We start from the raw sequence: 72,089 nt of genomic DNA, 5'->3' as shown, positions 1-72,089 counted from the left end.
CTTTCTTATTAAGTGGACTTTATTCACCATCTTCAGAGAGAAAATTGGAGATTTAATTTGTATCTCTTGCTTAGAGGTGGATGTATGAATCTTCGGAAGCTTTTCCTATCTTTAAAAAGCATGGCTTTAGAGGGCTTGTCTGTGACAGGCCATGATTCTGATGGCTCGCAGAAGACTAGCTGAGAGTGTAAATTGATGAGTGCAATGGTTTCTCTGACACCAGCAGGGGTATGGAAATACCAGCAACAGCCTCACCAAGGGAACAGATAAGATTTTAAACTGGACTCTTTTTTCTTCTTAAGGATAGAGGGAAAATGTGAAAATATGGCTTCTGGGTTTCAGAGATTTTACACTTCATCACAGAGAGAGGAGCGTGCCGATCCCCACTTAATAGAAAGGTCACTGTTTGGATGGGCGAAGGGAAAGAACACCAGCACTCACCTGAGAGATGACCACATGGCCCTTCTCCCTGCAGGCGGGGGCAGCTATCCCCCCCAAGCCAGACCCGTCAGCATTTGAGAAGTGGCCACGTGCAGGCACAGGGTGCACTGCCACTTGGCTCTGCTCTGAGAGAGGAGTGGCTTCCTTCCTTCTCTCAGATTGTCCTCAGCCCCACTGTCCTCAGCAGGGACCTGGATCCACGCCTGGCAGTTGGGGGCCTCTTGCCATTCCCCCAACTCTCTGTTTTCAACAGGGGACTAGAGACTGAGGTTGTCTTTGGTGTAAAACCTCTTGGGAGAAACCAGGAAGTCTATTCCAGTGGGAAATTAGTCCACAGTCTAATTCCACAGGCCAGTGAGGTGGAGACCTGTGGGCAGAAACCCCCAGGGCTGTGGAATTCAAGCCACGCATCTGGACCTCAAATGGGCACAATGCAAGATGTAGCTTCAACATCCAACTTTTCTTGCCCATAAGTAGTGTTATTTCTAAATGTGTGTGTGTTGTTATGCTTAATAAAGTCAACATTTTAAAAACAATTACTGAGGACATCCCATAATTTTTGTTATTGTGTTTTTTCCTCTGTCAACAGGTAATTAAGGTACCATGGCTGCTGTTAGGTGTGGATCTGTGAAAATCACTGAGATTAAGAGGGGCTCCTGAGTCTCTGTGGGAGTGGAAACTGAGATGGGCACAGCCCTGGCCCTCCGCATCTGCACAGGTGTGTGCAGGGCAGGGAACTTCTGGAGGCTCCAAGGAGGATCTGGCTGCCTCTGCACAACAGAGAAGGCAGGTTGGGGACAGAAAGCTGGCAGGAGTCTTCAGGCAAAGAGATCTCAGCATATAGTCACTGTAGTGCTGCTTCTGTATCGCTGGATGTGAGTTAAGAGTTATGTGAAGGTCCTTATGTCCTCAAGCATCCCCCACAGCCGATCTTCAATATTCCACATTCCTCTAATATGAAAAGCTTGCTCTTTGCTCTAAAGAATTCTGTTTAAAATAAAATCAGATTAACTTAATGAATGCCATTTTAAAGTAACACACCTCCTGTTTTATCTTCTTGAAGAAACATCTTGGTTAAGAGAGAAGTTGACATGGCACGAGGGGCAGGGACTCTGGAGAGTGAGGGAGTACCAGGGAGGGGAGGTTTTCAGTGTCCCCTGGCTGCTCTGTGTCAACATGGAGTAGAGGTGGCGAGGCAGGAGCTTGTCTGTAGGATGACACCGCCCAGCAGAACAGAACAGCGATGGATGGTGGACTGAGATAAAGGTAGATATTCAACCACGCAGGAGAGGCCTATATGTCAAAATAGTCATGCTTGAGGCAATGATTGGCCCTCAAACTCGAAGGCAGCCCTCACAGTTAACACAAAAGTAGAGACATGAAGATACGTAGAACTAGGGAGTCCTGTGGGCTTCATCTCATTATCCAAGAAGTCTGTCTTTGGAGATCAAAGGCTCTTATCACCAAACAGCCTTTTAAGGACTGGTGTCTAAACACCAGGAGTGGGATAGACACAAGACTTCAAAATCACAGAAATGAGAGCCAAGGGATGTCATGGATCCAAATGGTTGCAGGTGGGACACGCAGAAAGGACCCCTCAAGGAATGATTTGGGAACCCAGTGGTCAGTGTTAAGGTATAAGAGGAAGGTCAGAACTAAGCTTTGGAGGCTGCCGATGGAAATGGCCATGTCAGTACAGCTAAGTGCGGCTCAGCCTGCCTCCCAGTATGGTCACAATGCCAGCAGTGCCACTCCACCTTAGGAGAATTAACTAAGAAGGGTTTGGGGCAGGGACGTGGTAGTGATGCCTTCAAGGGAAGGAAGTCCTCTGGTTTCCACCCAACCCTGGGGAAATGGTCATGTAGGTCTATGTACTTTTTGTCTCCTTAGCTTAGAAAAATGGAACCATCCTCATGTCCCATTATAAGTTACAAGAGTTGTGAAATGAATTTGGGGGCCAAAATCAAAACTGCACATAAAATTTTTCTTTGCTATGGTTGTTTCCTTGGTGCATAAAGGCTCTCAGAGACCTCATGGGAAAGAAGGAGCAGTTAGATCACAGTGCACTCAGGAATCCCTGGGACTTCTCATCTAAATTTCATCAGCAGATTTCTCCTGATTACAATCTCAAGTTTAAAACTTATGACGGATGAGGGGGCAGGATAGTCCGCAGCACTCCCTGGCACTGGAGAGAAAGAGCTGAGAGGGACCGACTGCAGGATAGACCCAATTCCCACCAGTGCTGGGAATGGCCCCAAGGGAAGATCTTCAGCCTCCTACCCATCCTGATGGAATAAAATGTCTAAGAAGGAGCAAGGTAAGTAGAAGAGGCCTCACAATTGCGTGTTTTCAGGTTTAGACCCCAGAATCCTGGGACTGAAAAAAGGCCCTCACAGGTCACCTTTCTTCCTCCCTGTGGGTAGATCCCTGATAAAAGGTGACACATAGGCAAGGTTGGAGCTACACAGGAGCAGAAAACTTGCCAATCCTGTCCAGCTGTTCTATCCCAATAACTAAACTCAGATTCTGACATATGGGAGGCCCCTAAGGAATATTTGCCGCATTTTTGAGTGAATGGCCTGTTTCTCCTGAAGACCGATGGGAACCTGTGAAGACAGACTTACTTGGGTTTTGCCTAAAGGTTTTCATTCACCCTCACTTGACTCCTTCCTTTACCAGCACAGGTCAGATTGCTCATTTGTATTAGACACAATAAAACAACATAGCCAAAGTTCCTTATCTCTGAAGAGACTCTAAAAGAGGTCAATGGGAAACACTCTCCTTTGTATATAAACATACCTGTTGCCACCCTTCCTCGGGCGTCAAAACCCATGTCACACTTACACTTTACATACAAGGTGTGCTACTACAATAATCCTCGAAGGCACACATAGAAAGAATTTTCATTGTATAATATAAAATATACATTTTCTATTTATTGTTTTTGAGGAATAAGTGAGATCCAAGTCATCTATGGTGAATGGAGCAATTGCTGGTACCGGTCACAAGTACTCTGTGACTGTTTGATTCACTGGAGATTGCTTCCTCTCTTCTTTCTTTTCACTTCTTTTTCTGTCTTTCCTACTCATTTCCATGCTCTCCCTCTTCTTTTTATTTTAATTTTTCTTTCTTTTTTTTCTACTCCAGTTTCCTTTCCTTTTACGTTTGAGTATGTTCTAGAATTCTCCAACTTTGGCTCCCCACTTCCACAAACACCCCTGCAGAACTCAGCCATACAAAGCGGTGATCAGCTTTGAGAGTCTGTTTCAGACGCTGTTCCCAGGAAGGGACCGGAATTTCCTCCCTGAGGTCATGCCTGTGTAGAGTTACTTGCTCACCATGTGATTCTCCCCACTAGAATGAGAAGCTACAGGAGAGACGTTTCTTGACTATGTATGGTCTCTGAAAGAACATTTGTCAAAGAAATGACTAGATACTGAATGTCGATGTAGGTGGACATGTAAATTTACAACTTGATATAAACAGATGTGGCCCTCCTGCATTGGAGCCCTCTGAGAGTGGTGATCCCCCGCAACTTTACAAAGACTCCACTGAATCTCCCAAGAGCAGGCCTCATATTACTTTCCTCTCCATCCCCAGGGCCTTGCTCAGATTACTCCAAATCCACTTTGTGTTGTGCCAGGCCAGGGTTATTTATCTCTGTGATGAATACTTAATGCAAATGGCAAGCCATCCTGAGGGAGGCTGGCATCCGTACCCACTGAGAAGGCCAACAAGCAGTGTGTGAAGAGCTGATGTCATTAACACAAATGAAAATTAACATTTTTCATCAAGGTCTAATAGTATCTCACCAGGTAGGCCAACTGCTGTGCCACCTGTTTATAGAAACATATTGCTAATCAGTCATAAGTTCTTGTAAATATCTGTTTCTCCATATTTGCTTTTAAGCTTTCTGAGAACATTAGATTAGACATAATTAGTAAATCTAATGGGTGCAAAAATACTGAATGTTTTAATGAAATGGAAAACACCCTGCTGGGTGAGAAACAGCATGTCTTTGTGGAGCCCATTTCTTTAGCACTAACTGTTGGCTCCATGGCTTGAAAGGTTAATCACAACTTCATTGTAGTCCAAAACACTGAGGTTGACTTTTCTTGCATTTTAAAAATCGTTAAAATTCTTGACACTCATTTTTTCAGTGATAAAGCTCCATCAGGATGGTAATGATCTAATTTGTGAATTTGAATTTTATATTTTCTCCTATTGGAGCAACAAAAGGTAAGTTGCTACATCAGAATTGTCTTCTATCATGTGAGTAGTTTCCATACAAACAAACAGTAAAATATACCTGCGCAGCAATAATGAAAGAGTCGTCCTTTCCTGGTGATACCTTATACATTCTCGCCTCTCTGATCATTGCTGCAGTTAGCTCTCTGTTAGTGTTATGCCTGCAGCCTGATTTCCAACAGGAGGCCTCGTATGATGCAATGCCAGTAAAATTCTAACTTCTGTGATTTAGATGCCAGCTTTATTCTTGACAATAAAGCAAGAGAACCTGACACAGGTGATGAGAAATATGTATTATTTACTGGCCGATGTTTATATGTTGAGCGTTAGAGGGGTTTCGGTTTTCAGCCATAACTAACTTTCACAGGGTTGGTAACTGATCATTTCAAACCTTCCTATGGGTCATTACATGAAACATATAACCATGAAAAGATAATGTCTCAGTAATCAAATATGAGACAAAATTAAATATCATAAAATGGAAGTAATGATTTACTCTCATCCGTCACAGTATGAGCGTTATAATGACTCATGATGTTTATCAAGAGAAGACATAAAAACTTAAAAACAATGCTAGGGCTCGAAGGGGCGTGAAAGAAGAGGAAGGAACTGAGTGTGCCCCACTGGCTTTCAGAGTTCCTCCTTTGGACAAAAGGAGGTCTGAAAGCCTTGACACTCATTCCTGGTTGGGTTTGGACAGTGGGGACCAGCAGCAGGAGATTAGGAGGGAGGAAGATGCGTGACCAACAAGCCAACACCAGAAACAACACTGAAACCCCCTCTGACGCCTTCCTCAGAGGAACCAGCCAGACACGTGGGGGCTGCTGGACAGAGTGGACTCCAAGCCGCTGCCCTTGATGGATGGACACACATTTCAGTTATGGATTTGACTTTTCTTTCCTGTAGCTTTTCTGTTAGAACCACTATTCCTGGACTTAAAGAAATCTGGATTCAGTGACTTACCAGTCTCTGCCCAGGGGGTGCATTTACAGCAAAGGAAATACAACAATGGTTCACAACCCTGGGATTCACAGATTCTAACCAAGACCCCTGCCACGGTCTGAATTCATCCCCTCTTCTCAGCTATTCATATGTTAAAACTTTAATCTCCAATGTGACAGTATTGGCAGATGGGCCTTTGGGAGGTAATTGGGTCGTGAAGGTGGAGCCCTAATGATGGGAATAGTGTCCTTATAAAAAGAGACAGGAGAGACCATATTTTCTGTCTCTCTGGTCTCTGCCATGTGAGGATACAGCGAGAAGAGGGTCATGTGCAAGCCAGGAAGAGGGCTCTCCCCAAGAACTGACTTGGCCAGCACCTTGTTCTTAGACTTCTAGCCTGCAGATTTGTGCAAAATTAGTTTCTGTTGTTTAAGCCACTGAGTCCATGGTATTTGTTATAGTAGCTCTAACTGGCTATCAGGTCCTATGTCCCAGAAGCATCTGTCCTGATAGGATACTGACTGAATCGATTATGGCACTAGCTGGAACACAGCTTAAAAAGTGAGTTTACACTCTTACATGTGTGGCAAATACTTTATACTAGAGGGAAATACATGGTGTGATTTTCACCATCACCAAAATGCTCAGACCTGGGAGCCAACAAGAAGAGGTGGGGATTGCCTCCCTCACCATTCTACCCATTAACCTGTGTAGTATTTTTTATTCCCATCCCTACCACCTTGGGCTTACATATGTAGAGGATCTAACACCTAAAGAGAAAATGCTTCTACCCAAGAAAATTATCACCCTTCCGTTGAGCTGGAAGCTGAGACTTTCACCTGGTCATTTTGGCTTCCTCAAGCTTTTGAACCAAATTAAGGTGTCGCTATGGTGGTTACAGGGGTTGATCACAGTTACCAATGGAAATTTAGGTAACTACTATATATAAGGAGTGAAAAAGCTATGCCTGGGTCAGAGATTTCTTGGGGAACCTCTTATTACTCTCTTGTCTAAGACTGTTGGTCTCTAAAAACCTGCAGCAATTGAAAAATCAGATCCACAAGGATTCAAATCTTGAAGGAATAAAGGTTTGATTCATCCCACTGAGTGATCCCATATGGCTGCAATGGATAAAAGGGTAGGGAGGCAAAAGTTAGGTGTGGGGTATGGAGCTATAATGACCAATTTACTCTTCATAAACAGCACAGATCTGGGATCTATGAGCTATGTTTCCTGTTAATTAACTATTTAATTTTTCCCCTCTGGCCCCCTGCTGTTAGAGGTGACCTTTAGATTTCAATTCCAAGTATGAAAGAATTGACTTTACCTTGCAACACCACTTCAGTTGTTTGCTATCGCCAGGTTGTTTTCGTTTTTCGTGGCTTTCCTACATTTTTGTACATACTGTGTATGTTCTCCTAAAATTTCCCAGTTTGAGTATGCAGTATCTTTCCTGCTTGGACTTTAATATACCCCTTAAATAAGTATTTCAAGATTATGTTAAAACTTTTATTTTCTCATACTTACATTCAATATTTGTAGTATAATGCATTTTACTCTACCCATTATTTCATGCACATTATTTCATATATAACACTCACACGAAGATTTGGAGAGAGGTATTCGTGCCACAACTTCACACATGAACCAGGTGAAGGTAGGACTCCCAGGATGCCCAGGCTCTCAAACTTGAAAAGGCAGAGCTGCAACCAAAGGGTTTTTCTTGCACCCTTTCTGTTGTGCAATGACTGTTCAACAGAAAATAAAGTAAATGCTTTTTAAAAAAATTACATACAATAAAATTCACTTCCTTTTGTAGTATAGTTATGAGTTTTAACACTTAAATAAAACCATGTAATTTCCACCACAATGAGAATAAAGAAAATTTCTGCTATCTCCCCAGTTTTCCTCATGCTCCTTCGTAGTCCATCTGTCCACATTGTTCCATCATCGCTTCTTGAAAAGATTATCTTTCTCCCTTGAATTACCTTTACAGATTTGTCAGAAAACAGTCGATCATATTATTATGGATCTATTTCTGGACTTTATTCTGTGTCTACACTTTCTCTGGAGCTATGTATCTGATGATGTGAGTCCTCCAACTTTATTCTTTAAAATTCATTTTGACTATTCTATGTACTTTGCTTTTCCATATCATTTCAGAATCATCTTATCTATATCTAAAAAATGGACTCAGATTTTGATTGCAATTGAGATAACCTCTCTATATATTTTGGGAGAGCTGGTATATAACCTATATTAATTTTTCTAAACCATAAACACAGCATGTTTCTCTATTTAGGTCTTGTTTTATTTCTTTGATCTGTATTTGATAGTTTTCAGCATATAGATTTTGTATATATGTTGTTCTATCTATTTACACATAAGTATCTTTTGAGGGAGCTATTATAAATGGTACTGTTTTATTAATTTTAGTTTACAACTGATCAATTTATAATTGTTCAATTACAAATATGATTAAGTATTGTGCTGACTCCTGTAGCCATGCTAAATTCACCTATTAGTTGTAGGAGATTTTTTGTAGATTCCTTGAAAATTTCTACATAAACAATTATGTTATCTGTTGTATTTCTTCTTTTCCATTCTGTATACCTTTTATTTTTTTCTTACCTTATTACATTGGCCAGAAATGATGCTGCTGAATAAAAGCGGCAAAAGTAGACAGCCTTACCTCACTATCTCTGAACCTAGGAGGAAAGTGTTAAGTATCTTGCAAACTGCATGATTTTTGTACATTCTCTTTGTCAGGTTAAAGCAGTTTCTTTTTATTAGTCTGCTGAGGAGGTTTTATTATAAAAGAATATTGAATGTTTTTAAATGTGTTTTTTTCTGCATCTATTGCGATGATAATGTTCTTTTTTTCTTTTCAATCTGTTAATGTGGTGGTTATGATACCATTGTGATAATCTGGTTATTATTTAACAGGAAAGGAGTAAAGGGAAAACTAGATGATATAGGCATGCCATTTATACCACTTCGTTAATTTAACACTCTCCAAGTCTGTTCCCTGCTGATCGATGGGAGAAGGGACTGGACAAAGCAGTTTGGACACATGCCCAGTAAGGTCTAAGTGATGTGGGAAGATTCTTGCCTGTCATTGACACCTGGAAGGAGTCAGTGGCTAGAGTAGGCGTGGTCACTGCAAGGGCAGGGAACCTGACTATTTTAACTCTCTTGGCTCTTGGCCTTCTAGCTCTCTTGGGACTCCTTTTGCAGGGTGCGCTTTCCCTTGCATTTGTGCGTGGGCCTCATGGCCATGTGGGCTCCACACAGTGGACTAATGGACTTTAATAAACAGATGCTGAACTGGACCCAGCTACTACATGGAATGGAAGCTCTAAACACTGGACTTGCTTTTGGCTCTGCTGGAACCCCAATTGCACCTTTTTCAGGACTGGATAAAGGGACATAGGACGTTACAACCCAAGCAATGTAACTCCGCACATATAAAGTCTTTCACCACATCTCATTCTCCAGGTGCAAATCCTAGAAAATTTATTTTATAAAGATATTCTAAGAACCCCATTCCCACGAGCAAGGGAGGAATTTGATTCTCCAGTAACAGTTATGTTAATTTATTTTCTTAATGATTTGGCCCTTTTATCATTATGGAATGTCTCTTGCTTTGGCTAGCAATTTTTCTTGTTCTGAAGCTTACTTTTTCTGATATTAACATTCCAGCTTTTTATTTTAAATTAGTGTTTTTATTGCATTTTTTTTCTTCTTTTATTTTCAACATATTTATATCATAACATTTAAAGTGGGTTTCTGATAGGGTTTGTAGCGTATGATTGGATGATTTTTTGTTGTTTAAATTCAATCTGAGTGCTATGCTTAGAGCATTTGCCTTTAGTGTAATTATTAGTACAGGAAGATTTTGTTCTACAATTTTATTATGTTGCTTGATCCCTTTGTTTTTCTTTACTGTATTTTCCCTTTCACAAAGTCTTTTATATTATTTGAATATTATTTAGTATTCTATTTGCATTTACTTATTGGCTTTTTGTAGAATATTTTTAGTGGTTGATCTAGGGATTATAACATGCAACTTAACTGTTCACAATCTACTTAGAATTAGTATTTATTGCTCTGAATGCAATGCAGAGAACTTGCAACCATATGACCATATGGATCTCTTTATACTCTCCCTTCATGTTGTAATTACTACATAAATTGCATCCATAATCACTGAAAATTCTATCAGACAAGGGTATAATTTTTGCTTTTAAAGGTCAAACTTAGGAGAAAAATTATCTTTTATTATATTTACTCATATATTTGCCATTTCTTTTGGTCTTTCTTTATTCCTAAAGTATTAGGTTCCTCTGATATCTTTTGCCTAAAGATCTTCCTTTACCATCTCCTTCAGCCCATGTGACTGGTAACATTTTCTCTTCATTTTATTTAAGAATATCTTTATTTTGCATACATTCTTGAAGAATATTTTCACAGGATATAAAATTCCTGGTTGACAATTTGTTGTGTTTGTCCCAGCCTTTTGATAATGATACTATTAGCTAGGAGTGCCTGAAAGACTCACCTGGGCCCATATTACTCATAGGGAGCCCTTTCAGACATTTTTCCTATCGGGGCCAATGTTGTGGCTGGACCAGCCATGTTCTTATCATGAGTGCAGAATGCAACTTATCAAAAAACTTTGAGGAACAAGACTTATTACTTACCGGTCCTAGAGGTTATGGAGCATCCTCAAGAGCCCCACAGTGAGGATGGGTGTGGGGAGAGAGGGACATAGAGACCTTATTCTGTCTTATTAAGGTCTGCAGGTGGGATGGTTTCTTCAGTTCACTTTTTATTGGCTAATTTAAAGCAACAGTGTGGGAACTAGGGTGTGGGAATGGAGTGGTGGGACCAATCAATGGTCGGTTATCTAGGTTATCTTGGGCTTTCTTAAGAGGGAACTTCATGGGTAGGAGTGGTCTAATTCCCATTCTGGTTGTTTTGCTAGTAGTTGTGACATATAGCTGGCAATGTGTTTTTCAAGATGAATGTCTTTTGAAATTGATGTCACAGCAATCAAAAGCTTAATGTCAGCCCTGCCAGCTTGGCTCAGTGGTTGAGCATCAATCTAGGAACCAGGAGATAGCGGTTTGATTCCGAGTCAGGGCACATGCCCGAGATTTGGGCTCAATACCCAGCAGGGGGCGTGCAGGAGGCAGCCGATCAATGACTCTCTCTCATCATTGATGTTTTTATCTCTCTCTCCCTCTCCCTTCCTCTGAAATCAATAAAGATATATTTTTAAAAAAACAAAAACAATGTTAGGCACTCTACACAGTTCTTTTTTTTTTTTTTTTTTTTCAATGCACTAAAACTTTTGTTTCACTGTTTTCTGGTATCCATGTTTTTTTGTGAAAAATCTATGTTCCTCTGGGGCAACCCCAACAAGTGCTCTGATCAGATATAGAGTTTCTCCTGGTCACACCTGCTGGGAAGTTCTGGAATTCAGACTAACCTGAATCTAAGACTGGAGACATGGGAAAAAACCAAACCAAACAATGGTGATTTTTGTCTTACTTTGTGTTTTTATTTCTTTTTGCTTTTTCAGAATTCTTAAATAGTTACACAGATAAGATGCTGTGTCCTTCTTAACTGGACCCAGAGACTACTCAGATGGTTGAGTTTTATTTCCTCACAGTAGCATTTTGTATTCTCTGAGTGTAGCCATATGATCTAATTCAACTTAATGCCCCCGAAAACCTAGCACTCTGCTTGGCACGTGGTAGCTGTGTGATCAGTATCTGGTAGCTTGAGTAACTCCAATCCTTGACAAACAGCTCTTCCCAAACACTGTCATATAGACTGTAAACTCTGTCTGTAAGCACTTTCATGGATGCATATTTTCATATTTCATGATTTTTTGTAGTGTGTGTCTTCTTGGATTTTAGGGAAATAGATTCTTGGGATTACAGAAGAATGAAGCAGTGTCTCTGTGGTTGGGCCTGGGCTATGGGCTGTGGAGAGTTTTCAGACTTTTTACATTTATAACATGATTTCTTTTGCAAATATATTTAGGGTTCCTAACACTTATTTGAAGAGAAAGGTGAAAAAAATGAGAAAATTCTACTTTTCCCCATTCCCATGGTCATGGTCTTGCGCTGCTACAAACACATATGGGGTCGGTCTCTGTGCAGCTTAAAGATAACAAAGGATAAGCACTGGGTATTATTCCTTTTAAAAAGGTATCTTAAGATTTGGGGAAAAGAGAAAACCATGAAAGTTTAATAAGGGATTTGCATACTTATAAACACACTCACTGCAATGGTTTAAAATTCCCCCAAATATATTCTCCTGAGCAGAGAGAAAAGTTATAAAGACAATCACTTTAATTAACCAACTGAAGGAAAAGTTATCAGTAATAGACATCATGGACAACTTTCAGTTACTCAGCATCTGATTTTTCCGTAGGCATAACTGCATGAGAAACTTACAGACCAGCATAGGATATAAGCAGGTAAACACAAATAAAAAAAATCACACACAAAGTTGCATTGAAAATAAATCATACATATGATGAGAAATGAATTATGTCTGGGATAGTCAGGGAATGGCTTAGCACAGCTGAAGGTGTGAATAAGTGTGCTGGCGGGAGGAAAAAGCGCTGGAGAACACGGCACACGGAAGGCCCGGAGCCCTGGCAGCAGGCCCTTCGGGAACCACCAACCCACGCAGGTCCCGGCCTGCTGAAGTTTGAGGAAGGAAATGATGAGGAGGGGTATTGCCTGGTGGTAGAAAATTGTGGAGTTTCTGAAATACGTAAAAGATGTGGGTGTTTATTCTCCAGACTTGGAGCTTTGGGACAGTTTAATCGGATGAGTGCCATACTCAGATCTGCATTTTGAAAGCTGTTTCTGCTCAGAGCCTAGTCTACAGATTTGAGAACCTTGAGACTTGGGACAATGGTCCAGGTGTGGGATGATTAGTGGAGTCAGGACAGTGACAGGGGGATGGAGAAGGAAGGACCAGTGAGAAAGTGTGGACAGAAACCCTGGAAGGGCGTGGGGACTGCATGTGTGAGGTGATGACCCAAGGCTCTGACTTGGGTGCGTGGTGGATGTGGGTCCCACCAAGTGGGAAGGGATATCCAGGAGGAAGAGCTCGTTTGAGGACAAGTAACACAGTGGATTCTACTTTGAACAGGAGGTATTTGGGATGTCTGTAGATGTTCACAGTGGAAATGGAACCGCCAATGAAAAATCAGGCTTTAAAATGAGAATTTGAGGAATATTGTAATGTAGGCAGTTGTTAAAACCAAAAAGATGAAGCAATGTCCTTGTGAGGGAGGCTATTTATAAGAAAAAAGCCAGTGACAGAGTCCTGCCTGAGGCTGAGGAGAAGGGACTGTAGCAAAAGAGGCCCCGCAGTGTGGAATGGAGGGGACACAAGACCAGGGAGAGAGCCCAGAAACTGTGACGGGGTGCGAGGAGGGGGGCTGTGAGCACTGGGGTGCGGGAGGAAGGGCCACAAGACAAGATCCCTGTCAAAGGTCGGGGCTGAGGAAGGCGGACACTGAGGGGCATGGGCAGGTGGGTTGAGAGGAGGCTGCAGACCTTCCTGGGGCGTTTGCATCGCACGGCGGAGCGAAAATGAGATTTTATAGATTCAGGCAGGAGAGTTAAAGCAGCAGGGACAGGGCTACGCTATCCTTTGGAAGCATAAGGGGCGGCAAGGAGAGAGCAGGGCTCCCACCGACACCCCCTTCCGCTCTCCCAGCTCTAACCCTCAGGCAGCTGTCCTGAGCGTGCCCCCCACTGCCTTAGGCTTCTCCTTAGGCTTCGCAGAGGCCATCCAAGAGGCCCTCCCATTCTCCGACCAGCGGCCACCCTCCTCCTTGGCACAGCATGGTGCCCTTCCCCCCACCGGCCTTTGGAAGAGCTGCGGACCCCTGTCCCATCCACTTTCCCTTGCCTTGCTCCGGAGCTGAGCGACTCGATCCACAGCCTACAATACTGCCCTCGCCAGGGACGCCCAGAGCCCGATGTAGGTCAAATGGGTCTCCATCAAACCCGCTTCATTTACAGCCAGCTCTGCCCAATGAGACACGCAAGTCAGAGAATAACTGTGCCCACGACCAATACCACAGGCCTATGAGGAATGCGAGACTAGGGACTCGGCACGCAAAGCCTTTGTCTATGACGCACAAAGCAGCAAAGACCGAAAATAACGGGAGCACCATTCTGTTTGTCCAATGGTGACGACCTACAGAAATGCCACGGACAGTAAGGCCGGTCGGGCTGGAGGGACGCCTGAGGGTCAGCCTGTGAGCCCCTGAGGCAGAGCTGAGGGTGGGGGGAGTGACTGAAAATCAGCTGCACCCAGGAAGGGGTGAGTGGAGGGCGCCGGTGGCCTCTGAGGCCTGTGCGTGCGCTGGGTGCTCAGATGTGGCTCCTTCCAGCCGGAGCAGTTTCCTGCGTTCACCACAGTTTCTAGAGAACAAAACAGAGTGTAAGTGAAGGTGAAATTTGCTTTATACCCAGTTCCCTAAATAGCAATCACATTGAAGCCAATTAATGTTTTCAAAGCTTAAGTTATAGCAGAACTGACTAATTTTCTTCTTTTTTTGCTTGTTTCCACAGGTAAGTAATACAATAAATGTATGTTCACTCACTTTGTGTTTTCACAAATAATGAAGTGTCCACAGAAAGTAAGGGAGAGACTATTTTTATTGATTACCTGTGTACTAGTTGAGATAGGTTTTAGCCACGCTGAAATTCATTAAGGCAGTGAGGTTTCAATGTACACAGGGATTCCTGTGGGCAGTGTCTGTCTGTGCTAATAAGGAATTGAGTAGGCACCTAAAATTTTGGAGAGAACTCTAAGTAATGCCTCCAGGGACTCAGCAGCCCTCCTGTCAATGTCAGACTCAGGGACAGAGACATGAGCAGAAGCAGTTACAGTCTTAGTTTGTGTGCCAGAGAGAAAGAGAGACCAGAAGCCTGAGACGTGGTCAAGTGCAGTTGGGAACATTAGCTGTTAGATGTCAAGTATGACAAAGGGTGCTTATCCAGGTGCCAGGACAGCCAAGGCCGTGCGAAGCATGACCTCACACTGGCAGATCCTTGGGGTCCGGGGAAGGGCTAGGGATGCTCCTGCTGTACAGTGGGGAGCCCAGGAGGATCACAGGTTTGGAACCTGCCCGGAACTGTCAGTTGATCAGTTGAGGAGCTGACAACCCTCTTCGTAGCAAACAGTGTGGTGCGTTCAGTGACTATTCCTGCGGCTCAGTTCTGGTTTCTTCATCTCCTAGCTGTGTTGTCCTGGGTGCTGCTTTAGTCTTTGATCTTCAGATACTCATCTGTAACTGGGGATTATTAAGGGAGTATTTAATAAGTTAAAAATGTGTGATGGGTGTAACAGGTCTGGCATAGGGCAGCTGCTTAATAAATACTAGTGGTTGTTTTTTTTAGTATTTATAATGGATAAATACTACCTACTATTGGCTGTTATGGTCAATGAATTATTGTCTTGCTTCATAAAATAAAACCCTAAGCCTCCAACCTTACCAGTGGAAGAGACTCCCTCATCAGGAAGGGACACTGAATGATAGGTGTGGCTCTGGCCCGACATTTCTGCCCCTGAGCTCACCTCTTCCATCACTTTTGCCCCTGGCAGGAGGGATATTACTTACACCTTCAATACCTGAGCCAAGAGTAAATACAAATGTTTTCTGATTCCTCTTAGCAGAGACAGTATAACCTGTGAAAATGTCACCAAAGGAATGACAAAGGGGAAATTAAGAGAAAAATCAAGAAATAAAAAAATTATCTTAACAGTATAACATTCTCTCTCGAGCTCCTAAGTCCCACCATAAATAAAGAGAGGTCTTCCTGCCAAGGTTCCTTATTGCTGGCCTGTCTCAACCCAAAGTTTCCTCCTACACGTCTAGACCAGTCTCTCCCACCCACCGAGGGCGTTCTCTCCAATTCCCTCTTTCTATTCTGAGTAGTTTCTCTCTGGCAGTGAGCTCTGCTGCAATGATGTGATGCAATTCCTCTGAGCACCACAAACAACTGTGTCATATCACAGCGCCACACCAGCGCCATGGCGTTATAACATCAGGATTAGACAGACACCATAGCCTAGAGTTCCCTCAAAGAAGCCCACAGGCTGGCTTTAGATAATTTCCAAAATTGTTTGCTAAGCAAATAGTGGTTATAACGTATATATTTTTTGACAGTTACAGGTTTAGACTCCAGTGGTGAGAGGTAAAGTTATTTTCACAGAAGCATGTACCATGTCATGGGCCTTTGCAGATGGTCCATGTCCACTTTGGCCCACCCGCCCGCTGGGGTGCACCGCCTGCGTGTGGCCTCAGGCCCTCTGACTGGCCCATCTGTCACCAGGTGAGCTTCTGTTGAAATGGGCCAGAATTTATTTACGCTTCTGTTATGCTGATGAACGGCCGGGGCAGTGGCCAGGGGACGTCTACTGGGTGAGCACCGTGGGAGGGAGCAGGAGGGGGCGTTGGGCGGGCACGGGCCTCTGAGGCTGCCCGGCTTCTGCGCACTGCCTGTGCCTGGGACGCTGCCCCTCACCCTGTGGGCGCTCCTGCTACCCGCGGCATCTCAGGTAGCTTCCCAGCCTTCCTGTGGGCGCGCGCCTCCTTCCCTGGAAACACGGCGTCTCCCAAGTCTCTGCTCCAGGGGCACTGCAGCGGAGCCCCGAGACCCTTCCCCTGGGGACTCGGTGGGTGGCGGTGCCCCAGGCTCCCGAGGCCCAGTGTCCCGCTGCGCTGGTGCTTTGCGCCTGCCCCGGAGCCTCACCGTTTCCCCCTGTGGCGCAGCCAGTCCTCCTGGGCAGAGAGTGCGCCTCTCCCCACCCTCGAGGCCTGGCTCTCTTTAAGGACCCTCCGCTCTTTCTGGTTTTCCAGATTGGACCTTCCTGTTTGCCCACACGCCTCGGGGCAGAGCCCACGGCCCATCAGCACCGTGCCGTGCCCCGCTCCTGTGAGACATTGTGCTTCCTCATGGAAACCTCCTCTTTGACCGTCCAAGCCTCAGTCTTGTCATCCCTTCTGGTTCCTCTGATTGGCACAGCTTTCTGCTGTTCTCATTCATGGAGCACTTTGCATGGGACTGCCAACCTCTCTCCAGCTCTCCAATTTTGCCTTCATCTTAACTCTCACGTTACTGAATTTTTGCCTCGCACTCCCAAACCCACATTCTGGATCTGTAAAGGCCCAGGACTTGGGCACAGCTTTTCAGCCGTGGCTTTACACGGGAACGGTGCCTGGGCAAGTCGCTTGTCCAGATGCCAACCTTTCCTGCCATCTGTCTGGGGACTGGTATTCTACTCGGAGGCTGCAAACACTGTGCAGGCTTAAATAAACTAAAGAAACATCTCCAAAATAATTAGCTTCCTTCCATGGTATATTGAAGATGTAAGTAATATTTTTTATAAACAAGACAGTCTTATTTTTACAAGCAGTTCTCAGAAAAAACATTCCTTAAGGCCTGCCAAAATTTATGTATCATAATTTTGCTTCCTATTTTATGTACTAGTTTTATAGCCTGTAGAGAACAAAAAACAACAACAAAACCAAAGACGTATTTTCTCACGGTGCCTATCACATCTGGGGGAGCACGTATCACAGTCAACTACGACGTGCTGGGAGGTGGCGCTCGGCCCTGCACGCTTTGAAAGCAAAGTAAAGGATGTTTCCGTAGGGTGAATGTTTACGTATGCTGAAGAGCTCCTCTGGAGTGTGTGCGTGTGTGTGCGTGTGCGTGCGTGTGCATCCATGCATGCACGTGTGTAGACTGTCCTGTAAAAAATACACCCTGCAGGACAAACCCACACTTTGGAGAGAGTCTCTTCTGCATGCCTCGGAAGAGCGGCAGAGAAGGCCGGCCTCTCCCTCAGCCGCTTCCGTCCCATTCCAGGCTCCCTTCACGCCAGACGCGGCTCCAAGCTGATGCGGCTTAGTGTCGCCCCGTCCTGCCCTGCTGCCACCCTCTCGTGGGCAGCGCCCTCGGGTGTGGGCTTCAGCCTCGGGAAGTTACCCATGAAGAGGGTGGGTTTGTTGGCTGGCTCTGCCGTTTGTCTGTCTGTCCCCAGGCGGGGGTTCAGCCTCGGTCAATGGTGAGCTTGGGAGGGCCTGCTCTTTCAGAGGCCCGGGAATGTCCTGTCCCTTCGCCGCTGCTCAGCCAGGGGCCCGTGTGTTCGGCTGCTTCCTTCCCTTCAGCCGACACGCCAGGCGGGCTGGCGAAGGTGCCCTTCGGGAAATGGAGCCTGAGAGGCGGAGGCCGCGGTGCCGAGCAGCCCGCACACCCTCCTCGCGGCCGGCCCCGGGGGGCACGGGCCACACTGAGACACTGCAACGCGTGCGCTCGGCGGGGACTTGGAAGCCTAAGGCTCTGCCCGGCGACTCAGGTGTAGAGTCTGGGCTCTTCGTGGATTTTAATTCCATGTCAAGTGTCCCTGCTTAGTACTGTGGTAGATTTCCAGGAGCTATATACAGCACTTATGTTGTTATTAGAACCTCAAAAAGCCATAAGATATGTTTCGGCAGAAGTATCATTTCAAATTTTTCCAAAGTTTGTGTCAAAAGATCCATCCAGGATTAACGGAACGGCAAGATCAGCCTGCGCAGGAAGCTGCCCGAGCCTCCAGACCAACGCTTTCCAACCGCTTTCATCTCATGGCACAGAAACTAGTTACTAAAATTCTGCAGTACACTAAAAAATATATTTTTTGCCAATCTGACAAAAAGTAGGTATAATTTTGATTCATTCTCACTGAGTGGCGGCTGTTGTGTTGGCTGTCGTCATTTTTTATTTGACCGTCTAGGGAAAGAGGCCCGTGGGCCTGACTAAACAGTCAGGTACCACGTTTTAAAACTCTCGTGGCACATGGTTGAAAATCGCTGATCTATGCGTCTGCTTTTAGGCCGCCACTGTACTGTTTTGATTATGATAGCTTTGTATAAATATTGAAATCAGAAATGTGAACAAACTTTGTTCTTTCTTAAGGTTGCTTTGCTGTTTGGGGACTTTTGTGGTTTTGTACAAATATTAGGAGAGTTTTTTTCTATTTCAGTGAACAATGCCACTGCTTAGGATCATATGAATATTTAATAATATTAATTTTTATAATCTAGGAATACAGAATATCTTTCCATTTATTTGTGTCTTCATTAATTTCTTTCATCGGTATCTTACAGTTTTTAGTGTACAGGTATTTCACCTTTTTTAGTTGAATTTATTTCTGGGTATTTCATTCTTTTTTTTCTTTTTTCTTTTTATTGTTGAAAGTATTACAGATGTCTCCTTTTTCCCCCATTAACCCCTCCCACCCCTCACCCACACACACACATGCGCACACATGCACACACCCCCTGGCTTCCCCACACTGTTTTCTGTGTCCCTGGGTTACGCGTATAAGCATATAAATTCTTAGGTTAATCTCTCCCCACTCACTCTCGCCTTCCCCCTGAGATCCCTCAGTCTGTTCCATGCTTCTGTGTCACCGCATCTGTTTTGTTCATCAGTTTATTATGTTCTTTAGATTCCACATACGTAATTGCTTTATTAATTTCTCTTTCTGATAGCTTGTTATTGGTGTGTAGAAATCTACCAGATCTTCTGGGTTGATTTTGTATCCTACAACTTTGCTGAATTTGTTCATTCTTTTAGTGGAGTTCTTTGTGATGTGCTTAGGTTTTGTGCATATAATATGTCATTTGAAAATAGTGACGCTTTTTATACCTCCTTTCTGATTTGATGCCTTATACGCATTGTTTTCTTGACTAACTGTTCGGGCTGGAACTTCCAATACTCTGTTGAATGAAAGTGTTAGGATTGGGCAGCCTTGTGTTTTTCCTGATCTTAGAGGACAAGCTTTCAGCTTTTCGCCGTTGAGTACGATGTTACTTGTGGGCTTGTCATTTATGTCTAATTATGCTGAGGTACATTCCCTTTATACCCAATTTGCTGAGAGTTTCTATCATAACAAAATATTGAATTCTGTCAAATGCCTTTTCTACATCAATTAGGTGATCCTATGGCCTTTACCCTTCGTTTTGTTAATGTGTATTATTATTTGTTTAGTGGAAGTTAAGCCATCCTTGCATCCATGGAGTAAATCCCACTTACTCATGGTAAATTACCCTTTCGCTGTATTGTCAAATTCGGTTTGCTGTTTTGCTCAGGACTTTTCACCTGTGCTCATCAGAGAGACAGCCGCACATTTTTTCCCTCCTTGCGGCATCCTTGCCTGCTTTTGGAAGTGAGGTAATTCTGGCCTTGCAAACTGAGTTTGTTTCTTCCTTTTATATTTTTTGGAACAGTTTGAGAAGGACTGTTATTAGTTCTTCTTTAAAATGTTTGGTGGAATTCACCACACGGGTCCTGAGCTTTCTGTTGGGTGATTTTTGATTACTGATTCAACTTCATTACTAGTAAGCAGTCGGTTCAGATTTTCTAGTTTTCATGATTCAGGCTTGGTAGGTTGTATGTTTTTAGGATTTTACCCATTTATCCTAGGTTATCCAATTTGTTGGCATGCAATTGGTCACATTAGCTTCTTACAATCTTTTGTATTTCTCCGTATGAGTTGTAACATCTTTTCTTTCATTTCTGATTCTGAGTGCTCTTTATTGCTTTCTTGTGGATCTCATAAAGGCTTGCCATGTTTGTTGTTCTTTACAAAAGATAAGTTCTTAGTGTCATTGGTCTTTTTTTCTCTTTTACTCTCTGTTTCATTTACTTATATCTTGATATTTGTTATTTCCTTTCTTCTACTTATCTTTACAGTTTTTTCATTCTTTTTTTCTAGTTCCTGGAGGCATAAAGTTAGGTTGTTTATTTGGGATTTTTTTATTGTTTCTTGAGGTAGGTATTTATCTCTATGCTCTTCCCTCTTAAAACTCCTTTTGCTGCATCTCATAAGTGTTGGTATGTTGTACTTGCATTTTCATTTGTCTCAGGGTATTTTTTTATTTCTCTTTTGATTTTTTTCCTTTGATTTACTGGTTGGTTAATAACATGTTGTTAAATCTCCACATATTTGTGAATTGATTTGCAGTTTCATATAGTTGTCGTTAATAAAGATGCTTGGTATAATTTTAATCTTCTTAAACTTATTAAGATGATTTATGGCCTAACATATGATCTATCCTGGAGAATACTCCATGTGTGCTTGAGAAGAATGTGTCTTCTGCTGCTATTGGCCAGAATGTTCTGTATGTCTGTTAATTCCATCTGGTCTGATGTGTCATTTAAGGCCACCCTTCCAGATGATCTGTCTGAAGATCCATTCATTTGTGAAAGTGGGGTATTAAAGTCCCCCGCTATTATTGAATTGTTGTTTATTTCTCCTATTAGGTCTATGAATATTTGCTTTATGTATTTAGGTGCTCTTATGTGTGGCAGTAGCTGCAAAACTGGGGCACTAAACAATGGCACAAGCTCCTTTCAAGGAGATGCTTATGACCTGGAGCACAGCAGGAAAAAGTGCAAAAATGATATCCGCCATTGTTATTCCCGGAGAGCATTTCAGTGGGCTCCTTGATGTGTGGAAATCGAGGCCTTTCCCTCAGGTCAAAGCTCCAGGACAAACAGACAGGCCTCATTCACAGAATAACTGAGGGTGTGTAGGTCACCCCTTTTCTTTTTATTCCCTCCCTCCCTCCCTCCCTCCCTCCCTCCCTCCCTCCCTCCCTCCCTCCCTCCCTCCCTTCTATTTTTTCTAATACAAGTACCTGACAAGCTTTACTTCCAAGAGCTTCCACTTCAAAGATGGCTCTCAAGTAAACACATCTCCAGCTTCATGATTAAATAACAAGCCAGGCCCAGCCCACTTCATCCCCTCAGCTAATTTTTTTTAGAGTTCTTGGTTGTTTTGGAGAACAGACCATTTGGACATCTTGTTCTTTTTCTTTCCTATGCTTTAACTTCCTGCTCCTATGTTTTAAATTCACCGATAAAGAGAATACCCATGAAAGCCTAGGCCCCCAATCATAACCCCAATAAAAGCAGAATCTTAGGCCCGTGTTCACTCTCTCTCACTCTCTACCTCTGACCTCATGGTGTGGCCCCAGGAGTGCTGCAATTTCCAAAACTTATAAATAATAGACCTCCTTTCCTTCAAAGTTTCCTGATGGTAGATGCTGAGGGTGTCTGGCAACCATGATAAGAGCCACAGGCACCAGTCACAACACTGGCCATCCTTGGCCTGAGGTCAGCATAAATCAGGCTGTGTTTCAGATGGCTGGCGGAGCTGTGCCCTGGGGTAGTAGCTGGCCAAGAACTGTCTCTAATTGTTATAGTCCCATGGGACCCAGGAAACACCCACTGGCCACCAGAGTCACGCAATCAAGGCACATTCCCTGGGCTGTAGCCACCAAAGCTAAGACAAGACGTAAAAACCAGGGCACCAGACACAAGTACAAGTTCCCCTTGGGCTGTACTGGCACTCTGGAGCCTGGCAGGAGGAGAGCACAGCAACAGCAGCCACCTCCCAAGATCTCTGGAGTAGATCACGGTCAGCCCTTAGCTGTGTGTTCAGACAGGAACCTGCCTCTCAGGCTGCAGCCAGGATTATTGGCTAATAGGCTCTTTCGCAGAAACACCAGACACCTCAGTCTGTGCCTCTTGCTATGCACTGAGGATGGAGGCTGATTAAAAACCCACTCTCCGCTGGCCTCAGTCCTGTGGGACTCGCGAGTGCAAGCCCGACTGGATACCAGGCAGCCTGGAGGGGTTCCCTGGGTGCAGCCCAAAAGTCAAGGTGCTAGGTGAGGGTACAGGGTTCTTTCTGGGAGATACTGGCAGGGTGGGCAAGGCAGAGGGGGAGGGAGGTGAGAGTGCCACCAGCCCCTGCCCCAGAGCGCACAAGGATTATTTCTTCTATTTCCCTGAAAAATGCCATTAGAATTTTAATTTGTAGATGACTTTCAGTAGTATATACATTTAACAATACTAATTCTTCTGATCCATGGACATGAGATATCTTTTATTTATTTGTGTATTTTTCTACTTCTTACATTTTCAGCGTTCTGATCTTTCACTTCTTTGGTTAAATTTATTAAAAATTTGATTTTCATTAATACTTTTGTAAATAGAATTGTTTTCCTTTTTTTCAGATACCTCATTGTTAGTGTAGAAAAATGCGAGGAAGTTTTGAATTTTGACTATGTATCCTGCAAGTTTACTGACTGCTGATCAGTTCTAACACTTTTTTGGTGTGGTCTTTAGAATTTTCCATATAAAAGATTATATCATCAGCAGAGACAATTTTACTTCTTTCCAGTTTTAATTCCTTTTTCTTTTTTCTTTTTATTTCTGTTTAATTTCTCTAGCTGGGACTTCTAGTATAATGTTCAATAGGAGTGGTGAGGGGGGCACACTTTTTCTTCTGATCTTGGAGAGCTTCCAACCTTTCACAGCTGAGTATAGCCTTAGCTGTCTGTCTCATATGGACTTTATTTTGTTGAGGTATATTTCTTCTCTTTCATATTTGTTGAAATCTTTCCTCATAAGAGATGTTGAATTTTGTAAACTGCTTTTTCTGCACATATTGGGATGATCATGGGATTACTGTCTGTCAGTCTGATAATGTGGAGTTTGATGTTTTTTATTTGGCTTATGTTGAGCCACACTAGCATCTCAGGGATAAATTCCACTTATCATGGTGTATGAATTCAGTTTGCTAGTATTTTGTTGAGAATTTTTCATCTATATTCATCAATAATATTACTCTGCAGTTTTATTTTTTTTGTATTTTAATGTTCTTATCTGGCTTTGGTATCAGGGTAATTTGGGCTTTAAAAAATAAATCTGTGAGTATTCTTCCCTTTTCAACTTTTTGGATGAAAAGAATAATTGGTATTAATTATTCTCTAAATGTTTGGTAGAATTCATCCAGGAAGCTATCTGGTTCTGTTTGCTGTTTGATTCCTGGTCAGGGCACTTGCCTGGGTTGCAGGCTCAATCCCCAGCAGGAGGCAGCCGATCAATGACTCTCATCATTGATGCTTCTCTCTCTCTCCCCCTCCCTTCCTCCTTCTGAAATCAATAAAAAATATATTTAAAATAATAATAATAATAATAATAATAATAAAATTGGCTGACTTGCTTTGTGAACTAACATATCATTTATCCTGGAGAAGCTTCCCTTTGCAGAAGAGCAGAAATTTTGTTGCTATTGGATGGAATGTTCTGTATAAGTGAAGTGGTGGAAATTTTTTTTGTCACCTCTTAGACTTGAATGTATATTTCTTCTGAATGGAACATTCTTCAGTAACTGGAGTGGTCAACCTAAGTACAGTATGACCAAGACTTTTCATTCTGAGTTGTTATCTTGCCAGTCAGCCTCCTCTCTACTACCTTAGCTACATTTTTAAAAATAAAGGCAGAAGATGACAGAAATGCACTATGCTAATTACACAAGGGATATCCATGGCTGTTTTTTCTGCATCTATTGAGATGATGATGTGATTACTGTCTGTCATTCTGATAATGTGGAGTATGGCATTTTTTTACTTGGCTTGTAGTCATTTGGTATATGAGAAGTTTTGTTACACTTTTGGATCAGATCAGTTAACTTAAAAAATGGCTACAGAATTAATTCTCATGATGTTGAGTCTCAGAAAATGTGGGCTCTCACAGGAACACTGAGGTATCCAGGTAAGTTCGTTTCCCACACTCTACACAACTGTGTCAGTTGAGTAGATTTGCATAACCGCTGCCACAATCACAATACACAACAGATACATCTGCACAAGTTCTACGGCCATTCCAACAGTGCTTCAGTTTATGGGACACCCTAAATCCGAGGTCTTGGAAACCCAATAATTTGCATAGTTCCAGAAAGAGATATGGTGGGGAGATGTAGACTCACGTAGTCATTAAGTTCTAAGCCAGAGAGATGCCCTAAAGATCATCCTTTACAGAAAATGACTGTTGGCCAAGAAAGGTCAATTAGGTCACCTAAGATCAAACAGGAGCAAAACCGGGAATAAAGGGGAACATCTCCTAACCCCCACTTCAGGAGGAGATAATGGTAAGAAAGTAGAATCTCCACTGGGTTCAACATGAATGTTGATAACTTGCTTTTGCTTCAGATTTTATTGTTTAAAGTCTTTAATTTTTTTGTTAAATTAGAAGGTGAAGTCAACTAAAATTAAATTTAAATTGATCTCAGAAATGTTTTATAGATAATAGGGATAAACAGAATAGAAAACTGAATCAAATATGTATGAAGCCATAAATATATGTATTTATTTTATACTATGTTTTTCTCTCAAGGTTTCCTTGTGTACTTTATTTGCAGTAGAAACACTTATCATGAGATCTACATTTTAAACAAGTTTTGAAGTGCACACTACCATACAGCAGATCTCTAGAACTTATCCACCTGACATAACCAAACTTTATACCCTCGGAAAAATTGCTCCCATTTTCCCCACCCCTCATCCCGGCCACCAGCATTACGTTCTCTCATTCTGTGAGTCTGGCTATTGTAGAAACCCCACGTAAGTGAACTCGTGACGCATTTGTCCTCCTGTAGCTGGTTTATTTCACCGAGCATGATGTCCTCCAGCTCAGTCCACGTTGTTGCAAATGCTGGCGGCTCCTTATTTTTGAAAGATGATAATGTTCCTTGGCGTGTACACACCGCACTTCGTTGCTCCACTCATCCGTCGAAGGACACTGGGTTGTTCCCGCGTCTTCACCATTGGTCACGGTGCTTCAGTGACGCGGAGTGAAGACACACCTTTGAGCTTCTGATTCCAGTTCTTCTGGGTGCATAACAGAAACGGGGCTGCCGAATCTCAGGGCGGCTCTGGTTTTCATTTTTGGAGGACCTCCGTACTGTGCTCCATAGCTGCGCGCCTTTTTGGAGTTTCATCCACAGTGTATAGGTTTCGATTTCTCCACATCCTTACCAACACTTACTATCGCTTTTTCTTTCCTGAAGGCTAAAGCTGGAGGTCTATCAACTTTACTGGATTTTTCAAAGAGATGTTCATTTTCATTGGCTTCTTTCAATTTTACTTATTTCCTCTCTTATCTTCATTTCTTACTCTTCTCTGTACGTTGGGTTTAATTTGCTCTTCTGTTTTTAGTTTTTGTAAATTAAATTTATATTATGTTTAAAAACCTCTTGTATAGACTGGCTTTCTGGAGAATTGTAGTTCTCTCTGAAAAATGAAATATGGGAAATTTTTACTAAACATAGTGTTATTTCAAAGAAATTTTACTATAAAAACTAAAATAAAATGGAAAGGATGTTGTCATAAAATGGGAGCCTATATAGGTTAGGCTTTTTCTGAGGGCTAAATTTCAACTTAGTGTTAAGAGAAAACAGATCATGTGCATCCACTGAGGCTATTCCAGCTCCGTGAGCACAAACAAATGCGGCCGGGCCTGTCTGCACTCGCTTCGCATGGGCTCGGCCCAGATTGCTCCCTGCACTTAAATCATAGCTCGCACTTTATGCTCCCGGCCAGCTGTGCGGGACATTTTAACCTATATAGAGTAATGTGGTTTGCAATGCTTTCTTGACCTTGATGTTTTTAAATTTTATTTTATTTTTATTTGCATCCATCTGCACTTGTTCCCCACTCCCACCAGAACATTTATAATTATGGGCTTTGAAGACCAGCTTTGGGTGGTTTGCAAACAAAATTCGATTTTTCAACCTCCTATACTCTTTACTACCTTTATAAAGATTGTTAAATAGTGTGATATTTTTTAATGGAATGATCAGAAATCTACAAAGCAACTAAGGAAAAGTCACTGACTGTTCAAACCTGCGAACCTCCCACTGACTTTCTATTCCTTCCTCCCAGCACAAAGCGCTTGGTGGGTGGTGTCGCCTGAAATTTCCAAGACGGATCCCGAGGCAAACTCTTTGGCAGACTGAGCTTTTCCCAGTTTAGCTCATATTCCTGCAGGGCCCACAATTTGGGTGCATGCAGAGCAGCAACAATTCTGTTAAATCAGGTCCTCAAAAAGTCAAATAAAGCAAATATGATCTATAGCTCCATAGGCTTTAAAACATGGCTCCCCTTCTTACCCCTGATTTGGAATCCGTGCTTTCCCAAAATAGCTAGATATGTTTTGTCATAATTTTCCCAGGTGTAAAGCTGTATTTATAGTTCCATATCTTCACACTTAAGTGTGTTGTGCCATCTAGCCTTTTACTTACCATATAATGGCAGCCTCATAACAGGTAAACTCAATTCTCATTTGGAAAACTGAGGCCCCAGAGGTTAAGTGACGCGGCTGAGATCACATGGCTAGTGAGACCCTCAATCAGGGGCGGTCTTGTTTGAAGCCATATGTGTCTTATTCTACATGCCCACTTTCATCTCTTGTGTACCAACTTATGCTACAATTCTCTAAATCATTTTCCAACTAAGAGAGTAATCAAAATTTAAAGATATGAGAGACCTTAAAGATGATGTAAATCAGAAGCTTCCATCTATAAAACAGAGAGCGGAGAGTTTCAGTAACTCTCGCAGCCCCACCCGTTTCAGCCGGGAGCCAGCGGGTCTGATTCCAGCAGCGTCCTGTGCGGTGGATCCCATCAGCTGCACCGTGTGGCTCCGCCGGGGGCTGCTTTCAGCCGTTCCCATCATTAACACACTCCTCGAACTCTATCACGGGCCTCAAGTCCTACCTGGTTTATGTTTTTAACCGAGTCTAGATAAAAAATTAATCAACCTTGGAGAGGTATCTGTTCAGATGTCTGCCCACTTTTTGATTGGCTTGTTTGTTTGTTCGGTGTTGAGTTGTATGAGTTCTTTATATATTTTGGAAGCTAAACCTTTGTCAGAGCAACTGTTTGCAAATATCAGCTCCCATTCCACTGGCTGCCTCTTGGTTTGGTTGTCAGTTTCTTAGCTGTGCAGAAGCGTTTTAGTTTGATTCAGTCCCATTCATTTAGTTTTGCCTTTACTTCCCTGGCCTTTGGGGTCAAGTTCATAAAATGTTCTCTACGACCAAGGTCCATAAGTTTGGCACCTATGTTTTCTTCTATGTAACTTATTGTTTCAGGTCTCACATTTAGTTCCTTGATCCATTTTGAGTCAACTTTTGTACATGAGACTAACTGTAACCCAGTTTCATTCTTTTGCTTGTGGCTTTCTACTTTTCCCAGCACCGTTTATTGAAGAGACTATCTTTACGCCATTGTGTGTTTCTAGCTCCTTTGTCAAAAGTTATCTGTCCATATACATGTGGTTTTATATCTGGGCGCTCTACTCTGCCCCACTGATCTGGGTGTCTGTTTCTGTGCCAATCCCATGCTGTTTTGATATCATAGCTCTGTAGTAGAATTTGAAGTCAGGTAGTGTGATACCTCCAGCTTCGTTCTTTTTTCTCAGGATTGCTTTGGCTATTTGGGGTCTTTTCTGGTTCCATGCAAATCTGATGATTTCTCATTCTAGTTCTTTATAAAATGACATTGGGATTTTGATGAGGATTGCATTAAATCTGTATATTGCTTTAGGTAATATGGCCATTTTAACTATGTTCATTTTTCCAATCCACACAGGATATTTTCCCATTTTGTTGTGTCTTTTTCAATCTCTTTTAATAATGCTTTGTGCTTTTCAGTATATTGGTCTTTCACATTCTTTGTTAAGTTTATTCCTAGGTATTTTATTCTTTTGGTTGCAATTGCAAAAAGAATTGTTTTTTCATTTCGTTTTCTGAAGTTCTGTTGTTAGTATACAGGAAGGCAATGAATTTTTTTTTTAGAAATATGTATTTATTGATTTCAGAGAGGAAGGGGGGGCGGACATCAGTGATGAGAGAGCAGTCATTGATCGGTTGCCTCCTACAGGCCTCCAACTAGGGAACAAACCCACAACCTAGGCATGTGCCCCAACCAGGAATTGAACTGTGATCTCCTGGATCCTAGGTCAATGCTCAACTGCTGAGCCACGCCCGGCTGGGTGGCAATGGATTTTTGTACATTGATTTTGTATCCTGCAACTTTACTATATTTATTTAGTGTTTCTAAGTTTTTTGGTGTAGTCTTTAGGGTTCTCTAAATACAGAATCATGTCATCTGCAAAAAGTAACACTCTTACTTCTTCCTTAACTACTTGGATGCCTTTTATTTCTTTCTCTTGCCTTATGGCTCTGGCTAGGACTTCCAGAACTATGTTGACTAAGAGTGGTGAGAGTAGACATCCTTGTCTTGTTCCTGATCTTAGAGGGAAAGCTTTCAGGTTTTCACCATTGAATATAATATTGGCTGAGGGTTTGTCCTATATGGCCTTTATTATGTTAAGACCCTTTCCTTCTATTCCTATTTTATTGAATGTTTTAATCATAAATGGATGTTGTATCTTATCAAATGCTTTATCTGCATCCATTGATAAGATATGATTTCTATCCTTTCTTTGTTGATGTGTGTGCTACATTGGTTGATTTTCATATGTTGAACCATCCTTATGCCCCTGGAATGAACCCCCCTGATCATGATGTATGATTTTTGATGTAATGCTGCATTTGACTTGCTAGTATTTTGTTTAGGATTTTTGCATCTGTATTTCTCAGAGATACTGGTCTGTAGTTTTCTTTTTCGTATGTGTGTTATTCTTGCCAGGTTTTGGTATCAGGGTCATATTGGCCTCATAAAATGTGTTAGGAAGTATTGCTTCTTCAATTTTCTGGAAGAGTTTGAGGAGGATAGATTTTAAATCTTCTCTGAATGTTTGGTAGAATTCACTGGTGAAGCCATCTGGTCCTGGACTTTTGTTTTTTAGTAGGTTTTTGATGGTTGTTTCCATTTCCTCACTGCTGATCAGTCTATTTAGATCCAACACAGCATTTTGGCTTCAAAGCAGTACTTCTTTTAAATAGTTAACCATAGGTTTTCATCTAAAAATCAAAACAAAATTACCATACACTCTTTGGTTTTAGAAAATTTAAATGATACGCGATGGCTCTTTTTCCTGTTTTGGAGCTTTTTTGAGTGATTGTGTGAAAAAAATAAAATATAATCATTTATCATTATCCTGTAGTTCCCTGGGTCTCTCTCAGAATGTCTGAGGAGAGTGCTAAGATCAAATTAGACTCTCTAAACACTAACTGGTAAAATAAAGTATACACTGGCTCCAATATCATATTTTATACACTTTTTTCCCTCGCTGCTAATAATTTCCTCTAGAGTATAGATTTGTGATCAAGCAAAAATGCATGTTCTCCAGAGGTGTGTCCACAACGGCAGACAAATCTGTGCGAGGTTTCCTGAGGCAGTTATTTACCCTTTCCTTCATTCATCCACAAGTCCCTCCAGATCCCTACTCCCTACAGACACCCAAAGGCACAAATGTTTGTGATTAAAGTGTGAGAGGCCAAAGTTCACCCAAGGGTAGGTATAATTACACTTGTAAAGACACCTTGCGAGTTGGGTAAAAGATACTAAGTACATACTGAGAGCATAATGAGAACCAGTTTGTCACTTAGTGATTGCATATTCCAAATCAACAATTATCAGACAGCTATTTGGTTTTTAACATGGGATATTGATATTAGTGGAACAGAAATTATGTCTATTGACTTCTTTGATTCAAAGAAAGGTTTATGTATAGTGGTTGAACTTCTTTCCCAAGAAAAATAATTCCCTTTTTTTTTTTTTTGAGATATGATGTCATATATTTCCCCAAGATTTATGCAGGTGCACCATTTCCATTTGGCATTTGTATAAGTTCCATTAATTAGATGGTTTATTTCAATTCCATTGTATGACTGTCTTGTAACACCATTTATATTTGTCTTAAGAAAGGGCCCCAAAAAGCCAAGCCTAGACAGGATATCCTGAATTGTACCAGCACAATTTAATACAGAAACATCACAATTAAAACATTTACACATAGAATTGCAAACTTACTTATTTTAAGCATAATTTATATATTTTGACAGACAAAAATATACGTTTAGCAACATTTCATGTACCTGTCTGTTCAGTAGCAAACTTACAATAAATTATACAATATATCAGAGTAAATTTTCTTGAAGGCTAAAAAGATACAATGCTAGTTATTTCCAAATAAAAAAGCTAATAGCCATTATATTAGATTCACTTATTTTAAGCTTACATTCATTTGATATTCACATAAAACTCATTACTTACAAGTGTAGCAATAAAGTTGGATTTTGACAGAGTATTTGAAAGCTTGTTGTTGACTCTATTTGTGTTGAATGTGCAAGTTTGATGTTTTGAAAAACATGTGTGAAGAAACACTAAAATTACCCAAAAAACACATTATAATACTGTAAAAGTATGAAAATAAAATGTTTTGTTCTAATGCTTTATTACACAGGTATTGCCTCCAAAGGTTAATATGGCCAGTGTCTAAAATGGTGCTGCTGCTTTATTCCCATTGAGAATGGGCTTTGGAAAAATAAGTCCACTGAGCAAAGCTGGAAGGATGCGGAGCTGTCTGCATGACCCGAGATGTCCCAACAGCGCCAGTGACGAGCATAAAGCGGCGTCTTCCGCATGTCGCAGCTTTGTCCTTCCGTGGGAACGGGGGGAACGTGTGTGTGAAGGTGCCTAAGTAAAGACCCTGCAATCGCTGTGTCCTTCCTTCTACTTTCGTTCTTTTAGAAAATCATCTCGCTAATATTTAGCTCATTTATTAGTGGATTTTCTACTAATTTAGTTTTTTTTTAATACATCTGGTTTGAGAATAGGTAGAAAATAACAGGTTTAATAAAAATAGAACATTATCTGGTAGCTAAAATTAGTTATCTCATTTTTAATATTCTGGATAAGGTAAACTATTTCCCCTTCATCTTCCTATTATTACAAAATGAATGAAAGGAAAGAAAGTTTCACTATTAATATTCTTCTCACTGGATTTCACATGGCTATTGTTTGGACAATTGTAAAATATAAGGTCTGTGAAGAGAGTAAACTCCCTGTGGTGCCCTGCTACGATGCGGACTCTGTCGTAACGGTTTTCTGTGCGTGCACAAGCCTAAGCCGGTTGAAACAGAAACCAATGGTGGTGGAAGGGAGCAAATGTGATTCGAGGGGTCGCTAGAAAGCAGGGCACACGCGGAAGCCCCGTCAATCAACCACTTTCGCGTGACAAGTGACTTCATCTCTGTGGTTTTCCTTAGTGTGTCCTGCCCCTGGCCCTTTCTAGATCCCTGCCTGGGGATCCTGGGACCCCGCCCTTACGCTTCCAAAACTGTGCTCCAGGGGCCCGGGCACGGAGCAGGTTCTGAGGAGGCAGGTGAGCAGGAGCGCCCTTCACTTAGGCCTGGGCCATGATCAGCAAAGATTCCGAATGCGACGTCCTAGGCACCGTCAAGCTTTGGTGAAGCATTAAAAATGTGGGATGTTACAACAGGTAAAATTATTTAACTTCATATTTTAAAATCACCCTGTAAATTTAATTCATGTTTAATAACGGAGAGATATGTTATCTGATGCTGTTTGGACAAGTACAATTAATAAAAGGAAGTCCAGCTTCTCGATCGCAACTTTTATACATAATGGCAAACGCTGAATTAACTTCACCTTGTCTATGAATCACCAAAAAGAAATACTTTTAGAAAAAGTACTTTCACTTGAGTAATTCTGGCTGCCTTTCTTTATTGGATCAAGTGGTCAGATAATTTTTCAGCTCATCAGGTTACTCTGCTTTTTCACAGCTCTGTTCTTCTGTTGTGTGACTGGTGGGAAAGCATTTAAAGTTCTAAAATGGATACAAACCATTATATCTAGACACACATTTTTTTTAAGTCTAGAAAAGGAACAAAATAATATTTAATGACCTATCATGGGTTTTATGTAGACACCAAATGTTAAAAGCAGTGGCTTGGTCCCTTTAGGGCTTATTTGTACTTCATGCTTTCTTCTGCCTTTTAAAATTCACGGTATACTTTTGTAGTGGTGACCTGTCCACTACAAAGCGCTGCCAGCCTGTATGAAGTGCCACAGAGTAGCTTTTTTTAGATATTTGCTTTTTATTGAATTTATGGGGGTCCCGTTGGTTAATAAAGCTATCTAGGTTTCCAGTGTGCAGCTCTATAACGCATCACCTGTATGTCCTACTGTGTGTTCGCCACTCAAAGTCTAGTTCCTTCTGTCACCATTATCACCCCTTCACCCTGTTTTACCTGCCCCTACACCCCTTTCCTTGGGGCAATCACCCTACTGAAGTCTGTGCCTCGAGCTCCTTTGGGTCCCTCCGCTTAATCCCCTGCCTCCTGCACCCAGCCCCACCCTCCAGCAGCGTCACCCCTTAGCGATGCGCTGTCCTCGTTAATAAAGGGGATTGAACGCAGATTGGTGCCACAGGACAGTCAGAGGGAGGAAAAGTACAGCACAGGGAACGCAGCCCATGATGTTGGAGTAACTGCGCGGTGCCAGGCGGGGACTGGAAACCCGGGGGGAGTCACCCCGTAAAGTGTAGGACTGTCTAACCTCCATGCTGTGCACCCGAAAATCATACCAAGTAATGTTGGCTATAAACTGGAACCGAAAAATTTAAATTAAAATAAATAAATGACTCTCTAAAATGGAGCGCGTTTTATTCCTCTGGTTTACCGCCCTCGGGACGTGCAGGGCGCCTCTCCTGAACCTCACCGGTTACCTCACCTTCAGGGGCCCCCTTCCCCTCCGATACTGATTTACGCGGTCGGCCAAGACCTTACTCCTTCGATCATGAGTCGGAACTTCACAAATTCCTCAGAAGATAAAAATCTCCTGTTTCCCTGCTGCTTCTTAATGCCCAGTTGGATTCGCGGCTCCGAGGCTGCCCAAGAACCACGCCGTCCAGGCGCCAGGGGCCGCCCGGAGAAGCCCCGCGCGGCGCTGGGAGGCGGGGTGCGTTTCCCACGCCCCTGCCCTGGCACCAACGGCCGCGCGGTGTCCGGGCGCACGCTGCGCCCCGGCTGGGACGGCGCCCCGGTCGGCCAGGGCGCGCGGGGAGGGCGCGCGGGGGCAGCGCCTGGGGCGCTCGTGCATCCTTCCCGCAGCTTCTGCGCGGTGACCGACGCACTCGCCGGGCCTCAGCCGCAAGGTCTGGGTCAACCCCGTCCCCGCGGCTCCCTCGCCTCCAGTTCCTTTTTCGCAGGAAGGACGCTCCGTTTGGCCTCTGTTCCTCCAGTGGGGCTTCCTCAGTACCCGATACTCAGGGAAACTCCGGACGCAAAACCAGATGGGATGGGAGAGCAGCAGGGGAAAGAGCTGTCGCTGTCACAGGCCCCGCTCCCCGGGGCGCGGGCGCGTTCCGACGCGGGTTCCGACGCGGGTCCTGCGCTCCTGGGCGTCACCTCCAGGCACCCCGCGCTGCGCACCGTCCCTGCGCACGGCCCGCCCGGCCCCCGACGGGCGCGCGCCGCCGCGTCACTGCAGGTTGTCCTCGGGCCCCGAGCCCTCGGGGCTGGAGTCCACGTGCAGAAAGGCCTCGGCGTGCGTGAAGGTGGAGCTGCGCCGCAGGCTCTGCCGCGGCTTCACGGGCGCCAGCTCGTCCAGCTTGATGTTCTCGTTTCGGACCAGCACGGTCTTGTCCATGTTCTCCTCGCTGTGCCTGGCGACCACGGCGTCCAGGACGTCCAGCTTGGGGGGCAGGGTCCCGCTCTCGAACAGGTACTTGGCCAGGTAGGAGACGCCGATGTTGGTGAGAAAGGAGCTGGCCATGGCCAGGGTTTTGAAGGGGAACCGCTGGTTGTAGATGCCGTTCTTGTCGGAGTAGTAGCCGGGGTAGAAGAACAGGGGCTGCAGGTAGAGGTAGGGCTCCCCGCCCGTGATGCGCAGGAACAGCCCCGAGGCGTAGCCGGCCGCCGCGCCGTACGTGTTGGTGCCCTTGACGAACAGCACGCACAGCAGCTGCGGGAACAGGATGGTGTAGACCAGGTCGGAGCTCAGGTACCAGAGCCCGTACACCGTCTTGGTGAGCAGGGCCATGGCGGTGGCCGACGCGCCGAACACGAACACGGTGATGCGCATCACCCACACGATCTCCCGGTCCGAGGCCTGCGTGCGAGACAGCGCGGGTCAGACGGCGCGGGCGCGGGGCAGACGGGGCGGGCGCGGGGCGGGCGCGGGGCAGACGGGGCGGGTCAGACGGGGCGGGCGCGGGTCAGACGGCGCGGGCGCGGGGCAGACGGGGTGGGCGCGGGGCAGACGGGGCGGGCGCGGGGCAGACGGGGCGGGTCAGACGGGGCGGGCGCGGGGCGGGCGCGGGGCAGACGGGGCGGGCGCGGGGCAGACGGGGCGGGCGCGGGTCAGACGGGGCGGGCGCGGGTCAGACGGCGCGGGCGCGGGGCAGACGGGGCCGGCGCGGGGCAGACGGGGCGGGCGCGGGGCAGACGGGGCGGGCGCGGGGCAGACGGGGCGGGCGCGGGGCAGACGGCGCGGGCGCGGGGCAGACGGGGTGGGCGCGGGGCAGACGGGGCGGGCGCGGGGCAGACGGGGCGGGTCAGACGGGGCGGGCGCGGGGCGGGCGCGGGGCAGACGGGGCGGGTCAGACGGGGCGGGCGCGGGGCGGGCGCGGGGCAGATGGCACGGGCTCGTGCGGCCGGCTTCTGCCGCCTCCCTGGGGCCCCTGGAAGGGCTCTGAGGCCCCACCACCCGCGCCTCTCCCTGCCTGGGGCTGCAGGGGCCGGGGGCCGAGCCACGGGCCGTCACAGAAGCGCAGCACCCCGAGGGATGTTGCCCACGTCGCAGGTCAAGCAACAGCCCTTCTAGGGCAGCGAGGAGGCGCCGTTTATCCCGCCTCCTGTCTCCGCAGGAGCCCTGCCAGCCCTGAGGCTACCACCTGGAAACCATGTCCCTCGCTAACTGGGACCTGGGAGATCTGAGGAACACAAGCCTCAGTCACGGAGGACCGTGGAGGGGCTGCGGGGCGCTCAGGGCCCCCCGGGCCGGGTGTCCTCAGAAAACCCGACGGGGGGCTGCTTTGGGGCTGGACGGGCAGGGAGCGCGCACAGGAGCCGCGGCAGCCGCGGGGAGGGAGCCCCCCCGCCGCCCACCCAGCCAGGGAAACTCGGCGCCTTTCTGAGGTCCTGTAGGCTCCATCTCTCTCCCATCGGACAGGAGGGCTGAACTGGTAACAATGTAACTGCCTCGGGGCAGCAGCTACAGTGCTTTGTTTCCTTCAGTGCCAGCGTGAAGGAGAACGGGCCGAGTGCAAGTCCCGCTATCTGACCTGCGCGCTTGCTGAAGGGGTCAGCCTTGAGCCTCGCGTGTTAATAAGCATATAGTATTACACGCCCAATAAATGCACGGACAGGCAACAGCGATAACGTAACAGTAAACAGGCGCGTCCTCACGTTCTGCCTGAAGGAAAGCTGGTAGATGTTGCGAGCAAACATGGAGCTGGCCGACAGGATGGAGGAATCCGCCGAGGACATCACGGCGGCCGACACCGCGCCCAGCCCGAAGAAGGAGATGTACACGGGGCAGAGGTGCTGCAGGACGATCGGCAAGATCATGTCGGCTTCCTCCTTGCTTTTGGGGTCCGGAACCCCGTACGCAGTTTGGTTCCAGTCTGGCGAGACAGAGAGAAGCGTGACAACCAAGGCCTCGGGTGTTCTTTGTCATCCCGGGTGGTCCTGTCCACGAGGCAGTTTCTGAGACAAATTCAGAATGTGTGAGTCTATTGGGTGGGAAGTCTGTTCTAACGAGGTATGTTAGTCTATCGGGTGGGAAGTCTAACTATTCTAACTAGGTGTGTTAGTCCATTAGGTGGGAAGTCTAACTATTCTAACTAGGTGTGTTAGTCTCCTTAGGTGGGAAGTCCATGTACGGGGTCAAGTGAAATTGTCCTATAGGTCCTGGCCTCTAAAGGGTTTAGGTTACCCTTAGTCTTATTCACAAGATCTGCGCAGAATGTGGTGGTGATAGATCTACCAATCATCTCTCTACCTGGCATCTACCTACCTAGCAGCTACCCAGCATCTATCTACCTACCCATACCTTCTGCAATGGTGGCATTCATTGTACAGAATCATAGAGAAAATGAACTGAAGTATAGATTTCCTCAATCATCTGAAGATGTGAGCAGACACGCCACGTCTCAGTCCTCAGTCCTCAGTTATAAATGCACAAGTGGGTGAAGACCATACTGGGGCTATTTCCACCCATCCTCTCCCTGTATATAAACTTGGTTCTGGAGCTTCCTCGGCATTACTTTTCCCCAGTTAAATTCCTTCTTGCATTGACTTTCACTGACTAGAAATAGGAAGTTTGATAGATAAAGGGAAATCCCTTTTTATTGATTAAAAATTGCAGATACAGCTCAGCCACCATGGCTCAGCAGTTGAGCATCAACCTAGGATCCAGGAGATCTCAGTTCAGTGCCCGGGTTGCAGGCTTGGTCCCCAGTAGAGGGCATGCAGGAGGCAGCCGATCAATGACTCTTTCACCATTGATGTTTCTGTCTCTCTTTCCCTCTCCCTTCCTTCTCTGAAATCAAGATATACATATTTTTTTAAAGTGCAGATAGAAAGCTGAACTTTTCAGGTTTTTGGGCTCTGTGGTAAAAGGACTTGAAACAAGTTTATCTTTGACTAGATAGCTCCTTTCATATTTAGTGGGCTAATACAGTGGTTTAATGCAGTATTTAATACGGTGGTTCCCCATCTGTGGTTTTGCTTTCCATGGTTTCAGTTACTCGAGCTCAAATGCAGTCCCAAAATAGAAAACTCCAGAAATAAAACACTTAGAAGTTTTAACCTACTATGTTTTAGTAGCCTGATGAAATCTTGCACTGTCCCACCCCAACTGGCCAGGGGTGTGTCCATGCTGTATCCACTCCCCACCCATTAGTCACGCAGTAGCTGCTTGCGCGTAAGTAACCCCCATGCAGTGTCACAAGGCCAAGGCCAGTCACTTCACTGCACCTCATTGGGTAGGCACTGAACCATCTCACGTCATCACAAGGAGGATGAGTGCTGCACAATAGGCTGTTTTGAGGGATATAAGGACCACATTCACATCACTTTTATTACAGTATATTATTATAACTGTTCTATTTTATTATTAGTTGTTAATCTAGTACTGTACTTAATTTATCTTAAACTTTATCCTAGGTGTGTATGTATGAAATAAAACAGGATAGACAGCAGGCCCTCGAATAATGTCATCGTGTTCAGTGTTGTCTTGTTATATTAGTGATGGGATACAATAGGAACCTAACCCTTGCTTGTTATTGATTAGCTTATGGTAAAATTGATTTTGTTATATGTCATTTTGCTTAAAGTCGCAGGACCCATCAGTGAGGACTTATTATATAAAGTTTGGTACTATCTGCAATTTCAGGCCTCCATCGGGGATCTTGGGATGCATACTCCATGGATAAGGGGGGCTGCTGTACTAGCATGTGCTAAAGAATACAATAAATTCTTTATATGTACATTAATATAGCTCTTTTTTTATTTGTTGAACTTCTTTAATGTCACATTTACAGAATCAAATAGGAGTCTTTTCCCTTGGATCATGCCATTTTCTCTTCCCCCCATTTTCCATTAAAATTGTTCAAAGCCACGATTTGATAAACCCCAATTTTTAGCATTAACTGAGATGTTATGATACCAGAAACCACCACCAAAAACATGCACTTAATCCAGGAAAAAACTAAACTTTACATTTTTTTCAGTCTATTGTTCTGCAACATTCACACACACACACACACACACACACACACACGCGAGCACACACACGGCCAGACTTGTTTTCTCATCACACAACTGGAGTAGAAAACATAGAGTATGAACCATAACTGCTCTTTTAAAATTTAAGTCATCCAATAGATAGCTCTGCTAACTGCAAGTCAGAGTAGGCGTGGTGTGAGTACCATCCTGGATAATCTTTACAAACACAGCGTGAAAGGCCAACTTCTGCTATCGGTGTTAATACACTGGACCTAGAGGACTCCTTCGAATTTGGGCTAATGTGACATATTTGCATAAAATACTCAAAAGCTGTATAACATGGGAACATAAGGCTCAGGAATAATCAGTAAGTTCAATACAGTTAAGGGTGAAATTTAAAACTGTTGTAGGTAGAGGCTACCTGGGAGGTAAGCCTCTTCCGACGCTCTTCTTACCAATTTTGAGAAAGTTATTTTCTAAGTGACTAGGTGCCTTCGTTTATCGTTATCTGCACACTTATTGATTGATTTTGCAAAGAAGGAAAGCTTAATTAACAAACTACTGAAAAGGCAAAGCAGGACTCTCAGGTTTAAAGTGGCCGTCAGAATGGCAGGTAAGCTTCTAGCTGCACTCTGACTCATGAAAGGGACTTTAAAAAACCGTGCTCACTGGCTCTATCTTGGATTATTAGAATAAAACCCCTGCAGAGTGAGACAGAAACAGGTATTTTTTAAAGAGTCCCCCTCCTCCCCAGATGATGTTGATGGGCACCTTGGCTGAGTCCCACTGCTGACAGGATTACATACACGCGGTTGACGGGGGTGCTTATAAACGTTTTCTCATATATACATCATCTGGTGAGGATGGTGAGAAGCGATGGACTGTGTGGGGGAAGGGAGGGTGGGAGGAGGGCATCTGCGGTAACTGGTAACTGGTAGCCTTGCGGGAGCCCGAGTGGGCCGATTGGTGCAGCTGCGGGAGCGTTACCTGTCGACGCGCCAATGGCCCCGATGAGCACCGCTGGGATGGCCATCACCAGGCACCCGAAGGCCGCCAGGAAGGACAGCACCTGCGCGTAGGTGGCTGAGGAGGAAGAGAGGACCCTCTGGAAGTAGGCCTGCCACGGGATTCCACCCAGAATCTGCGAGGGAACCACAGGCACTCAGAAAGAAGGGCAGGCCCCCAGGGTCACACTCAGAAGAGCCCCGAGTGTAAAGAGTGGCCCCACGGGCCACGCCCCTCAATTGTCCCTGTTATGCCCTTGTCGTATTTACAAGTGTGCAGAATCCCTTCCGGTTCTTTTCCTTTGTAATGACACAGGACCATCTTTTCCTAAACTTACCTACTTTAAGCTCCGTGACAGTTTCCCGGAAGCCTATTTGCTCTTATCTGGGGGTCCTAACCATCACAAAATTGTCTCAAAAATTAAGATTCTGAAAATATGGCCTTTTAAAATCTGAATCCACACACCCGGTGCATACTCCTGGACTCCAGTTTGTGCAGGGAAGGTCCTGGAGCCAGAGCACCAGGATGAGTGGGACAGCTCTGCTCTGGTCCACTGCCCCCGGGAGGCAGTGCAGCTCCTCCTGAGCGGCTGTGAGAGGCTCGAGACCATGCAGTCGGCAGCACAGCTATCAGAATTTCCATTTATACTCATTTTACCTCATCCCTAAAAGTCATACTGCTGTTGTTCGTCAGTTTATTTTGTTCATTTGCTTCTTAAAGAAGCCCCTTCAACATTTTATGTAGTACTGGTTTGGTGTGGTGATGAACTCCTTTAGCCGGTGGGTGGGAAGAAATTAGCCAAATAATTTATATGCATATATGCAAAACCGGTGGACACAGACACAGTGCGGTGAAAGCCTGGGGAGTGGGACAGGGCGGGAGCAGGTGGGGGGGAAAGGAGACGGACATCTGTAATATTTTCAACAATAAAAATAAATTTAAATAAAAAATAAATAAATAAATAAATAGAAAACCTACAGCAGTAACATCTGAATAAGTCCTTAAGCACTGAGAGGGTGTCACGAGACAGTGATAGAGATTCTGGCAGCGAATCCAATGGGAGAAGAAAGAAAAAGGGCTGCGTTGAGAACACTGCGCATTTCGTGGGACTGGAAGCGGGGTGTGTGCGAGAGGCCAGAGGGGAGGCTGGGAAAACCCTGCCCCTTCATTACTGCCACGCTCCTCCCAAGGGCCTACAGTCAGGTTCAATAAACATATACCACAGGAATGCGTGAACTGTGAATGGGCTTCCCGTAGCACAACGTATTGACTTGATCCTTTAATTGCCCATCTCTCTCACCGGCCTCTAAATCAAGGGATGTCCACCTTCTTTGTCATTGTCACATCTGTGCCAATCAGAGTGCCTGGCACATACCATTTCCAGAACAATTCCCTTCTTATAAAATCCATACATCTTCAAAAGTAAAAAAAAAGTTTAAAAAGTTCTAAAATGCATTACCCCATATAGCCTTCCCAAATGTTTCCTTTTGTTTTGCAAACTGTAAATCAATGTCATTAACCTCTTCCATGCAAATGCATATTGCTCAAAAATATCAATGATTATATCAACTGATACATAACTTACATACTGATCACTATGGACATTCAGGTCACAAGTAGGGTAAACTCTGACCTCCACTGACCAACAGGAGCTCTGATGGCTGGTGGAAATGGGCTGGAGGAGTGAGAGGTGCGTGGGCTGACCTCAGGGAGCCCACTGACGGGCGATCGCAACAGGCAGAGAGAAAAGCGGTCAGCCTGCGCTAGTGCTGATACAGGGACAGCGGGCAGTCAGGATGGGATTGAGAGACACCTCGAAGGCACCATGAGCAGGACCTGACAAGTCATTTATCTGACAATTGGAAGGCCAGAGACCATTGGTGAAACATTTCAAGGCTTCTACACCTTAGTCATTCGTTCACTAAGCATCTATTACTTCATTTCAGCTTATTTTACAATTTAAAGAATGACCATGACTTCATCATGTAACTTTTTGAGGTGGAGAAACTTAGAGGCATTGATCTTGAAGGTGAGCAGATCTGGGGTGGTTATAACACACGGCCCAGCTTCTCCGATTCTCATCATCGCGTAGGACCATAAATGTAGCTGCCATGCAGGTTCAGTTGCACACATGTACTGTTTGATTCCCTTCTCCATTAAATCCAGAACTGCAAACCACGTAGGAATAGCGCCAGCTGACACATCTCTTGTGAATCCCTGGGAAAGACCCCTGATGGCCACAGGAAACTCCTTTCTTCTTGCTCTCCTGCCTTCCTACCAGAAAATTCTTTACTGAGACAGATACGTCTAACTTCAGGGCTAAATCTTAGCAAAGTGCCACAAAGACAAAGTGCAATCACAGCACACCGTGACTCCTCTAAAGAGGAGAAAAAATAATTTCCCTTAATTTTGATATGAAAATTAAGTGTTTTATTTTATACAGAATCCCTCTAATTAGCAAAATCACAAAATCTGGCAGGCTCTTTTGGCTTTTCCCTCTTCCCTGAGCCTGCGATCTGCCTTGATCTGTGCCCACCTCTCTCTGCCAGTGCTTCTGCCCTCAGGTTCCGCTATTTCCAGGTCGCCTCCGACTGCCCAAGGCCTCTTCTCTGAAGACCCCTTTCCCAGTTTATCTCAGACCCTTAAGGCCGCAAGCACCTCTAATTCACTTACCATGAAGAGACCAAATGAGCTAATTATTTCAGAAGAAGTTGGCTTTTAATGCCTATTCAAACTACAAATGAAAACTTTTGGGTGGCTTGGCCTTCGGTTGGAGAGCTATCTGGATGCAGCACAGGGTTCATTTAGGGCACAACAGAAATGTGCACACACGGTCCCCATGGGCACTATCCCCTTAAGGCCTCGCTTGCTTTCCACTATGACACCAGGCAGCTACACAGTCTGCCCGTCGCTGCCTCCTTCCAATAGAAAGAGTAGGTCCAGACATGAGCCGGTAGGTGACATTTACATAGAAACATCAAAATCCTGAAAATGCATTTGATTTTAGGAGAAATCAGGTTGCATTCCTCAGGTAAGACACTACTTACCAACAACAGAAAGCTATCAAGCCAAGTGTAGACTTCAAATGATTCGATGGTCCCCAGCCAAGGAGCCTGGTACTTGGTATGTGTAGAGGTGAACCCAATGCTGGTGACGGCGGGATGTGACAATGCGAAGGGGACGCTGATCCACTGCAACCAAACAGTGACGATAGAGTGTTAGGCAATGATTTTTAGCTGTTTAATACATGCAAGATTTAGCCACCTAGTTGTTTTTTCTCACAGACCACAGAGCTCAGTAGTTTCTCCCGTTCAGATAGAGAGCCTGGAATCCTGCTTGGGGAACATCATGAAATGCTGATTTAGAGAAGTTACAGTAACATATTGCCTACGTCTGTGTTTAATTATACCAATAATGTCAACTGTAGAAGTCACTAGGAACTTAGAGGAGAAAACATTAAAATTGTGAACATTACATACATATATTAACTTTTTATGTTTTCTTTAAATTAGAAAAATATTCACTCAAGTGACAAGAAACAACTTGATTGAGAACTTGATGGTGGAAACAAGACTTCGAGGGTGAGCCCAGCACCTAAGTGGTAGAAGAAGAAGTGAAGGGACACGTGGTCTGGGTGGAGCAAGGCAAAGAGGAGAACAAATGGGGTGCGTGTGTGTGTGGGGGGGGGGGCTGTACACAGGCATGTGCACGTCTGTTGGGTCAGAAGCCTTGCTTGCATGGGGGCAGCTTAGGGAAATGGGAGAAATAAAAATAGATATGAGGAGAGAGCCTTTAACTGCAAGCTAAGAGATTTGTATTTGTTTTGTTACAACTAGAAGCTAAAGTAACTTCTTCTGCATTTAAAAAATATGAACAGTGAGTTTAGAAAAATGAAGGAGTCAGGAAGAGCAGTAAGGAGGCGTTGATACAACCCAGATAAAATCCTGAAGCTGAGTAATGATATTGGAAATGAAAAGATATTGTTATAAAAAAGAATTATAAAGAGAGGTTCAACAGTCTTCTATTACAATAGGAAGAAAGAGTTCAGAAGGGGGGAAAACTAACATATGAGCCTCAAGTTTACGGTTGTAGGATGTTGATAAAATGGACAGAATTAGAGAATCTGAGAAGAGATGGTTTATGCTGTAAGTTGATTCATTATATATGTATGTATCATGATTTGAAGCTCAGAGAACAAACTGTATTTGGCTTTTTATTCCACCAATTTAATAGGGCCCTAAGTAGTAACAAACAGAACTTGGTTCCTTATCAATTAGTTACATTTTGTAGCAGAAAAAGGCTCTAACATGTATCCTTACATATGTTTGCCCTGTCATGGTTATATTAGCATTTGATCTGAGCACTGGTGTATTTTAAGTTCTGGTCTAATACAAAACAATACATGGTAAATACACAGATTTGTCCCCTGGAGCTGTGTTTACTAAAACACCAAGAGCATCCTTTATGAGAGCTGTCAGGGCCAAGCTAACCTCACCTCCGACATTCAGAGCAGAGATTTATTTCTGGAAGTTTATGATGATGTAGGAAAATTCAGAATCTCATTGGTCACTTGCTTTTAGATATTTACAAATAAAAATGTAGAAGTCCTTGAGCAAGCTAAATATTTTCGTATTTAAGTAAAATATAAGCGAGTAAAATTTCGTGAAATGCAAAAAAAATGGCCAAAAGAAAATATTATAATCATTGCTAGCATGTGTAAATTTATGGCGACATTATAATTAGTTCTTTTAAATTTTCCTTCTCCTGTATATTAGAGATGCTAGAAAGTAAAGAACAAAAGAAACAAAAGTGGGTATGAAATTCATTCTTCACTTTCCTCTTTAAGTATCCAGTATACACATGAAAGGAGTCAGAAGCTTTTCATCATGAGAAGGACCAAGGTGCTTTGATCAGCCGTGGGGAACAAGTTGTGACGGGCAGGCCTAGCTCACCCTGCCCGTGGCCTTTGCACAGGGCGTCGCTCTTACAGAATCCACAGCTGCGGCCTGGACACGTGGGGACCCACCCCAGCCCCAGCCCAGTGCACATGCCGTTTCTGTATACTTCCTTCCAAACGTCTTACGTGGTGGAGATTGTTATATGTATAATTACAATGGTCACATTTTAAGATGTTTGCAAAGGCTAAACACTGACTAAAATGTGTTTTGTAACACAAAAGTGCTTTTAATATAACACTAATAATGTTCATATCTCATAATTCTACAGTACTTTTTATTTCATAAAACACAAATATATTGTCTACTTTAACCTAGGATGTATATGCAACACATAATACATCTTTTTAGTGCCTGACATAATAATTCAGCCTTTTTCTTTGTTTTTAGGCCCCAAATAGCGATGAAGAGAGGGAAGGGAGGGGACGGAGAGGGAGGGATAGGAAGAGAAAGAGGGAAGGGGGGAGAGAGAACCTCAATGGCCCCACTTACCAGTCCTATGAAAATACAGAAGAGCTGCACGACGTCCGTGTAGGCCACGGAGTAGAGGCCGCCCACCAGGGTGTAGAGAATGGCGATGAACGCGGAGACGATGACAGAGGCATGCACGTCCACGTCAATGATCACGCTGATGGTGGCGCCTGGCGGACACAAGCAGAACGCCGCGGTCAAGGAGCGCAATGGATTCCAATTCTTATCAAAGACATACTGAGAGTTCAGTGACAGCAGATACTTTTCCCCTGTCATATGAAATCTGACAGCTAAAGTTAGTTTTCATATTGAAAATTTTAAATCTCAGGAAATTGAACATGCATGTACATATATGTATATACGTACATATATTTCTAAATTAAAAATCAGTGCTTTACTGACTTATTTATGTGACGACACCTGAAATTCCTGATACGATTTCAGAATTCCATGAAATATATTAATTTTAATTCTACTATAAGAACTTACATTAATTCCACCAACTATTGAAAACTCCAACTTAATATTAAATATATGCAATATATTTACTCACATCTATGAGAAAACAACCCTTTATGACAAGCATAATAACCGATCTCTGCATCTTACAATTAATATTCATCCTCTGTTTTGCATTAACTCTGACCTCTAATAGCCTTTATTAGATGGCAGATGGTATAAGATACCAAAGTTTGAAACAAATTTGTAGGAGAAAAAAACAAAATTGGCAAATTGCATCTATTAACTTTTTCTCTTTCAACTTTGTGAAAGATCTATTTTATTTTATGTTATTTATTTTATTTTATTGGTGGAGCACTCTGTCCTGTTCCTTGGACAACAGTGTATTGAAGAGCCCTAGACTTGAACATCATAGTTTTAGTTTTAGTTTTTTTAAAATAAGTTTTTATTGATTTTAGAGAGAGAGGAAAGAAGAGGGAGAGAGAGATTAAAACATTGATGAGAGAGAAACATCTACCAGCCGCCTCCTGCACGTCCCCCACTGGGGATCGAACCTGCAGCTGGGGCATGTGCCCTGGCTGGGAGTTGAGCTGGTGACCTCCTGGTGCATGAGATGACACTCAACCCACTGAGCCACACTGGCTGGACCCAACATCATAGTTTTAAGTAATTTTCACCATCAAAATTTTAAATCTGGCCAGGCCGCGCATGGCTCAGCAGTTGAGCATCCACCTAGGATCCAGGAGATAGGGGTTCTATTCCCGGTCAGGGCACATGCCTGGGTTGCGGGCTCAATCAATGACTCTCTCATCATTGATGTTTCTATCTCTCTCTCCCTCCCTCTCCTTTCCTCTCTCTGAAATCAATAAAGATATATTTTTTTTAAAAAAATTAAATCTGTCTTAGAAATCAAATTTATGTTTTTCTTACTTTATGACTTTGCTCATCGTGTTTGTTTGTGTCTATATTTCCAATGAGGATATTATGGGATAGACAGTTAGACCACTGTGGTTCCTGAACAGTCCGATTTTAATTTACTGATTGCTTTACAAACCTTTTATGTTGTTCTTAAAAGCTGTAAAGTTTGTAGTTCATATTATTAAATGCAGCAATGATAGCAAGGCAACACACATGGAACAAATCTGTAATTTTTAATTGTAATCTTATATTCTAGTAGTATATGCAACCCCCCAGAGATGAAAATCCATTATCTCAAAAAGAAACAAAATATTTTGATCTAAGATATTACATAATATTTTCCAAACAAATTATTCTTAGTACTTTGGCTTTGGAAACAAAATTATATTTCTTTCTTGAGTACAAACCAATTAATAAAAAGAAAAGCCTGGTAAGGAGCTGAAGGGTGATGATGAGTTTAATTATAAGTGATTTTGGATAATTGACTGAGTTGTGTATATATCGAGCAAATTATTTTTTCTGAAGTTATTTACTACACATTTAAACTTTAGATGTAACTAGTGGCCATTTTTCTTTTGGTCTAGTTCTCTACTTTAATAAAATTTTTAAGTTATATCCCATGAATATTTAGAAATATTTATATTTATAAATACTTATAAATATTTATATTTATAATATTTATAATATTTAAATACTGTAATTATTACCTTACCTCTTTTCAGTGCTGTCTGTATGTTATAGAAATAAGATTACTAGACTAGAAACCTAAAGATTTGGAATACTAGTAGATGCTGCCATTTGGTTTTAACTCAGTGATTGTAAAGAAGTCACCTATTTTTCTATCATTATTAAGATTGGGGTAAATTTTTCTCTAAAATGTTTTCTGAGTAATTCCATAATTTGTAGTGAGTAAAATCAAAGTTAAGCTTCCAAATCTCTTGTGAAATATTAATTTGTTCATGCAGCTATACAAATACATATACTATAAATAAAGTTATGAAAATGCACTGAATTTGAGCTACCAGAAATGTAAATATTATGTTGCTTTAAAAAGTTGTAAGGATATTGTCTATTTATACCAAGAAGATAGTTTAAGATTCTCCTAAGTCTCAGTGGTGAACTATGTACCCTCACAGTAAGGTGGTGATAAATCTTATATTTGTCTATTCTTAAGTATTTTAAGTTGTTTCTAATAAACATTAACTTTGAATCATATCCAACTATTACTTTTGAAGAAAATACAAGTGTTAATTAAAATGTAGACATACAGTCTCTTTATCAGAGCATATATTTCAAACAATAGCACTAATGTTTTCGTACATATTGTTGATGTGTGTGTATGTGTAGAGAGAGGCAATACATATTTCACATATATAGACATGCACACAGAAGTAGACACACACATATATACAAAAATAACTCACTGCAGAGAAGTTTAGTGTTTAGCTATTACATTTTATATTTCCAAACTACTTTAGTAATATCAGCTTATTAACTCTATTCTTCCTTAAGGGCTCTGTTATATAAATTCACCTTTATTCAGTGAGAATAAATATTTTGTGTTCTGTCAGATGTTCAGCCCACTCCATTTTGATATCTCAGTAGGCAGTTTGTCTTAAAACAAATATTTTCTGGTGTTGAAACCAATGACAAAAAAAAAACTACTACTGTTTCTTAGCTAATGAGAGCAAGGTAGCAAAGGAGGTGCATTTTCACACATATTTTCATCAGAACATAAGTGCAATGGTAGTTGTGGAGTATTGTTATCTAGCACCAGGAGAGTCCAACATTTTTCACTGAGTTATTACAGTATTTTATAACTATAAAATTCTCTTCTTTTTTAAGTCAAGTCATTCCTTTATTTACAGTTGGAGACCAAAAAAATAAGATAAGATTATATAAGAGTTTGAGAGAAAAAGAAATGAAAGGTAGTATAAAGTAACATCTGATATTATAGAGGCCAGATCTGATGATAATACTGAAACCAGAAGACAAATTTGTAGTCTAGAACATATAACATAGAAAGAATTTCATCTTATCTTACTTTTGCTTTGACCACTAAAAGTCTGGCTGTAGACTTAAGCCCTTTATTCCCATTTGTAAGAAGAGTCAAGTGAAATAGAGGCAAGAAATGTATCAGATTTAGAGTTAAAAGTAATGGTTATTTGAATGCTCAAGAAACTTAGTGAGAACTACAACAGCCTAAAATAGAACATAGACACCATGAAAAGGAACCAGTCAAAAATGAAGAATACCATATCTGCCCTGCCAGCGTGGCTCAGCAGTTGAGCACCAACCTATGATCCAGGAGATCTCAGTTCGATTGCCCGTCAGGGCTCGACCCCCAGTGGGGGATGTGCAGGAGGCAGCTGATCAATGACTTTCTCATCATTGATGTTTCTATCTATCTCTCTCCCTCTCCCTTCTTGTCTCTCTGAAACCAATAAAGACATATTTTTAAAAAATAAAAGAATACCATATCTGACATCAAAAATAAATTGGAGCTCTAGCCAGTGTGGCTGAGCACCATCCCATGCACTGAAAGGTCACCGGTTCAATTTCTGATCAGGGCACCTGCCTGGGTTGCAGGCTTGGGCCCCATGGGGGGTGTACAGGTGGAGGCTAATTGATGTTTCTCTCTCTCTAGCCCCCTCTCCTTCCCTCCCTCTCTAATATCAATAAAAACATTTTTTTAAAAAATACACTGGAAGAAATAAAATGTAGGGTTGGGTGAGTTGAAGAATCAAATCAGCAATTTGGAAGACAAAGTAGGAAAAAACCCCACAAAATCAGAACGGAAACTTTTTTTTTAAAGAACGAGGATATTTAAGGGAACTTTGGGACAACATGAAGCACAACCCATCTTCATTATAGAGGTTTCAGGAGAAGAGAAAAAGCAAGAATGTATTTGAAGAAATAATGACCAAAAACTTCCCTGATCTGATGCAGGAAAAAGACACACAGGAAGCACAGAGAGTAGCAAATAAGATGAACCCAAAGAGGCTCAAACCACAACACATCACAATTAAAATGGCAAAGGTTGAAGACAAACAGAGAATCATAAAAGAAGCAAGAGAAAAGCAGTTAGTTGCCTACAAGGGAGCTCCCATAAGACTGTCAACTAATTTCTCAACAGAAATATTTCAGGCCAGAAGACACAAAATATTCAAAATGATGAAAAGCAAGAACATATAACCATGACTACTTTACCCAGCAAGGCTATCATTTAAAATTAAAGGACAAATAAATAGCTTCCCAGACAGGAAAAAGCTAAAAGAGTTTGTTACCACCAAACCAGTATTAGCAAAAATGTTAAAGGGCCTGATTTCAGAAGTATAAGAAGAAAAAACAGAACAGAAAAACTTAAAGGGATAAAATGGCAATAAATAAGTACCTATCTATAATCAATTTAAATGCAAGTGGCTTAAATGTTCCAATCAAAACACATAGGGAAACTGAATAGATAAGAAAACAAAACTCATATATTTGCTGTCTTTAAGAGACCCACCTCAGAATAAAAGATACACACAGACTAAAAGTAAAGGGATAGAAAAATATATTTCATATAATTGGTAATGAATAAAAAAGCTGGGGTAGCCATACTGATATCTGACAAAACAGACTTTAAAACAAAGGCTATAGTAAGAGACAAAGAAGGAGACCGAATAATCCAAGAAGATATAACCCTGGTAAACATTTATGCACCCAACACAGGAGCACCTAAATATATAAAGAAAATCTTGATAGACATAAAGGGAGAGATCAACAGTAATACAGTCATAGGAAAGGACTTCAACACTTTATTGACATCATTGGATGGGTCTTCCAGACAGAAAATCAACATGGAAACAGTGGCCTTAAATTATACACTAGATCAGACTGATTTAATTGGTTATTTTTAGAGCATTTTTCCCCAAAGCAGCAGAATATACATCCCTTTCAAATGTACATGGAACATTTTCTAGGATAGACCACATGTTAGGACACAAAACAAATTTCAATGAATTTAAGAAGTTGAAATCATATCAATTATCTTCTCTGGCAATAATGTTATAAAACTAACAATCAATCACAAGAAAAAAACTGAAAAATACACAAACACATTAAGGCTAAATAACACGTTACTAAACAATAAATGGGCTAACAATGAGATTAGGAAGAAATCAAAAGATGCCTTGAAAATATGAAAATAAGAACACAACAACTCAAAATATATGGGACACAGAAAAAGCTGTCCTAAGAGGGAAATTCATAACATTAAGCCTACCTCAAGAAACAAGAAAAATCTTAAAAAACCCAAACTTTACATTTAAAAACACTTAAAAAAAAAAAAGCAAGCAAATCCCAAAGTGAGTAGAAAGAAGGAAATAAAAAAGATAGGAGCAGAAATAAGTGAAATAGAATCTAAAAAAATACAAAAGATCAATGAAACCAAGAGCTGGTTCTTTGAAAAGATAAACAAGATTGACAAACCTTTAAGGGGGTTCAGTAAGAAAAAAAGACAGATGACTGAAATAAATACAATCAGAAATGAAAAAGGAGAAATAACAACTGACATTCAAAGAAATACAAAGGATTATAAGAAAATATTATGAACAACTATATGCAATAAACTGGACAATGTGGACAAAACAGATAAATTTCTAAAAACATACAATATTTCAAAACAGAATCAGGGAGAATCAGAGAATCTGAATAGACAGATTATGTCTAATGAAATTGAAGCAATAATAAAAAATAAAAACTCCCAACAAACAAAATCCTGGACTGGATGGCTTCACAGGTGACTTTACCGAACATTCAAAGAAGAACCAGCACCTATCTTTCTCAAACTATTCCAAAATTTCAAGAGAAGGGTGAACTCCCAAACTCATTTCACGAAGTTAGCATTATCCTAATTCCAAAACTACTTAAAGACACTATAAAGAAAGAAAATTATAGGCCAATATCCCTGATGAACATAAATGCTAAAATCCTCAACAAAGTATTAGCAAAACCAATCCAGCTATACATTAAAAAGGTCATACAGCATGAACAAGTGTTCTCTAGTGCAGGGATGCAACGTTGGTACAATGTCCACAAATCAATAAATATGATGCACCACATGTGCAAAATGAGGGATAAAAATCATTTGATCATATCGACAGATGTAGAAAAAGCATTGGACAAAATCCAGCACTCATTTATCATAAAAACTCTTGGCAACGTAGGAATAGAGAGAACATAGCTCAACATAATAAAGGCCACAAATGACAAACCCATCTTCCAATACAGCTGATAAGGACTTAGTATCCAAAATTTATAAGAAACGTATATAACTCAACATCTAAAAACCAAACAATCTAATCAAGAAATTGACAAAGTACCTGAATGGACACTTCTTCAAAGAGCACATATAGGTAGCCAATAGATATGTGAAAAAATGCTCAGCTTCACTAATCATCAGAGAAACGCAAATTAAAAACACGAGATACCACCTCACACCTGTCAGAATGGCCACCATCAATAAATCAGCAAACAAAAAGTGTTTGCGGGGATGTGAGAAAGGGGAGCCCTGGTGCACTGCTGGTGGGAATGCAGACTGGTGCAGTCACTGTGGAAAACAGTATGGAGGTTCCTCAAAAAATTAAAAATGGATCTGCCTTTTGACCCAGTGATCCCACTTCCAGGAATATATCTAAGGAAACCGAAACACTAATTCGAAAGAATATATGCACCCCCATGTTCACTGCAGTGTTACCTGCAATAGCTAAAATTTGGAAGCAGCCCAAGTGCCCATCAGTAGGTGATGGATAAAAACGCCGTGGGACATTCACACCATGGAATACTACTCACTCAGCTGCAAATAAGAAGAAAATCTTACCTTTTGAGACTGCATGGATGGACCTGGAGAGTATTATGTTAAGTGAAATAAGCCAGTCAGAGAAAGACAAGTACCATATGATTTTACTTATATGTGAAATCTAATGAACAAAATAAATTAACGAAGTGGAGACAGACTCATGGATACAGAGAACAAACTGACAGCTGTTAGAGGGCAAGGGGTTTGAGGTGGGTGAGAAGGGTGAAGGAATTAAGCAAAGAAAAAAAAAGAAAGACTCACAAGCACTGAAAACTGTACGGGGATTGCCAGAGGGAAGGGCGGTGGGGCAGTCAGAAGGTAAAGGGGGGATAAATGGTGATGGAAAGAGACAATATACAGATGATATTTATAGAATTGTATACTTGAAACATATAATTTTAATAACGTTATCACCCCAATAAATTGAATTTAAAAAGAGAAAAATGTAACTAAAGGGAAAAACCACATATATATATATATATAGATGGTTTATTCATTCATTTGTGATAGGATTATACCTGTTAAGACATAGTCCTGCCTTCAAGAAATTTATAATCTTTTTTATGAGATTGAAAACTGAGCGTGAAATAAACAGGCATGTAATCAAACAAAGTGATACGTCTATTGAAAACAACGTTTTTGTGTGTCTAAGGAAGCCCATAGGAAAAGCACCCAGCCTGTTCAGGATGACTTCTCTGAGGAGGTGGCATCTATGAGAAGATCTGGAGGACATTTTTTGGTTCGCGAGGCAGACGTGAAAAAGGAACTAGGAGAGAGAAACCCAGGCAGAGGGCACCTGGGCTTGCACAGTGTCGGAGGCAGGAGGGAAGGGCTGCGGTTGTGAAGGAAGGAAGGAGGGAGGGCGCGGCGAGAGGAGAGCAGAGGCTAAGTCCTGAAGGGCCGAGGGGCCTGCTTACAAACTTTTTAAGCAGGAAAGGGACATGATCAGATTTGCATTCTGGAAAGCTGAGTCTGGCTCCCATGAGGAGACTACAGAAGGCGGACAAACCGCAAGCAGGGAGACGGTGGCCTTAGTCCGGAGGGAGGCAGGGGTGGCCTGGGAAGAGAGTGAAGCTGTGTATCTGATGCTGAGCCATCAGAGATTCGTCCAGCGCTGTTCCCTAGCTCTTACCTAGGGCCGAGAAGATAGCTGCCGCCCAGAACATCTCCCCCATCAGTGCTGGAATAAAGAGGAGGCCGCCCATGCGTTTTCCATAGATCTGCTGAAATGGGTCTAACATGGTCACGTAGCCCCGGGAACGCATAGGTTTTGCAAAAAACAGACCACCTAAAAGAAACCAAACAAGTGTTTGTGACAAAATAACAAGTTCATAATTCAGTAGTCTGCCGAACTTTTATGATGCTACAGTTTTTCAAGGGAAATGAATTGTTAACGATACTTACATATGTTAAGGAACCAGTCTGAAATATCATGTGAATGTAGAACCAAGATATTTTTAGCAACTGAAGGCAAATTTCTTAGTACATTTATCATCGTTTGCATCCGAAGGACAGCTGAGTGGTGCATCTGAGGCACGGGGATTAGCAATCATGGACCAGCACAGCCCCCACTAAAGTGCCTTCTGCAGCACCCAGCAAGCAAGCACTCAGATATTCTGACTAAGCCCAAGATTTAGTAAAAGTATTTTAAGTGCAAAAATAGGTTACGAACACTCTGGTATATAATATACTTGACCTTTTATTACTTTGATTTACAAAAAGAAATTCAAGTACAATTCAAGTTGATTCATTTTAAATAATATAGCCACATTATTTTTGAAAGAAAAAATACATCATTCAGTTTTTTTAAAAAGTCACTGTTCTGATAGCCAGAATATCAAGGGAATATTTTTACATATTCCACAATCAAGAGATCAAATAATCTAAGTATGTTCTACCAATTTCTGGTAGTAGCTACTTAAAGAGTTCTGATAACATTTTCCCACAACAGTTGTGTACATTGTTTCACTTGTTATTTCACTTGTTATCTCTATCCCTGTTCTTTGTGCTTTACTGAGTGGGTTGCTGAGGTCTGAATGTCCACTTACCTAAAACCAGGCTAAGAGAATATCCAATTGGTGCTTGCGCCCACGCTAGCCCGTAATCTGGTACATACACTGCTTCCGCCGTCCCGTTGATGTAACCTCCTCCGACCCAGGTGGCTGGAAGAGAATGGAAAGTGAGGGAGGCTCTCGCACCCGTCGTTCCCTAGGCCTGCTCAGTCTAACGCAGTGGCCGTTAGACTCAGGTGCTGCTGAGTACCTGGAAAGTGGCTAGTCCAGGTGAGATACTCTATGACTATAAAATACACATTGGATTTCAAAGACTTAGCATGTTAAAAAAAAATTTAAATGACTTAGTATAAAAAACTAAGTGTAAGATGTCACAATAATTTTTTGTATTGATTATATGGTGAAATGAAAACATTTGTAATGTATTGAATTAAATACATTCTATTATTTACATTAATCAAACTATTCTTTGTTTTCTAATGTGGTTTGTAGAAAATGTAACATTATATTTGTGGGTCTCATTATATTTCCATTGGACAGGGTGGCCCCAGGTGTTTTTTAAATCCACTTAGTCAACAACACTTTTAAATGACCTTATTAGCTCATAAAGTTTGGGATCATATGCAATATAGTCCATGACTATTCCTATTCTCAATAAAACTGCAACTTTGTACATGACTATTTCCATCCTCAATGAAACTACAACTTTGTACATGACTATTTCCATCCTCAATGAAACTACTTTGTACATGACTATTTCCATCCTCAATGAAACTACCACTTTGTGCATGATTATTTCTATCCTCAATAAAACTACAACTTTCCTCCCAACCTTCGTAACATGGGTCAAATGTCTTTATTTCAACGTTCTGTTTTAATTTTATTGATCTGTTCATGTTGATCAAGACTACTGTCCTCAAGGGGTGTGTGTGTGTGTGCATGTGCACATGTGTAGTGACGGTTGTGTGTACATTTTGCTAACAGAGTCACTTTAAATCATAACTAAGTTGTAAACAGAGTGAAAGGAAGAGAGATATGACACTCAAAGGTGTCTAAAGTGCGTTTAAATTACATTTTCCCACTCTCTTCCCAAGTACCCAACATACACTTAGGACCTAGACTAGTATTCAGAATAATTTAGAATGTTGACTGCATTTCCATTTGCAATTCTTTGTCCTAATCTGGCTCTCCTAGTAAGATATTTAATATTTTATAAAGAATAATAAATATTTTTAGATGTTATTTAATAAAATTTCATAGTAGCTGAAGGAGAGGTAAAGGAACCCCTCAAAACACACACACACCACATTTTGCTTAAACAAGTTTGAAGACGATATACAAACTCTACTATTTTCTCTGAGAATACAATATAATGTTTGATTCTTGCTGAAAACTAAAGTTAATGGAACACTTAAATTTCTGCAATTTATGTATTTTTAATAGTACAGTTAAAATACTTAAAATAATTCCTATGTAGAATTTGTGTAAAATTATGAGGAACATAGGTTGGCAAGAAGCTTACCAGATATGAGACTGAATTCTAAACTGTATCATACAATTTAACTCTGAAAAATTCTCTAAAATCTCAGATAATGTAAGTAAAGTTTCAAAAATATGTATATAAAACTACAGAAAACAAGCGTTTCTCTTGTGTTCATGCCAAAATCTATCTGGCTTTTTTTTAAAAAATCCAAATACAAAGCAAAGAAGAGAGACTATTTTGAAGTTAATATTATTTTTAAAGGATTAACATAAAAAAAGCTTCTTGCAAAGAAATTTTAAGTATATTTAAATGGAAAGTTTCTGTAAAAACACTGAAGTGGTCAAACACGTAGTTAGCAGCCACTGTCACCTTCATAGTAGCTTTTGTGTGCGTGTTAACAAATAAGAAAGCCACCATTTGTCTTTTCCATTCTAAGCCCTGCTGAAATTTTTAAAGGGTTCCCCTCTCCCAGCCCCTCTGTGTTTGTAACCAGGCCCTGAAGCGAGTCCTCCCAGGCACAGCACCTGAGACGGCATCTCCCACTTCCAGCCGGCGACTGGAGCTGCTAAGACCACGCCAGCCACCTTCCATTGCGCAGGGTGGCCGCTCTCATGGTCTTACACGCACAAAGCTTATTAGTAATCATTTTCATTGTGCAGGTCTCCTCCCCTCGTCCAGATAGAAAACTGGTGCCTGAGTGACTTCGACACTGTAACAGAAGGGAAGGCTTCATTGCTCGTCACTGTGAGCGTCCCTCCACTTTATCAACCTCCCAGGACAGCATTTGCTCTTCACGCTTGTACATATCATGCCAGATTCATGAATTAGAACGAGAACTCTTCTAAACTATATGCACTTTCATTTTCAATTTTTATTTTTTATGAAAATGATAAAATCAACAAATCTGACAAGGGCTAGATAATATGGTTCAGATTTTAAATAAATTATGATATTGATCAAGATTCTTTTCAGTTCTGAGAGATTTAAAAAATCTTTTAAAACTGAGCTAGACCATGACTCTTTATAAAAAACATAATTTAAGTTTTTCTATATAATTTAACAGACTATAAGTGAAGTAAGCCAGTCAGAGAAAGACAAATACCATATAATTTCACTTATATGTGGAATCTAATGAACAAAATAAACTAACAAACAAAATAGAAACAGACTCACAGATACAGAGAACAGGCGGACAGCTGTCCGAGGGAAGGGGCATTGGGGGCTGGGAGAAAAGGTGAAGGGATTAAGGGGAAAAAATCACACCTCACAGAGAACAGAGCAGGGGGGTGAGGTGGAGGGAGGGAGGAGAGGGTAAAGGGGGGACAAATGGTGACGGAAGGAGACTTGACTTTGGGTGGTGAGCACACGATAAAATATACAGATGACTCACTATAGAATTGTACATGTAAAAGCTACATAATTTTATTAACCAAGGTCAAACCAATAAATTCAATAAAAAGGAAAGGAGAAATAAATGAGAGAGATTAAAAAACAGCCCAATGGAATGAAAAAATCACTGTAAATGATAAAAGAACAAATTCTGAAATATTATTTTATGAACAAAATTAAAAGAATGTTCAACTTCTAGAGTAATAAAGCATTGTAGTAATTTATAATGAACAAAGTACTTTGGTAGACAACAGCTTATTCATTCTTTCCAACGCTTTTTAGTGAAATGACCACCTTTGCTTTGCGTTGCTCTTCATTTTCTTTGTAACAGGAGAAATCTGAGTGAGATGTGACAGTGTTTCCATCCACCTCAAACACCAGAATCGGGTCTGGGTCTTTCAGGGAAACAGGAAATGCCACAGGAAAAAATGGAAATGAAATATAAAGTTGTGCTCACTGTTCACCAACAGGTGGGTGATAGGAGGAAAACATGGGGAAATCCATGTCAAAATTTTAGTGACCGATTCTTTTTCTTTGTGATTTTGTATTTATCTAATTTTGCATATCAGGAACCATAGAAAATATTTTGCACAGTTTGTTCCATATATGTGTGTATGTTAAAAAAACAAAACACAAAGGGTAAAATAGACTGTTTAAATTTATAAAGAAATAAAGAGGAACCAGTAAGAGGGTTAAGTGGTCACATTGTGGGGAGGCCCTGGGCATGGCTCCCGGAAGACCTGGGTCTGGCCCTGACTCGGTCCTTGTTAACCAGGTTACTGGGTGTACTCACTGAATCCCAGACCCCTTTCACAGCGCTCAGATATAAAGATAAAGATGATCATAATGACCAAATGAAACCAGGTACATTTGGCCCAAAGTTAACAAAAGAAAATGTGAATATCTGAAAGAAAAACCTATAGTTCACAAATTTTTCTAGAAGACTGTAGATTTCAGATGGCCAAACAGTCTTCACAGGTTGGTTTGGGAAAGCGTTTCACATAGAGAGCAAATCACTTTAAATTACACTTCAGGACTGAAACTGGGCATCGTATGGATATGGTTGCAATGGACTATTTTCCGATGAGCACTCAGAGTTGCTGTTCGTGTGGGTTATGTTGCAGACGTTTACAAGCCTAATAAGACTCTAAACGGAAAAGTATTTTGTGGTAAATACATATCAAATAATATTAAAATATAATTTTAAATTGTTTTTCAGAAATATTTTCAATGACCAAAAAGAATATAAAAGAGAAATAAGTCACGGCTTAAACAGGACCACCTCTGGGCAAAGAATAGAGACCAGCCCCTCCTGGCGCAGAGGGCGTTCCAGCGAAGGGCTGCAGATGGGGGCTGGGATTCCCCCTAAGGCAGGCCTTAACTTTTTTCCTTTTATATCAAGGTTCCTGGAAATTTTTTACTTTCAGTGCTGTGGATTCCTAACATCTGATTGCTTCCTGTAAGGAAATTAGTTTATTAAATCGGATAATTAGGTTTCAACCCAGGGCATCAATCAATCTGGAATCGTGTTGCCCTGGATTGATTCACTGTTTAAAACCATCACCAGTGAGTGTTCACTGATCTCACCGTTTCAGGCTGTGCAAAGTCACAGCTTCGTGCCTGCACCAATGAGCAAGGGAGATGCTGACTCTATCGCATTAGCTCACAGGCTCGAACCTGTAAGACTGAGACACCTCGGCACTGTCCCTGCCTCTTGGCTTTTACTGTTTCCGCCCACTGAACGGCCCAGATAGCCCAGGTTTGCCTCATTGACAATCCTCTGTTCAGTGGTTAATTACAGAGTCACTTTGTCCGAATACTTCTGAGTTGAACAATTTTATTTTTGTTTTAAATGAATGTAAAATTATTTTTAAAAATGCGTAGGTAATGAACAGGAAGGATGCCCCAGGATCACTCTGGGAGCCCAGCAGGGCAGGCAGCGGGAGCTGGGCCCCTGACCCTACCTGTCATGGTGAACCCGCCCACCAGCAGGCCGATGTCCCTGCCGCCCACGATGATGGCCTCGCTGCGCTCGCCGGCGCTCCCGCTGTCCTTGGTCCTCCAGGCCGCCCATATTCCAACCAGCAGTATTAGGAGGTAGAACAGGATGATGGCGATCAGTCCTTCCACGTGGAAAGCCATTTTTACCTAGGGGTCTGGAGCCTCCCACGGCTGCTGCTTCATTGGACTTCTGGAGAAAACACAGGAGGCGTGCGTGAGGGACCAGCCCGGCGGGCTCCGAGAAACCCTGGGCCGCTCGGAGGAGAAGCCCGGGGAGTCCGCGCGCCCAACGGGCAGCTACGGCCAGGGTCTCGGGTTATTGTGGTCAGCGACACAGCCCTGCTTTGAGCGCTCAAGGAAAGGGGAGAAGTGAAAACGCTTTGGAACAAATGTAATCATAATCCTGCTGTGTTTAATAAATTATTTCAATATGCAGTTAACCTTTCATTCAGTAATTCAGCCAAGAAACCACTTATAGAGAGCGTGCTCCGGTCTGCTCTGGGGAGCTCCGTTCCCTGGACCCGGCCTGGCTGGGGAGGTCCCTGCGCCCGGAGCCCTGGGGACCCCAGCACAGCCCTGCCCTCAGCCCCTGCCCCTTCCTTCAGACCATCCCAGGGCTGCTCCAAAACCCGCCTGCCCTGAAAATATCTTAAAAAAACGCACAACAAAACTTTAGGAAAACCAGTCCAAAGCTACATCCACTCCAATTTTCAACAAGTGCCTGAGGCTCGAGTTTCCGCAGCCACCGAGGGCGCAGTGAGCGCCTCGCCGCAGCCTCGCCTTTGTTCCTTCCCTCCCCGCCCTCCGCGGTACCGACCGAGACCGTAAAAAACACACCAAGTCCTTACAAACCTAGCAGAGGGCCAAAGGTATTCAAATCAGGACTCTCAGAAGACAGACGTCAAGTCCTAGCGCCTTCACTTTGTAATTTATTTTTAATGTCCCCTCCCGACGCCGCTGTCTCCTGCGCAGTCCCCAGGACGCGCTCCGGGAAACCCCCGTTTGCGCCGCAGGTGGGCACCCGGAGCGGGGGAAGAGCGGCCCCGAGGATTCCGGGGGGAGGCGAAGGAGCCCGGGGGCTGACGGGCTCTGCCTTTGGGCGCAACTACCCGGGAAGTTCTTTCTGGGGCGCCCGGTGCCCCCGGCCGCGGTCCTGCGCGCGCCCCCCGCCCGCTCCGCGCCGGGCTCGTCTCCTCTGTAACCAGACTTCCAGCCCCTCGCACCGAGAACCACGCGCCAGGGCGGGGACGGCCCGCGGGCCCCGCGGAGAGGCCGGGGCGCCGGTCCGGCTGCGGACGCCCCAGCCCGCGCCTACCTGCAGGCACCGCCCGGCGGAGGAGCGCGGCGCCCGGACCCGCCGGCCGGGCTGCGGGGCGCAGCGCGAGCGCGTGTGCGCGAGGCGGCGGCGGGAAGGCGCGGTCGGGGTGCAGGGGGCGGGGCGGGGCCGGGGCGGGGGTCCCCGGCGGCTCCTGCCCGGCCTCCCTGGGAACCCGGGCGCGCGGAGTCGACAGGTGTGCGCGCCGGCGGAGGGCGCGGGGCGCGGGGCGCGGGGCGCGGGGCGCGGAGCAGATCGATCGCAGAATTGGCAAAAGTCCCCTTTATAAGGGCGGCCGGCGGGGCGATCGTCAGAGCCCAGGGTCGGACGTCAGAGGAGAGCGGAGAGGGGCGGGCGCGGGACGGTGCGCGGGGGCCGCGCGAGGAGCGGGGCGCGGGGCCGGGCGGCGGAGAGGCGCGGGGGCCCTGCCGCCCCAGGTCCCTCACCAGGAGGCAGGGCGCGGTTCCCTAGGGCCGCTCCCAAGCCTCGCTCCCAGACTGGGGCGGGGAGGCTGGGGGCTCAGGCAGTTATATTTTCGAGGGAGGAGCTGGGAGTCGGGCAGCGAGGGGGGGCGCCCTGTCTCCCCGGGAGGGGTTTCCCGCTTCTCTCGCGGTGCCAGGCCCGCGCCCCCTGAGCCCGACCCCGCGTCCCTGCTGACCGGTTCCGCCCTCAGGCGTTTCTTGAACGTTTCCAAGTCCCTCCTCGCGCCCCTCCCACTCTCAGAGGGGCCGCGAGGAGGGCTGGGGGAGCTGTCCAAAGCCAGGGGTCTCGGGTGAGGCCGGGGACCAGCTCCTCGCCGAGCAGCGAGGCCGCCTGCCCAGGAAGATCTCTTTCCAATGCCACAAGGAATTTTCTACACTCGTTTAGAATATCTACCTACCCACACCCAGACATCTGCATTTACGCACCGCCTAGATTATTCATATGTTCATGAATATAGCTACGTATCTGCAGTACACATAGCTGTAGTCTTTCCACATTCCGCCTACCAGTGTATTAAACAGTAAACTAAACTGATAAAACAAGTAAGTTAAAAAAAAAAAAAATTAACTCTTGTCCACCTCTTTCTAGGCAACATTTCAGACGACCCTCCATTTTCTTACACTGGATATGGGAATGAAGCCTAAAATTTATATCACGACTCCTTTTCTTTGTTTCTGCGGAAACAGTGACTGCGTCCAGCACCGCCTGAGGCAGGGAAGCCTGGGGGAGGCCAGAGGACAGCGGGGGGCCTGCGGGGACAGCCGCCTCCTGCTTCTGGGGGAAGGCTGGCCTGTCAGCACAGCCCGTTTGCACAGGGAAGGGTTGTGCATCGAACAGTCTTAAGACCCTGAGTCTGGACTTTGGCCACAGGTTTAAGTTACGTCTTACCTACCAGAATAGAGTTAAGGCGCCGATGGTGCGCGGCCAGCGGCCAGGCAGGACAGGCGCGGCAAGGGCAGTGTGTGCAATGGTGCACACGCTGAGGTCGGGGAGCTAGATCGGCCCCAACGAGCAACGGAGGAGGTGGCTGTCCTCAGAGAAGCCTCCCTGGGGCTTTTAGGGAATGAATCGGGAGGGCGGCCAGGACACCAGTCTCTCTCTGGGCCCACCTAATCCACTTTAAGAAGCCAGACTTGCCAGACTAGACTCAGTGCCAGATCTGGGAAGGTGCAATGACCTTGAAGGTGGCCCAAAATATTCTGACCTGGCAGAGCTGTTTTCATGCGGAAAAGCACCAGTTGAGAATGACAACCGCTTACGCTCTGGTCCACTTCCGTAGAGACATTTCCTCATCTGATGGAAGGATGACGCTGCATATGAACTTCTGCTCCCGGACGCGCCGGCCCAGCACCCTCTCCTTTGACTTCCAGCCGCCTGAGAACGTGCGGTCGTGCCCGAGTTAGGGGACTGCAGGCAGTGGAAGGTCCTCTGCAGCTTTGGGGCATGAAAAGCAGGGGGTTCATTTCCAAGCCATTTATTTCAGATACGTTTTCTGAGTGCCTTCGATGTTCCAAGCACTGAGAAACATGTAGAAAGTTACATAGGCCCTGCCCTTAAGCAATTTATCTTTCATGAGAAGAAAGAAGGAAGAAAGGAACAGAAGCTCCCCTCTAGGGGTTCCCTGCAAATGCCCGGAAAGATGCAGATGTCTGCGCACAGATGTCAGGGAGAGCAAAACACAGGGCCTTAATCAGGCGGGACGAGATGTATTCATTCAACAAGCACGTGGGGAGCACCCTCTGTGTGCCAGGAGTTGTCATATGTGCTAGGTAGATACCCAAGTGACTGAAACAAAGAACGCTGTCCTCTACGAGCTGCCGGCCTACAACCTCGCCACTCAGAGTGTGGGCCACGGGGCAACAGTGGCATCAGCTTTCCTCCTTTTGAATAGCTCTGCTGACCTGAGAAGGACGTCACTCGGCACACAGGCACTGAGCACGACTCAGACATGAATGCAAGGGCTGATGAGACTGGGGGGATCAACTTTAAGACCTTATCCTTCATAAGGTCCCAGTTTCCTCACACAATTCTTACTTGAGCCTTTTATAACTTTAATTGGTTGTACTTAGCTTCTATTGCAGTCTTGGCCTGTCATTTCAAAACCAGAGTGACCCTCAGAGTGCTCTGTAAACTGCAGATTCTAGGGCCCCATGGCAGGGATTCTGATTCAGTAAATCTTGGGCAAGAATTCAAAAATGTTTCTTCAGTAGACTTTTTTTTTTTAAGAGCAGCTTTAGGTTTGCAGAAACTTGAGCATAACTTATTGTCAATATTCTCCCTCTTCCCACTCACGCAGAGCCCCCTTAGCATCCATCACTAGCACCCCCACCAGAGTGGTACATTCGTTATCACGGATGAACCTACGCTGACACGTCAGCACCCCAGTCCACAGTTCCCGCTAGGGCTCATTCTCTGTGTGCTGTCAGTGGGTTTGTACAGATGTGTAATAACATGTATCTACCACTATGGCATCATATGGAGTAGGTTTGCTGCCCTAAAAATCCTCTGTGCTTTGTGAACTCATCTCTCCCTCCCCACTAACCCATGACAACCACTGATACTTCACCGTCTTTATAGTTTGCCTTTTCTGGAATGTCATTGAGGTGGCATCAAACAGTAAGGCACCTTTTCAAATTAGCTTCTCTCAATTAGTAATGGCATTAAAGGTTCTTCCATGTCTTTTCATGATTCGATAGCTCACTTTTCATTGCCGAATAATATTCAATTGCCTGGATGTACCGGTTTACTAACGAACATTTTGATTGCTTCCAAGTTTGGGAAATTATGAATGAAGCTGCTACAAACATCTGTGTGCGGGTGTTTGTGTGGACATATATTTTCATCTCCTTTTGGTAAATACCAAAAAGTGTGATTGCTTGATCATATGGCAAGACTATGTTTAAGTTTTTAAGAAAGTGTCAAACTGTTTTCCAAAATGTCTGTACCGTTTTGCGTTCCCACCAGCAGTGAGTGAGAGCTCCTGTTGCTCCACGTCCTCGTCAGCATTTGGTGGTGTCCGTGTTCTAAAGTGTGGCCCTCCTAGTAGATGTGTAACAGATCAGCATTTTTATTTTTACTTGCATTTCCCAACGATATTGGATGTAGAGGGAGCACCTTTTCAGTGTATATTTGCCATTTGTTTACCTTCTTTGGTGAGGTGTCTTTTAAAGTTGTTGTCCTATTTTTAATCGAGTTTTAAGTGTTTTTGGACCAAAGTCCGTTTTTGGACCAGATATGTTTTTTGCAAGTATTTTCTCCCCATCTGTAGCGTGTCTTTTCATTCTCCTGACAACGTCATTTGCAAAACAATTTTAATTTAATTCCAACTTATCAATTATTTCTCTTATGGGTTGTGCCTTTGGTGTAGTATCTAAAAAGTCATCTTTATACCCGTGTCATCTATATGTTTCCCTTTGTTATCATCTGGGAGTAGTGTAGTTCAGTATTTTACACTTTGGTCTGTGATTCTTTTCGTATTAATTTTTGCAAAGGGTGTAAAGTCTGTGTCTGGATTTTTCTTTGCCTGTGGATATCCAGTTGTTCTAGCACAATTTTTGAAAAGACTGCCTTGGCCCAATTATAAAGCCTGTACTCCTTAGTCAATGACCAGCTGACTGCGTTTATGGGGCTCTGTTTCTAGGCTGTTGATTCTTTACATTGATCTGTTTGCCTATCCCCCAGGGCCACACTCTCTTCATTGCTTGAAGTCAAGTAGCGTCAGTCCTCCCACTTTATTCCTCTCTTTTAATACTGTGCACCTGTTCTGAGTCTTCTGATTCTCCATGTAGACTTTAGAATCAGTTTGTCAATATTCACAAAATAGCTTTCTGGAATTTTGAATGGAGTTTCATTGAATCTATAGATCAAGTTAGGAAGAGCTAATATCTTGACAATATTGAGTCTTCCTAGCCTATCCATGAACTTGGAATACCTCTTTATTTATTTAGGGTTTTGGTTTTTCATTCCTTTCATCAGGGTTATATGGTTTTCCTCATGTGGACCTTATGCATATTTTGTTAGATGTATTCCTTTCACTTATTTGGGTGCTAATGTAAATGGTTTTGCATCTTTGACTGGTTTCCACTTGTTCACTGTGGGTGTAGGAACAGAGAAGTTTTTGTAACTTTCCCTGTTGATCCTGGTGATCAGCTAGGTTTGGGGTATCCTGCTATGCTTCAGAATGGAAAGAGTTTTGAATTCAAAATAGACAATTCTTGTTCGTATTTGCTAGTTATGGGATCTTCAACAAATTATTTTATCTTCTTTGAGTTTTAATTTTCTTTTCTGTAAAGTGGAAATAAGAAATGTGCAAGGTCAGTGTTGATGTCTTGGGACTGGGAAGATTAGTTGAGATGGCATACGTTAACACACCAGGTGCTCAATATACAACAAATACCTGCTGCTGTACAGGCTCCTGTAGTTGCTCTGATTCCCTGTGGGAGCCTGCTGGCCGCTCAGCCTCTGGTGGTGGTTAAGTTCACAACTAAAGGGGGAGCAAATGTTCCTGCCCATTTCATTACCTGATGCTAAAGAAATGTTGTGCCTCTAACCTCAGAGGTGCTTCAGGAGTTTGCATGTTCTGTGAACCATGCTATAGACTAAGGTCTAGCTTCCGATTCTTGACTAATTTTTAACTAAATCCAGTGTATTATTTTGTAGCCAGGGCTGGGAGGAGTGGCAATAATACACTTTCAGAAACATACATGTGGAAGAAATACAGCTTCTTCTTCTGCCTGACAGTCAGCCTCACCAACAGTTCCTGGCAATTTTTATTTTAAAAAAAATGTTTTTACTGATTTTTTTTTTGAGAGACGGAAAGAGAGAAACATTCATGAGTGAGAAAAACATAGATCAACTGCCTCCTGCATGCCCCTTACTGGGGATCAAGCCCACAGCCTGGGCATGTGCCCTGCCCGGGAATCGGGTAGGTGACCTCTTGATACGTGGGCCAACGCTCAACCAACTGAGCCACACAGGCCGGTGTGCTGGCAACTTTTCAATGACATCTTCTTCACATGGTATGGGGCTAATTCCTTTATTCTTAGACTCGGCTCAGACTTGGACTGAAGAGGGCTTTCATGACCCCTGCCTGGGCCCAGACTGGGGGCCGTGCCCGTCTTTGAAGCTGCTCCCCCTCGGCACTTATTACGACGTGTCAGTTGTTTGCAGATCACGCCTATTTCTCTCTTAGTCTGTGAACTCTGAGCAGAGAAGGTCCTATTCCGTTCATCTTCATACACTTAGCACTTAGCACTATGCCCGGAATACTGCTCGTTAAAAACTCAGTTGAATTGAACCGCTTTGTCATTTCACAGAAGGAAAATGAGACTCGAAGCAAATAAGGACCAGGTCTCATGAGCACAGGCCTCGTGTGCTGGCGAGGACGCCGCCAGAATTAATCACTTGGCCACTAATCAATTAGAGTCAAGTGCAATTGCCCACAAATGCCAAGTTTTTTGTGTTTTTTTTTTACTCTTATGATAAATGGTTTAGGATGACTAAATCCTCGTACTTTTAGAACAAGAGGTTATGCAGGAATTTTCCAACTGTACGCCTCTATCATGGTTTCAAAAAGTACATGAACAGTGACAAATAATGTATTTTAGGGTCAAAAACTTTCCTCTATGGTGGTGTCATATCCAAATATTGCCTTTGTGTTTTTTTTTTAAAAGTAATTGATTGAGGTAAAATCTGTGTGACGTAAAACTAATCACTTTAAAGTTAAAAATTCAGTGACATTTAGTATATTCACAATGTTTGCAACCACCACCTCTATCTAGTTCCAAAATATTTCCCAAGTAAAACCCTTACCCCTGAAGCAGTGCTCCCCACCTCCCCCCTCCTCCAGCCCCTGACAACCACTAATCTGTATTCTGTCTCTATGGATTTATCTATTCTGGATGTTTCTTGTAAATGGAATCATATAACATTCAACCTCTTGTGTCTGGCTTCTTTCATTTAGCATAATAATTTCATAATATATAATTCACATTGTAGCATGTTTATTCCTTTTTATGGTTAAATAATATTCTGTATTAATTGTATGTATAAAACACAGTTTATTTACCCATCCATCTGGTCATGAGCATTTGCACTGTTTTCACCTTTTGGCTGTTGTGAATAGTGCTGCTGTGAACATGCATGTGCATGTACATGTTTCAGTCTCTGTTTTCAACTCTTTTGGTATGTACCTAGGACTGAATCACATGCTCATATGGTAATTGTAGGAGAGGCCACAAAACTGGCTTCCAAGGAGCTGGGCCATTTCACATCTACACCGGCGGTGAACAGGGTGTCAATACGTCCAAATCTCACCACCTGTTTATTTTTCTTAGTTATAACATAATCGTAGGTGTGCAAAGTGGTAGCTCTATACTGTTTTGATTTGCATTTCCTTAAATAGTAACAATGTTGAACATCTTGTCCTAATTTTCTTTTTGGCTATTGGCATCTTCTTTGGAGATATGTCTTTTCAAGTTTCTAGTCCACTTTTAATTGGAAGATTTGTCTTTTTTGTTTTGACTTGTAACAGTTTTTATGTATTCTGGTTACAGACTCTCATCAGACACATGATTTGCAAATAATTCCTGTCATCTATAGCTTGATTACTTGAAAATATTTTTGATGCATAAAGGGTTTGAATTTGATTAAGTTTAATTTATATAATTTTTGTTGTTGTTCATGCATTTGGAGTCATATCTAAGAACATCACCAAATCTAAGATCATGATGATTTCCCCACATGTTTCTTCTAAAAGATTTACTGTTTTGAGTTGATTTTTTATACTGTGTGAGGCTCATTTTCATTTTTTCCCATGTGGTTATCCAGTTGTATTAGAACCATTTGTTAACAAGATTATTCTTTCCCCATTGAGTGGTTCTGGCATACTTTTTGAAAATTAGTTTACCGTGAATATATGAGTTTGTTTCTGGACCCTTAATTCTATTTCATTCATCTTATATGTCTATGGTTATGCTATTACCACAATGTTTGGATAAGGTAGCTTCATAGTAAGTTTTAAGATTGAGAAGTGTCAGTTCTCCAAGTTTGTTCATTTTCAAGATTGTTTTGACTATTGAGACCCCTTGTAATTCTATAATAATTTGATAATTATATCTTCCACTTCTGCATAAAAAGAGCATTGTAATTTTTATAGGAATTGTATCTGTAGATTGTTTTGAGTAATATTGACATGTTAACAATATTAAGACTTTCAACCTATGAACATGTCCTTGCTTAAATTTATTGATAGGTATTTTATTGTTTTAGATAATAATTAACAAAAGTGAGGCTAGGCAACCTACCTTGTAAACATTAATAAACCAAGGTTGAGAGTGATTGGAATAACATGCCCTAAAAATTCTGAGGTCTTTTAAGTGATCTCCACTCATCAAAACTGATGTACTTCAGTTATTAAATGCTTACTGGGGACACGACTCTCTGTGTGTATGGTGAGAAGGGAGGATGCACAGGGGCAAAAGGACAGAGTCCTCTAAAGCATTTCATAATGGTTGTGTGCACAGTGACAGACGCAAGGCATAGCAGACATCATTGTTAGGGGAAGACAAAGTAAAGTATGCAGACATGCTCTTTAAATTGTAACACACCACATCAATCTGAGCAGTTACGATTCTACATGCTACTTAGATACACAACTGCTGTAAGAAATTGGCCTACTGTACAAATGAAATTTCAGCACTCTTATATCATACTTTCTTTCAGGTTAAGATGAGTGGACTACCCCTCCCACTCCCCTCTTTCTCAGCATACCCCTCCCACCCGCCACCCTCCCATGGCATTGGCCTAGTGAGACCTGATGAGACCTGAATCTCAGTCTTTCCGAGCTACGAGTCTCTGCTGACCACATCTGCAAGCCTGCAGGCGGAAGTAACATGAGCTGGCATATTGGGGCCACTCTAAAGTCGTGGTCTCCAAATTCATGCGGACCTATGGCACTCCCTGGCAAGACCTTTGTCTTCTTACTCACCACTCTCTACTCTTCGTAGCACCAACTAAACCTGTGTACAGTAGTCCCCGCTTATCCGTGATTCCATTTTCCACAATTTCAGTTACCTGTGGTCAACCACCGTCAGAAGCTATTAAATGAAAAATTCCAGAAAAAGACAATTCATATGCTTCAAATTGCACACCATTCCGAGTTGCAGGATGAAATCTCACCCCATCCCACTCTGTCCTGCCCAGGGTGTGAATCGTCCCTTTGTCCACCATCACCATACTGAATATACTCCCTGCCATTAGTGACTTAGTAGCCATCTCAATGATCAGATGACTATTGAGGTAGCACAGTGCTTGTGCTCAAGTCACCCTTGGTGAGTGATTTTTGCTGAGTCATGGTATTTTTGCTGTCCTGATGAGCCATTTTGGCTGCGTCATGGTAAGCAATTTTGCTGTCCTGTTAAGTGGATTTGCTGGGTCATAGTAAGCAGATTTTGCTGAGTCATGATACCAAAATGTTTTTAATTTTAATTTTTTAAATTAAATTTATTGAGGTGAAATTGGTTAATAAAATTATATAGGTTTCAAGTCTACATTTATAAGATACAAGATCTGTATATTGCATTATGTGTCCACCACCCAAAGTCAGATCATCTTCCATCACCGTATATTTGACCCTCTTTACTGTTCACTACCCCTCAACCCCCTGCCCTCTGGTAACCACCATGCTGTTGTCTCTGTGAGTTTTTGTTTTTCTTGTTAGTTCACTTGTTGCTTTCAGTTTTATATCCCATAGATGAGTGAAATCATATGGTTCTTTTGTTTTTTAATATTTTTAATATGTTTTTATTGATTTTAGAGAGAGGAAGGGAGAGAGCGAAGAAACAACTAAACAAATAGATTTGAAGGCATAGAAGTAAGTGTTGGCGAGAACATGGAGGAAAGGGAACCCTCCTGCAGGGCGGGTTGGAAGGTAGATTGGTGCAGCCACTGTGGAAACAGTATGGAAGTTCCCTCCAAAATTAGAAACGGATCTGCCTTATGATCTAGCAATTCTGCTTCTTGGTATATTCCCGAAGAAACCCAGAACACTACTCGGCCATAAAAAAGAATGAAACCTTACCATTTGCGACCGCATGGATAAACCTAGAGGGTATTATGCGAAGTGAAATGAGTCAGTCAGAGAAAGACAAATACCATATAATTTCACTTACACGTGGAACCTGAAGAACAATATAAATGAACAAGCACCACAGAAACAGACTCAGATACGGAGACCAGACTGATGGTTGTCGGGGGAGAGGGGTTTGGGAGAGTGGGGGAAAATGAAGGGATTGAGAGGTACAGATTGTTAGTTACAAAATAGTCCTGGGGATGTAAAGTACAGCACAGGGAATATAGTCAATAACAGATGGTGCCAGGTGGGGCCTGGAACTATCAGGGGATCACTTTCTAAAGCCTCATTAGTTTTTGAATGTCTGTGGGTATATAGTGATATCCCCTCTATAGTAATTAGATTACTAATTCGTGGGGTGCTGGTGAGACTGGTCGTCGCAGGGCCCTGGGTGGCCCTGTCGGGGCTCCCCTGCACCCGCCTCTCACCATTGGGGCTCGAACCCGAGCCACAATGGCACCTGGAGCAGCAGGCACCGCCCGCACCGCCCTCTAGAGGTGAAGATGGCGATGTGCGTGCGGTCAGGCGCTCGGTGTCCCTCACTGTCAGGCGCTTGGTGTCCCTCGAGGCGGTGGAGTGCCCGCCGCGCCCAGGGATTTCTGTTCCTGCCACAGCACCCCGAGGGCCTGAACGGGCCCTGCCCTGCAGCGCGGGTGCCAGGGGCCAGGGAGGAGGCCGGCCCAGCAGTGGAACAGGGTGCAGGATTCAGGTGATCACCTGCGGGCCGGGCCTGCCGGCGGCCACACCGCAGAAGCACGTGCGCTTCAAGGACGGGCTGCTCGGTGCCGGCGTGGCTCTGGGACCCGCCGCTTTCCGCCGCCCAGGCTGGAGCAGGGAGGAGCTGGGCGCTGGAGCCGGCGCTGGGCAGGCGCACGGGGTCGGGAGACGAGCGACAGCCACCGACCGCGCCCTGGTCGCCGGGCAGGTAGACGGGCCCGCTCCCTGGGCAGCGGACGTCACGGCTGGACGCCCGACTCTCCGTGAGCGCGAGCTGCAGGGCCACCTGGCGGCCGGGCCCCGCGTGCTCCAGGGCCACCTGGCGGCCGGGCCCCGCGTGCTCCAGGGCCACCTGGCGGCCGGGCCCCGCGTGCTCCAGGGCCACCTGGCGGCCGGGCCCCGCGAGCTCCAGGGCCACCTGGCGGCCGGGCCCCGCGTGCTGCAGGGCCACCTGGCGGGCAGGCCCCGCGGGCTGCAGGGCCACCTGGCGGCCGGGCCCCCGCGTGCTGCAGGGCCACCTGGCGGCCGGGCCCCCGCGTGCTGCAGGGCCACCTGGCGGCCGGGCCCCGCGTGCTGCAGGGCCACCTGGCGGGCAGGCCCCGCGAGCTGCAGGGCCACCTGGCGGCCGGGCCCCGCGTGCTGCAGGGCCACCTGGCGGCCGGGCCCCGCGTGCTGCAGGGCCACCTGGCGGGCAGGCCCCGCGAGCTGCAGGGCCACCTGGCGGGCAGGCCCCGCGTGCTGCAGGGCCACCTGGCGGCCGGGCCCCGCGAGCTCCAGGGCCACCTGGCGGCCGGGCCCCGCGTGCTGCAGGGCCACCTGGCGGGCAGGCCCCGCGAGCTGCAGGGCCACCTGGCGGCCGGGCCCCCGCGGCCCGCGGAAGGCTCCCCACCCGCGGTGAGGTCCGCCCGCCGCCCTGCTGGGGCAGCTCGCGGAGGCCACCTTCCAGCCCCGGCGATCCCTGCCCTGAGTGTCCGCGGCGCCCCGTGGGCGAGCGTTTCCCTCAGCCTCAGTGGACGCGTTTGGCACCCGGGTCAAGTCCACCGCGAGCTTAGAAACTAAAGACGGGGGTTGCGCGGGATGGACCCCGCGCTGCCCTCGGGGCCGGGCCGCCGTCGGCTCTCCGGGGGGACGCCGGGCTCACTGGCCCCGTGGTGGCCGTGGCTGCCCACGGCCCTGACGGAGCCCCCGGCCCGCTGGCGCCAGGGCCGCGCCCTGTTCCGGTCACCGCCGTTCGCCGAGGCTGGGGACGCGCTCTCGGGACATGTCTGCTCATTGCCCACAGGAGACAGAGCTACGACCTCAGGACCGCGGCCCAGGCAGACCGCGGGCTCCAAATCCACGGCCCCCGCATGTGAACGACGCCTTCTTCAGGCGCGCGGGCAGACCCCGCACCCCGCCGGCCCCGCAGGACAGCGCGGCCCGGGGAGGGGCGTGGGGCGCGGACAGCGCGGCCCCGGGGGGGGCGTGGGGCGCGGACAGCGCGGCCTCGGGAGGGCGTGGGGCGCGGACAGCGCGGCCCGGGGAGGGGCGTGGGGCGCGGACAGCGCGGCCCCGGGAGGGCGTGGGGCGCGGACAGCGCGGCCCCGGGAGGGCGTGGGGCGCGGACAGCTCGGCCCCGGGGAGGGGCGTGGGGCGCGGACAGCGCGGCCCCGGGGAGGGGCGT

At 44.0% G+C, this 72,089-nt stretch overlaps 1 protein-coding gene across 1 annotated transcript; it reads right to left on the bottom strand.

Moving 5' to 3' along the window:
• Window positions 1-33,687: 33,687 nt before the first annotated feature.
• On the bottom strand, window positions 33,688-60,147 carry SLC5A7 (solute carrier family 5 member 7). Its single transcript, XM_081144066.1, has 9 exons — window positions 60,097-60,147; window positions 58,745-58,971; window positions 53,945-54,058; window positions 53,029-53,184; window positions 44,699-44,847; window positions 42,299-42,442; window positions 39,234-39,387; window positions 35,925-36,142; window positions 33,688-34,626 (listed from the first exon to the last, which is right to left on the bottom strand). Exons 2-9 carry the CDS (start codon window positions 58,920-58,922, stop codon window positions 33,997-33,999), a joined length of 1,743 nt encoding a protein of 580 aa, XP_081000192.1. The 5' UTR covers window positions 58,923-58,971; window positions 60,097-60,147; the 3' UTR covers window positions 33,688-33,996.
• Window positions 60,148-72,089: the final 11,942 nt, after the last annotated feature.

Source organism: Miniopterus schreibersii (genome assembly GCF_964146895.1).
Source record: "Miniopterus schreibersii genome assembly, chromosome: 8".
In the NCBI taxonomy this organism is placed as follows: domain Eukaryota; kingdom Metazoa; phylum Chordata; class Mammalia; order Chiroptera; family Miniopteridae; genus Miniopterus; species Miniopterus schreibersii.
Note: the sequence above shows the minus strand (reverse complement) of the source record. Positions and strands in the feature narration are given on the sequence as shown.

Excerpts from the sequence above, each read along its gene's own strand:
- SLC5A7 (XM_081144066.1), bottom strand. The coding sequence starts at position 58,922 with ATGGCTTTCCACGTGGAAGGACTGATCGCCATCATCCTGTTCTACCTC. Across the intron at positions 54,059-58,744 it reads GGGCGGGTTCACCATGACAG|CCACCTGGGTCGGAGGAGGT; the intron begins GTAGGGTCAGGG and ends ATTCTCTTCCAG. Across the intron at positions 42,443-44,698 it reads TCTGTATTTTCATAGGACTG|TGGATCAGCGTCCCCTTCGC; the intron begins GTAAGTGGGGCC and ends GTTTGGTTGCAG.